The 71,218-nt window shown below is 41.4% G+C and overlaps 5 protein-coding genes across 5 annotated transcripts; 1 reads left to right on the top strand and 4 right to left on the bottom strand.

Moving 5' to 3' along the window:
* Window positions 1-39,895: 39,895 nt before the first annotated feature.
* LOC125300547 (keratin, type I cytoskeletal 9-like) lies at window positions 39,896-44,559 on the top strand. The gene is made up of 16 exons (XM_048252593.1): window positions 39,896-39,946; window positions 40,158-40,220; window positions 40,716-41,336; window positions 41,464-41,580; window positions 41,830-41,901; window positions 41,986-42,048; window positions 42,245-42,274; window positions 42,392-42,412; window positions 42,502-42,528; window positions 42,623-42,661; window positions 42,900-42,929; window positions 43,036-43,074; window positions 43,785-43,829; window positions 43,948-43,983; window positions 44,248-44,291; window positions 44,404-44,559. Exons 1-15 carry the CDS (start codon window positions 39,896-39,898, stop codon window positions 44,263-44,265), a joined length of 1,272 nt encoding a protein of 423 aa, XP_048108550.1. The 3' UTR covers window positions 44,266-44,291; window positions 44,404-44,559.
* Window positions 44,560-45,056: 497 nt separating this feature from the next.
* Window positions 45,057-47,099, bottom strand: odam (odontogenic, ameloblast associated). Its single transcript, XM_048270248.1, has 9 exons — window positions 47,043-47,099; window positions 46,851-46,919; window positions 46,713-46,757; window positions 46,562-46,615; window positions 46,221-46,448; window positions 45,795-45,848; window positions 45,577-45,702; window positions 45,386-45,469; window positions 45,057-45,251 (listed from the first exon to the last, which is right to left on the bottom strand). Exons 2-9 carry the CDS (start codon window positions 46,911-46,913, stop codon window positions 45,222-45,224), a joined length of 684 nt encoding a protein of 227 aa, XP_048126205.1. The 5' UTR covers window positions 46,914-46,919; window positions 47,043-47,099; the 3' UTR covers window positions 45,057-45,221.
* Window positions 47,100-51,176: 4,077 nt separating this feature from the next.
* On the bottom strand, window positions 51,177-53,358 carry scpp9 (secretory calcium-binding phosphoprotein 9). Its single transcript, XM_048252484.1, has 9 exons — window positions 53,314-53,358; window positions 53,202-53,216; window positions 52,840-53,037; window positions 52,514-52,624; window positions 52,030-52,095; window positions 51,861-51,926; window positions 51,618-51,662; window positions 51,429-51,509; window positions 51,177-51,341 (listed from the first exon to the last, which is right to left on the bottom strand). The coding sequence occupies exons 1-9, from the start codon at window positions 53,356-53,358 to the stop codon at window positions 51,336-51,338; spliced, it is 633 nt and encodes a 210-aa protein (XP_048108441.1). The 3' UTR covers window positions 51,177-51,335.
* Window positions 53,359-58,823: 5,465 nt separating this feature from the next.
* Window positions 58,824-61,982, bottom strand: LOC125308939 (mediator of RNA polymerase II transcription subunit 15-like). Its single transcript, XM_048265949.1, has 11 exons — window positions 61,961-61,982; window positions 61,811-61,867; window positions 61,651-61,680; window positions 61,421-61,531; window positions 60,789-61,058; window positions 60,488-60,583; window positions 60,151-60,243; window positions 59,918-59,971; window positions 59,719-59,769; window positions 59,487-59,528; window positions 58,824-59,078 (listed from the first exon to the last, which is right to left on the bottom strand). Exons 2-10 carry the CDS (start codon window positions 61,853-61,855, stop codon window positions 59,496-59,498), a joined length of 783 nt encoding a protein of 260 aa, XP_048121906.1. The 5' UTR covers window positions 61,856-61,867; window positions 61,961-61,982; the 3' UTR covers window positions 58,824-59,078; window positions 59,487-59,495.
* Window positions 61,983-63,125: 1,143 nt separating this feature from the next.
* Window positions 63,126-70,198, bottom strand: sparcl1 (SPARC-like 1). The gene is made up of 11 exons (XM_048252363.1): window positions 70,073-70,198; window positions 69,963-70,017; window positions 68,773-68,838; window positions 67,182-68,251; window positions 66,809-66,911; window positions 66,337-66,458; window positions 66,091-66,211; window positions 65,408-65,544; window positions 64,520-64,668; window positions 64,107-64,255; window positions 63,126-63,800 (listed from the first exon to the last, which is right to left on the bottom strand). Exons 1-11 carry the CDS (start codon window positions 70,196-70,198, stop codon window positions 63,772-63,774), a joined length of 2,127 nt encoding a protein of 708 aa, XP_048108320.1. The 3' UTR covers window positions 63,126-63,771.
* Between the last annotated feature and the right edge of the window lie 1,020 nt (window positions 70,199-71,218).

Here is a 71,218-nt window from a genome sequence, read left to right as displayed (position 1 = left end):
TGGTCTTGAAATGGCGGGAAGTAGGGGTACGGATATGGATTAAAGCCAAAGCCCCTGTTGTTCTGAAAATATGAGAAACACTCATTATTACATCTCAAATGGACTATTGCAACTTCCCTACTGACTGAAACCCAAGGAAGTCACATAACAGCATAACTGACCTTCTCTCATTGCCTGTTTCACTGGTGCTATTCAACCAGACATTGATTCTAATTTTTTGGCACTGAGATCTTCATTGAAAAACATAACCTGTCTGAGACCATGGATCTTAGACCTATTAGAAATATTCTGAATTTTGAGAGTTGTTTTGGTGTGACAGAGGGTGGAAACGAACCTCTTCACTGGACGAGCGCTTCTCTCGGGCAAGCTCATCGCCATGCTGGACAAAAACACATGAACATACACTTTAGCTTTTTCATAAGTTCAGCATGATCAATTCACCAGTTTTATGGTTTCACTAGTTACTTACAGGAGCTGCAAAGGAGAGGCCAAGGAGGCCAAGGAGGCACACAGCTATGATGGCTACTTTCATGTTTTCTTCTGATGCCTGTATCAAAAGTACAATAGAGTTAAAAACAGCAAAGCACGGCCCCAGCTGTGGCGCAACTGGCTGGGGCACCTGCACCGTACGCCGGCAACCCAGGTTCAATTCCCGCCCTGTGGTCCTTTCCGGATCCCACCCCTGCTCTCTCTCCCATTTACTTCCTGTCACTCTCCACTGTCCTATAATTAAAGGCATAAAAAGCCAAAAAAAAAAAAAAAAAAAAACAAATAAATAATAAAAACAGCAAAGCACATATGTGAAAAATTAGACTGCAAATAGTGTATCAACAAAGTTTATTGAACTTACCTGGAGATACAATTCAGAGAAGCAGATTCAGCTCACACTGACAAACTGGTTTAGTAAAAAGTTTCACTAAGGGGTCTTTTTAAAGGACATTTATGTCTACATGTAGCCAATGGCGTTGAAGAACTAGAAAATAATCTTATTGTTGTTAACAAATGAGGAAAATGTTGAAATTGCAGATTTGGAGGATTTGACCATGATTTATGACACGGTTAACCACATTACATCATATGCATGATGCATGTTTTGCATGTTTCTCAGGGTCCTGAGAGACACTTTATCTGTCATCCTGTTACACTGTAAAAAAACGCACACAAACCAACTTGGGAAACCCATAAAAGAATAACAAACTGTTCCAGCAAATTACCGATGAGATTCACGTTTAGGAGAGTTTCAATTGCACGGGAGGGAGGGGGAGGAAGTTTTGTTCTTGTTTGTTTCTGTTTTGTTTGAATGTCAACAGAAGTGACGTTACCCAGCATTGCTTAGAGTGCCTTTAAGTCTTTATTGAACAACATATTCTAAGGTATTCAATAACTGATTTGTAGTGATGTTCCGATTGATCGGCCGATATTGGCTAAAAATAGAACCCCAAAAGCGCCAATCAAAAAAGCCGATCATGTGATGTAAATTACTCGCGCAACTTTTTTTTCACCTGCTTGGGCGGCACACGGGCAAACAACAGCAGAGTGGAACTTGCCAGTGGAAACATGAGTTCTCCCGCCTGGAAGTTTTCAAAGTGGTCAAAGTGTCCGACAAAGACGTAAAATTAGCCATTTGCAATGTATGTCGTGCTGAAATCCCTCAAGGTGGAAGCCACCAATGGCATTTTAACACCACTAACATGATTAGGCGTCTTAGAACACGTCATATCGGGACACAGGCAGCTAGCGAATGATGAGGTGATGTTTGCTGTAAGTAACAAAAAATGTTTTAGCCTAAAAAACGTATGACATTGCTTAGAGTACCTTTAATAAATGTGCAATAATGCTTAATTACCATGTGTTTTTAAACTAAAGTGTTACCATGTATGTATGTATGTATGTATGTACAGTATGTGATATGTGGATCTACCTACTGTATCTATGTATAAATTGTGTCTTCAAATGTATGAGTTGTATTTTATTACATGCAATTAAGCAACAAATGAAGGCAGTTTCATTTTTATTCATGGTGGATTGTTGTCGTGTCTATTTTTGAATATTTGGCAGGTCTTTCATACTGTAAGTGTGCTCACACCTTAAATGACTCAGAATGTTACATTTACACAATTCTTGCTAGAATGCAGTTACACATCGGGCATATACTGACAGGCAGACAGAAAAAGTGTCATTCAGGACCCTGAGAAACATGCAAAACATGCATCATGCATATGATGTAATGTGGTTAATTTTCATAAATCATGGTCAAATCCTCCAGATTTCAACATTTTCCTCATTTGACAAACAAAAATAAGATTATTACTCTAGTTCTAGTTCTTTAACGTGATTGGTTACACGTAGACAGAAATGTCCTTTAAAAAGACCCCTTGGTGAAACTTTTAACTAAACCAGTTGGTCAGTGTGAGCTGAATCTGCTTCTCTGAATTGTATCTCCAGGTAAGTTCAATACACTTTGTTGATACACTATTTGCAGTCTAAGTTTTCACATATGTGCTTTGCTGTTTTTAACTCTATTGTACTTTTCATACAGGCATCAAAAGAAAAGATGAAAGTAGCCATCATAGCTGTATGCCTCCTTGGCCTCTCCTTTGCAGCTCCTGTAAGTAACTAGTGAAGCTATAAAACTGGTGAATTGACCATGCAGAACTTATGAAAAGACTAAAGTGCATGTTCATGTGTTTGTGTCCAGCATGGCGATGAGCTTGCCCGAGAGAAACGCTCGTCCAGTGGAGAGGTTTGTTTTCACCATCCGTCACGCCAAAAAAACTAAACATTCAGGACATTTCTAATAGGTCTAAGATCCATGGTCTCAGACAGGTTATGCTTTTCAATGAAGATCTCAGTGCTAATATAAGAATCAATGTCTGGTTGAATAGCAACACCAGTGAAACTGGTGAGAAGGTCAATGAAAGAAGATCAGTTATGCTGTTATGTGACTTCCTTGGGTTTCAGTCAGTAGGGAAGTTGCAATAGTCCATTTGAGATGAAATGATGAGTGTTTCTCATATTTTCAGAACAACGGGGGCTTTGGCTTTAATCCATATCCGTACCCCTACTTCCCGCCATTCCAAGACCAGAACAATCTGCAGCCCTTACTGTACTTCCTGCTGGGACGGTTGATTACCCCTGCTCCTGCTGCTGCTGCTGCTGGTGGGGGCTAAGTAACAGGACCTGCATGCTGCCAGGGATAGAAGCCAACCTCTCACTCAACAGCAGGGCTAACTCTGCATTTCTAGTTGTCTGTCACATCATTAAAGACACTGTTTCCATGTTTCTTATAATAAAGACCATTAATGCTTACAGTTCTTGTCATGTTTCATTTATATGCTCTACCATGCCATATAACAAAACATAAACTTTTCGTCCTTTTTAAACTAAGTATACTAATTATATAAGAATAATATACATATCTCAATGTTGGAAAGACAGCTGTCAATTATGGTGAGGGAAAATTATTGAAAGCAAAATCTCCAGCTAAACTGATGCAAAGCTATTGTTGTTTTGAAAATCATGCACAGGTATGACAGAGGCATCGTTCCCATGCGTTACTCTGCACACCCAATGTTGCACGTCACGCCTCATTTTGTTATTTGGTCCTTCCTCCTGCCGCCTCAAAATGCCGGCTTGTTTGTAAAAACTGGAACCAAGGAGGCAATTTTTCACCTCCTTTTTCGACAGGTAATGCGGCATGAAGATGTCTCTTCTCCGCTAGAATATTGTGGAATTTGTATATAAAAAGGGGCTGTCTATATTGCCCTGCAAAGGCAAAATACCTTACTGTTACTCACCAGAGAGTGAGAAAAATGACTTTAAAGTGTCTTTGTTGTCTAGCCAGATGTTTTATAGGTAGGACACTTTTAATGAAGATAAGTCTGTACATAAAAATCTTGGGCTCAAACTTGACCTTTGACCCTTATTTGGAAGTTACTGTACTCTGCCTTTGTATTATCTGCCACTAAATAAAGAGCTGTGCCAAGGACAGACTCCTTGAATTACTCAGAATGTTACTACATTTACACAATTCTTGCTAGAATGCAGTTACTCATCGGGCACAACTGAATATGCTGAGTATTAGACACTAAACCAGCGAAGCCAACATTGAGCTCATCCCCATCCCTCAATCAGCTGACTGTGAGTGATACATTTAAACAACGTGAACCATACAGCAGGGATAGTAAGAGGTGGAAAGACATCACGATCAGAATTATGGAATTAATTTGCCTCAACGAACAACCTCTATACGTTGTGGAGGATAAAAGGTTCCGTCGCCTCCTCAGATCAACAAATATCTAGCAGAGTCCGTAATGGCACGCAGTGGACAGCCACTTGGCAGGCGAATAAAAGCCGCTTCCCCGCACTTGCACAGGGAACAAGAGCATATCTTTGTTCACCGTACACAAGTGTGGGTAGTGAGCGACTATTTAGCACGGCTGCAAACGTTATTGATGACAAAAGAAACCGGCTGACATCAAAAAATGTGGAGATGCTCGTCATCAAGAGAAACTTGGCTTTTATTATTGAGACCTGAAGGTACTGTGTTAGTAGGCCGAGGCCTAGCAAGTTTTGGTTTGAAACATTTTGTGGCCAATTGTTTAATTTTAATATATTAAAAAAGGCTACATTTTACAAGTAGCCTGGGCCTACAGTGTAAATGTGACCTCATCCCATCTAAAGTTCATGGAATGTGGGTTGGTAACTATCTGCTTGGCTTCCTTATGTTTCTCTGCCTTGTTTATGAAGGATGGCATTGGCTTACAGTAGCTTACATTATTTTATTTTTTGTATCTGACGTTCATAATAATAAAAAAAACTGTCCTTTGTGGCAGTATAGCCAGTTTTGGTGTAACAAGTTTTACATTTTGCTGCCAATTATAAAATGCATTAAGGGCATGTTCGATCCAACCCGGTTTGAGCATCACCAGTTTCTTGATAATCGCAGTGTCATTGCTGTCTGTCGGGAGCCGGGTAGGCCTATCGGCTGATGTTCCAGACACAATCAGGCAAAAGAAGACGATTGCCTTTCCCCAGTCTCTCACCTTCGGGATCCTCCTGACAAAGCTATGGTGCTCTGTTACACATATTGCTGAAACCGTCATCGCTGACATCACAAGAGGACTCTGTGCGTCCATACTGTGTGTACAGTGAGAGCGCTGACACCACCAGTTTGCCCCAGCTCGAGTCGGACCAGGCTCTTCCTACTAACCGACAAGCAGGTCTTGCTCCTTTGCTGCAGCAGGCTGCCTCCTGTTCCTCCATCATCCTCAACCGTTTCTCGCTCTATTGCGGCTCGTGCAGGTAGCCTCGAGCATTGGATTCGTCCACCAGATCTTTATGATCTCCTTCTATATACACTGTGTGCAAAATTATTAGGCAAGTTGTATATCTGAGGATTAATTGTATTTTTGAACAAATACAATGATCTCAGTCAATCAAAATGTTAATAAACCTCAAACCTGAATATTTAAGAAAGGGAAAGTGAGTTTTGGCTTTCTCAGGAGAAAATCTATGTGTGCAGAATTATTAGGCAACTATTGGTGTGCAGAATTATTATGCAACTAAATAAAAAACTTTCCCACTCCACTTGTTTATTTTCATTTCCTAGAGTAAGAATACAAAATAAACAACTCAAAATGTACAAATAAACACTTCATGAAATATTCAGTGACCAATATAGCCACCCTTCTTTTCAATAACTGTCATGAGCCTTCCATCCATGGAGTCTGTTAATTTCTTGATCTGTTGATGATGAACATTTTGTCCAGCAACAACCACAGCCTCCCAAATGCTGTTCAAAGGGGTGTATTGTCTTCCCTCACTGTAAATCTCACATTTAAGAAGGGTCCACAAGTTCTCAATGGGTTTAGGTCAGGTGAAGAAGGGGGCCATGTCATTATTCTGTCATCTTTAAATCCTTTGCTGGCTAGCCATGCAGTGGAGTACTTGGATGCATGTGATGGAGCATTGTCCTGCATAAAAATCATGGCCTTCTTGAAGGATGTAGATTTTTCTGTACCACTGCTTGAAGAAAGTATCTTCTAAAAACTGGCAGTAGCTTTGGGAGTTGATTTTAAGTCCATCTTTAACCCAAAAAGGTCCAACTAGCTCATCCTTAATAATAGCAGCCCATACCAGTACCCCACCTCCACGTTGCTGGCGTCTGACTAAGTGGAGCTCTGTACCCATTAGTAATCCAGCCACGGGTCCATCCGTCTTGTCCGTCAAGAATCACTCTTATCTCATCTGTCTATAAAACCGTTGAAAAATCTGTCTTCAGATATTTCTTGGCCCAGTCTTGACGTTAAACTTATGAGTCTTAAGTGGTGGTCGTGTTTCAGCCTTCCTTACCTGGGCCATGTCTCTGAGCACTGAACACCTTGTACTTCTGGACACTCCAGGTAGGTTGCATTTCTGGAATAAGGCCGCACTGGATGTCAATGGGTTCCTGGAACTTCATGTTTAATTATTCTCACGTCTCTAGCAGTTATTCTGCGCCTTTTTTTCTCCACATGTTTCTTGCAACCCTTTTGACTATTTGCAACAAAACGTTTGATTATTCGGTGATCACGCCTCAATATCTTTGCTTCTTCAAGAGTGCTGCATCCCTGTGAAAGGCATTTTAATTTTTTTTTGCTTTTCAGAGTCTGTTAAATCTCTTTTTTGGCCCATTTTGTCTGAGGTAAAGAAGCTGCCTAATAATTATGCACACCTTGATTGTAGGGTGTTGATCACTTTAGGCCACACCCTCCCTCATTACACAAATACACATCAACTGATGATGCATAAATCCAATTAGCAGTCAGGTTTATATAGGTTGGAGTTGGAAATATGCATAAAAATTATGATAAGGTAAAAATACTCACTTGCCTAATAATTGTGCACACGGTGTAAGTAGTAAGTATATAAGTACTGTATATATACTCTTGATCCCGTGAGGGAAATTTGGTCTCTGCATTTATCCCAATCTGTGAATTAGTGAAACACACTCAACACACAGTCAACACACAGTGAGGTGAAGCACACACTAATCCCGGCGCAGTGAGCTGCCTGCAACAACAGCGGCGCTCGGGGAGCAGTGAGGGGTTGGGTGCCTTGCTCAAGGGCACTTCAGCCGTGCCTACTGGTCAGGGTCCGAACCGGCAACCCTCCAGTTACAAGTCCGAAGCGCTAACCAGTAGGCCACGGCTGCCATATCAGTTCAAAACTACCTTCCACCATTGTCTTAATTTACTCAGTAGATTACGTTTTTTACGTCATCAGAGGATTTCTTCCTGGCAAGAAATGCAGACATCTCTCGTCTCAGGGGAAAATGTGGGTGGGAAGCATGATCATTCGAAAATACTATCGGTTTTCTAATGATACAAAGCTTAATGCAAATCAGTAAAGTATCCCTTTAAGCTTACCATTGTGTCGCTGGACAAATGTTACTCTGGAGGTTTAATATCACTCTCTTCATACAATAATGCAATATATGAACTAAGCATCAGTGGTCTACCGTTGTGAAAACAACTAACATTAAAAGTGTAATAATTTCATAAAACACTACCTACCAAGGCCAAGATGACAGTTTTAATTTACAGTTATAATCCCTTGTTTCGACCAGCGACGGGCAACTTGTGTACCAAACAATTTGGGAGTGCTTCTTTTTTATGCTTTGTTTGCTTGTTTGATCCCCACACACAGGTGATTGCAATTAGTTGTGATCCTTTGTGACCTGATCAGATAAGGTTACTGGCTGTCATAATGGAGAGTTAATAGACTGTTTTGATGTGGTGTGAAAACCACCTCTGCTCAGTGTAGCACACATATCCAAGTTAGCACACTGATCAGCAAGCTCCAGATGGTCTTGAATGAGCTTTTCCAATGGTCTAGATATTAGCAATTAGTTTAAAAAGTGTTGTTATAGGGTAGCATATAAATCAAACATGACAAGTAATATATGGATTAATTATCTTTATTATAAGAAACATGGAAACAGTGTCTTTAATGATGTGACAGACAACGAGAAATGCAGAGTTAGCCCTGCTGTTGGGTGAGAGGTAGGGTTCCATCCCTGGCAGCATGCAGGTCCTGTTACTTAGCCTCCTCCAGCAGCAGCAGGAGCAGCGTTGTTGTTATTTATCAACCGTGCCAGCAGCAGGGGCAATAAGGTCTGCAGGACATTGTTCTGGTTCTGATAGTACGGATAGAAGCCAAAACTCCGGAACTGCAAATATGAGAAACACTCATCATTACATCTCAGATGCACTAGTGGAACTTCCCTACTGACTGAAACCCAAGGAAGTCACATAACAACATAACTGACCTCTGTTTAGCCCTATTTAGACATGATTAGTTTTACGTGGAGATTTTGGGTAATTACTACTACTACTACTACTACTACTACTAAAGTAATTTTACTACAGGATGTCTGTAAATTCGCACAGGATTAAGAAATCTCTGTATTATACCAGAAGTGGGAGGGGTAACTTGATTTATGCACTGCCGTTCAAGTTTATTTGTCATACTCAATAAGTCAAGGATATATATAGTATTACCGGGAGGGCTCTCAGGGGACCCCCTGCCGTTGCTGGGCCCTTAGAATCGTCCTACCACCCCTCACCCCCAGCGGGCCCCTGAGGACAACTGTAGGTTACAATGAAATGCTTGTGGTGAGACTCAGGCTACATCTGCAAAAAATATCACACAAATTCACCCTCCTTGTCGATTGTATTGGTTACCAGGCAAAATCATCACCCTGTGGTTTCCTTGCATTATTTATTACAGAGTGCTTCTTCAAGTGCCTCCAAGCTCAAATAAATCCGGGAAACTATGTTTAAACAGGATATGACGGAATATCTACATACATTTTTACAGGGGGTTGTATTCACACAGGATTAATATTACCCAAGGTATTTTTTCTGGACCGTTTTACAGAAGGTAAAAGCCGCTGTAATTTCTACTGACATGGTCCGTAATAATTACTGACATGGCACATTCGGACAGGACTTAAACTGCTGGAAATAATTACTTTACCCCAAGTCTCCATATTCAACCAGACATTGTTTATTATTTTAGCACTGAGGTCTTCATTGAAAAACATAACCTGTCTGAGACCATGGATCTTAGACCAATTAGAAATATTCTGAATTCTAAGACTTATTTTGATGTGACAGAGGGGGGAAACAAACCTCTCCACTGGACGAGCGTCTCTCTCGGGCAAGCTCATCGCCATACTGGACACAAACACATGAACATGAACTTTAGCTTTTTCATAAGTTCTGCACGGTCAATTCACCAGTTAAATGGCTTCACTAGTTACTTACAGGAGCTGCAAAGGAGAGGGCAAGGAGGCCAAGGAGGCACACAGCTATGATGGCTACTTTCATGTTTTCTTCTAATGCCTGTATCAAAAGTACAGAAGAGTTATATCCACACAAAAACAGCAAAGCATATATGTGAAAACTTTCCAGATAGTGCATCAACAAAACTTATTGAACTTACCTGGAGATACAATTCAGAGAAGCAGATTCAGCTCACACTGAGAAACTGGTTCAGTAAAACCAAGAGGTCTTTTTAAAGGACATTTCTGTCTATGTGTAGCCAATCACGTTGAAGAACTAGAACTAGAGTAATAATCATTGACAAATGCGGAAAATGTTGCAATTGCAGATTTAGAGGATTTGACCATGATTTATGAAACTATTTACCACGTTAACATCATATGCATCATATAGTCCTGAGAGACACTTTATCTGTCTGCCTGTCAGTATATGCCCGATGACTTACCACACTCAAGCAAGAATTGTGTAAATGAGGCATTCAAGGTGTCAGCGCACTTGTGAAAGACTTGCCAAACATCCAAAAATAGAAGTGTTTACCATAGTCATGTCAATCCACCTTGAATAAAAAATACATTTGCCTTCATTTGTTGCTTTCTTCATGTAATAAAATAGCCTAGAAATCTAGACGCGCCCCTAGCGGCCGCAAATTACATTTGCTGCCAGGGCTAGTCTAGCAACTCTCCGTTGGCTTGTGAGCTCCAGAAATCGAAACTTAACGTTTATAGAAAGATTAAACATCATAAAAAATGGAAGTGTTTACCAATAGTCATGTGGGAAACACATGGGAATCCACCTTGAAGACAAAATCCCCCCCTCGGACTGAGCACTGCGAACGGGAGTGCCCAGATACATTTTTGGGCCTTCATTTGTTACAAATTTGCACAAATTTGAAGACACAATTGATAGGTAGATAGATAGATCCACATTTCATAACATACTGTATATAGGCTACCTAGGCTACATACATACATGGCAACACTTTAGTTTAGGAAATGCATGTTAATCATTAACACATAACCAATATCTGTATTGAGAATAATTGCACATTTATTAATAAAAATGTAAGCCATTTAATAGGTATTCAATAAGTAATTTGTTCTTGGTAAATTGTTAATAAGCAACAAGTTGGTTTTGATCTAAGATTACTGGCATATAGGATCACAATAGAGAGTTTATAAACTGCTTTGATGTGGTGTCAACACCACCCCTGCTCTGTGTTGCACACATATCCACAAGTTCACACACTGATCAGCAAGCTCTACTGGAGATGGTCTTGAATGAGTTTCTCCAATGGTCTGAATATTAGCAATTAGTTTAAAAAGCATGAAAAGTTTATGTTTTGTTATATGACATGGTAGAGCATATAAATGAAACATGACAAGAAATATAAGTATTAATGATCTTTATTAGAAGAAACATGGAAACAGTGTCTATAATGATGTGACAGACAACTAGAAATGCAGAGTTAGCCCTGCTGTTGAGTGAGAGGTTGGCTTCCATCCCTGGCAGCATGCAGGTCCTGTTACTTAGCCCCCACCAGCAGCAGCAGCAGCAGGAGCAGGGGTAATCAACAGTGCCAGCAGCAGGGGCAGTATGGACTGCAGGGCATTGTTCTGGTCTTGGAATGGCGGGAAGTAGGGGTACGGATATGGATTAAAGCCAAAGCCCCTGTTGTTCTGAAAATATGAGAAACACTCATCATTACATCTCAAATGGACTATTGCAACTTCCCTACTGACTGAAACCCAAGGAAGTCACATAACAGCATAACTGACCTTCTCTCATTGCCTGTTTCACTGGTGTTGCTATTCAATCATACATTGATTCTTATTTTAGCACTAAGATCTTCATTGAAAAGTATAACCTGTTTAAGACCATGGATCTTAGACCTATTAGAAATATTCTGAATTCTGAGAGTTGTTTTGGTGTGACAGAGGGTGAAAACAAACCTCTCCACTGGACGAGCGTTTCTCTCGGGCAAGCTCATCGCCATGCTGGACACAAACACATGAACATGCACTTTAGTCTTTTCATAAGTTCTGCATGGTCAATTCACCAGTTTTATAGCTTCACTAGTTACTTACAGGAGCTGCAAAGGAGAGGCCAAGGAGGCATACAGTTATGATGGCTACTTTCATCTTTTCTTTTGATGCCTGTATTAAAAGTACAATAGAGTTAAAAACAGCAAAGCACATATGTGAAAACTTAGACTGCAAATAGTGCATCAACAAAGTGGATTGAACTTACCTGGAGATACAATTCAGAGAAGCAGATTCAGCTCACACTGACAAACTGGTTTAGTAAAAAGTTTCACCAAGGGGTCTTTTTAAAGGACATTTCTGTCTATGTGTAGCCAATCATGTTGAAGAACTAGAACTTGAAAATAGTCTTATTTTTGTTAACAAATGAGGAAAATGTTGAAATTGCAGATTTGGAGGATTTGACCATGATTTATGAAACTGTTAACCACATTACATCATGCGCATGATGCATGTTTTGCTTTTTAGGGTCCTGAGAGATAATTTATCTGTGTATATGCCCGATGAGTAACTGGCAAGAATTCTAGCAAGAATTGTGGGAATGTAACATTCTGAGTCATTCAAGGTGTCAAGCTTGTTATCTGAATAAGCTCAGATAACTAGCAAGCAAACCATGGCATGTCTTGGCATGTACAGCATACATTGCAAATTTACCATTAGTACGTTACTAGGTTACTACAATATTTTGTCAATAATCGTAATAATAGTAATAATAAACTCTCAGCTTACCTCAATATGCTTTTTCATGGCGAGTTTTTGAAAGCCATTAGCTCGTGGTACTTGGGTGCACAGAGCTTGCAGAAGTGCATCCGAAAGGAGTTGTTTTTGCATCCAAACATTTCGGAAAGTTATTCCAGGGATGTACAAGGATTGGCTGGTCTTCCTGGCTACCAACTTCTTCGGTAGTGCTTGGTTGAGTGTGATGTGATTTGTGCCATGTGCAGGTGGTCTGATGGATCGCATACAAACCAATAGGGTGTCGGAATGGTATATGTTTATACTTCTCGTCCAACCACAATCATATTCTCTCTATCAGGATGGTTCGTTTTATCTGGACAGGTTTTTTTATTTGTTTTTTTGAACGATGACAAGCTGGATTGAAAACAAACCGAAATGAAATAGGAGTAACGAGGCTATTTTTATAATGTAAGGAGTAGAAAGTACAGATACTTGGGTGAAAATGTAGGAGTAGAAGTAAAAAGTTGGCTCAAAAATAATTAGTCCAGTAAAGTATAGATACCCAAAATTTCTACTTAAGTAATGTAACAAAGTATTTGTACTTCATTACTTGACACCTCTGGCACTGATAGGCCTACACACAAGCTGAAATAGTTTCAAAAAGTGTGATACTGAGCAGATGTGTGTTGTGAGCTCTCTCTCCCTGCCTGTTAACCCTCTATACCCCAGTGGAATTCTACAACAATGCCCCAGATTCCTGGGAATTCTAAGAGAAAAGGGCAATTTGAGAAACATTTCCAATAACCAAGAATAACTAAAAATCTAACGAAAAGTGTCAATTGTAAGTTTCTTTCAGTTTAAAGATTAGAAATTGCTCTTTCAAATGATATATGATCCATTAAGAATTATATATTCATGTTTCCCATAGGCCTACTCACTTACAGTCTCAAAGTCTTTCACTAACAAAAAGTTATAAATATGGTTCACATATTTCTGTATTAGAAGCTGGGAAACAAGATACTATATGAGTACTGATTTCATTGAAATAGACTGGCATATCTTGCACTTATTTGGGATTTAGCTGGACAGTAAGCCTTACAGTTTACTGATGAGGATATGAACGTAGGCCAGAAGCATAGCGAATGAAATCGTGACTCAAGCATCCCAGACGGCACACATAAATCTTACCGATGTCGGGCCGATGAATGCCGTTACAGTCTAGAAGACATCGCATAGGAAGCGTTTGCTCATTGGCAAGACATCGCCGGGATGTCGGCAAATCATCGAAAACGACAATAAGCCAATGTTTCAACGACTCATCGTTTGCACATTGGCAAGACATCGCCGGGATGTCGGCAAATCATCGAAAACGACAATGAGCCAATGTTTTAACGACTCATCAACGCTATGCCCACCACCGGCTTATACGACCTTTATTTATTTAGGTTGGAACTTGAGATTGCACATTTTACACTAGGCTATAAATGATTAGATCTATAAAGACACAAGAAAGATGCCAGGAATATTTTCAATTCATTTTATTTAATGTTTAAAAAAGTCTGAATGATGAAAAAATGCTGTTAGAAAATGTTCCCCCAAAAATCAGGTTCTTCTCCTGCAAGAGACAAAAACAACAATTAATTCACCGTAACACTTTCATCTTTAAAGTCTACCCTTACCGATTGCTGTTAAGGAATTTTCATAGATGCAGAGAACCACTACCGAGCTCGGAGAAATAGATTTCAAACCCATTAGCATTACCTCAGCTGATATTTCAATCAAGCAGAGGCGAGTTAATGCCGTTACTTGGTTAGCGCGCTAACGCCGGCCAAAACACAAACTCTGGAAGTGACTAGAGAAAGTTGGGACTGAAACGTAGCCTACATTTGCTTTGGGAACTTTGGCTGATGCATTTATCTGTGCATTTCCTCTGTGCAAAGGCGTTATGATGACATGACCAGCAGGTTAGCTCAGCCAAGACAGTAACGTTAGCTAATAGCCTAGCTCCCACTCCTCTCCATACAAAAACGACAGCCTTTCCTGGGTTAAGTCTCATGGTCAAATAACAACTTGCTATTCTTACACCCAAGCATATTGCTGTCCTTATACCGGTAATCATGGATGCTGTAGTGTTAACATTTCGCCATAGCCGCTAGCTAGGTTTAACATATTTTCCAGTGTTAGCTCAACTAGCTAACATGAATTAGTTCACAACGAAGTTGTAATTACCCCAAAACAGCTCTTTATAAAGTAATGTACACCAAGTTATGGCTTAGGCTAGCAGGCAAATATATAAACAGTCATACAATTGACACAATGCCTATTTTCTGTCAATTTACATGAGTGAATTTACCAACCTGAAAATCGCTGCTCCAGGAGGCTGATCTGACGTGCCTGGCTGCCTGCTACACACACAGAAAAAGAACAGATAGAGCGGGATCTGCGTCTGGTAGTAGGAATGATCAAAAGCCAACATACATGGAAGCTGGGGTAAAAAAAAACAGATAGCGGGATCTGCTTTGGATAGTAGGAACGATCAAAAGCCAACATACATGGAAGCGACTTCAGGCCGATACCCCTGCGACATTATTATATGGGAGGATTCCATGCTGATCTGAAACCGACATCAGGCAGATGTATGTGTGCTGTCTGGGATGTCACCAAGAACAGGGACTGTTAAACCTGACATGGATTTACGTTTTGTTTTTCATGCACATCATGTTATATAATTTATCTAAACTTGATCAGTTGATGATAATGAACCTGTTGCACTCGTTCACTAACCTTCAATCTATCCTGTGCTAACATTACGAGTCTCAGACTAACGTTACATCAGTGAAGGTAGCAAATTAGCAGGCTTTTTTGTAATCACAAAGATGACGAGACATTGGCCTACTTGTATATACATTTTCCTGACATCCATAAGCAGAAAACACAACGGTGGTTCCCGCTTTGGTTATTAGTCAACATAAAAACTCATTGAGACATACATAAGTAGTAGTTTGCAATAACTATCTGTAAGTGGGACAACGATAATGTTAGCTTTACTGTACATGCCAGAAAGGGGTAATGATAATGTTATGTGTTAAGATATAACTGCAAATAAACCTGGCATGGGTTTATCATAAACTTTATTCTTAATTAGGCCATGACCCATCACTGAATTATGCCTATATTTTGCTGGTGCTAGCTAAACTCAAACTGACTTTCACAGTGACAGCCATACAATTTTTTATTTTATGCCAGAGAGGCAGCTAAGTCAGTCATGACAAACAGGAGGATGCTAACGTTAAATACATTACACTTTCATGTTTTTATTTTGTCATTTTCTTACATCAATGTGATCGTCACTTACATCAAAACATGGTGGATGCACATCAATACTATCTCATCTAATGAGAAAAGACGCGGACGCTTGTTAGAAGCCATAACTCCAGAGGCACCGTAAGTCCTCAGCCGGTCAGTCAACAGGCTAAACTCAAAAATACCGGAGAAATGTCAATTGCGACCTAGCCATTTAAGTGTGTCATCTAAAAGTCTGGTGTTTATGTATCCACTAACGCTGTATTATTTCATGTATGAAGATTATACTGTAGCAGATGTCTCTTTAAGAATTGCGGCCGTTACAGGAGAATATAGAACGACCGTCAACGGCCGCTACGGGGAATAGAGGGTTAACGAGCCTTCATTGCTCTCAATTATCTGCCACTCCCAGTCTGTCTCTGCTCTGCCTGATTAGCCGCACCTGTCCCTACCCTTGCTCTCTTGTTGACCTGCCAGCTGCACTGCATTTCCTGTTAACCATCCCCTGTATTTAAAGCCTTGTTTTTCAGTCCACCTTTGTCAGAACGTCTGCAAAGCCTGCACCTGTAACCTGCACGACTACGCGCTACGCTGACTCCTGCTTTTGTACCTGGACCCGCTTGACTCCCCTCTGCTCTCCTGCCGCGGTAACTCGGCCTACCTGCCACCTTTACTATTGCGAGTTCTGCCTTGGCTTTGTCTGTGCTGCTGCCTTGTTTCGCCTGCCCTGTTCCTCTGCTCTCCTGTTGTGTGTGTGTGTGTGTGTGTGTGTTCCCCAGGACTTCCAGGCCCCTGGCGTGTAAGCCCAGACCCTTCGTCCCCACCAACGTTTGACGCCTCTCTGCCACTGGGACACACACACCCACACACTCCTTTTCCCCCAACCCTTTAATAAACTGAAAGAAACGTGACGCACTTGTGGTCCTCGTCTGTCTTGCCCATGACCGTACGTTCTGACCAACATGGACCCAGCGCACGTCATAGACAAGATGGAACTCGATGCTCCCGAACTACCCTCTGCCATGCAATGTTTTGAACGTACAGAAGGAGACATCCATCGGATGACTGGCGACATTGCCTCATTGTTACAGCTTGGCCAACAGCAGCAACAGCAGTTCCAGCAAACCCATCAGTTGTTACAACAGCAACAACAGATTCAGGAGCAGCGACAACAACTTGCCCAGATAACGCAACTGTTCGCTCACCTGGTTCCTCAGCCTACATCTGCCGGCTCAGCCCCAGCCAGTCTGCCCACCGTTCCAGCCCCCGAGTCACCTGCCCTGATCACTCCCGCCGCTTTTGCCGGAGCTCCAGAACGCAAGATTGGCAATCCCGAGCGGTTAACGGCGACCCAACCCAGGTACGGGCTTTCCTGACAAGCTGCCGGGTTCAGTTCTGCCTGCAGCCCAGAACCTTTGCCACAGAGGGGGCAAAAGTCAGGTATGTCATCACACACCTGACAGGCCGAGCTCGACTCTGGGGGACAGCAGAGTTTGAGCGTCAGACCCCGCATGCATCATCCGACCAGTTAAGCTGAGGAGATGCTCAAGGTCTTCGATCTGGGTTCATCTACTAAAGAGGCATCCTGGGCTCTGCTGAGTATTCGGCAAGGCCGACGGACGGTCACAGATTATTCTATTAACTTCTGGACTCTGGCAAGACGCAGTGTCTGGAATATGGAGGCGTTGGTGGACGCATTCTTCAACAGCCTGGCTGACTACATCAAAGATGAGTTGGTTTCCCATGATCTGCCTTCCACCCTCGATGACGCCATCGCCCTGGCCGTTCGAATTGATCAACGGATCCAGACTTCGCCGTCGAGAGGGAGCCAGAATCGCCAGCCACCAGCACACAAAGTCGCCGACTGCTCTTCTGTCCTCCCCTACTGCTCCACCAAGCCAACCTGAGCTGTCTGAACCCATGGAGATTGGTCATGCCTCCCTCACCCCCGCAGAGCGTCAGCGCCGTTTCTCCTCTAACCTCTGTCTGTATTGCGGAAGAGATGGACACCACGTTGCCAACTGCCCTTTAAAAGCCCAAGCTCACCAGATGTAGGAGGAATCCGGCTGAGCTCAATGACCATCCAGTCCTCCAACCGCAAACCGTTGCTGCAAGTTCGTCTTCACCTTTCTGATTCCACACACACCCTGGTTGCCCTGGTGGACTCTGGTGCCGAAGCCAACATAATGGACGCTGAGCTCGCTCACCAGCTGCGACTGGAGATTCACCATCTAACACCTCCTGTTCCTGCTCGGGCGCTGGATGGACACCTGCTCGGCACAGTCACTCGTGTCACTACCCCTGTCTCGATGATGCTGTCTGGTAACCACCAGGAAGCCATCCGGTTCCATCTGCTCCGCTCTCCGGGCCAACCCCTCATCCTGGGCTACCCATGGCTCTGTCGGCACAACCCTCACCTCGATTAGGCAACCGGGGAGATCAAGGAGTGGGGAAACGACTGCCACCAAACCTGTCTGCTCGCTGCCACGCTTCCCCTCCACTCCGTACCCGTCAACTCTGCTCCTGACATCTCGAACGTCCCGGAATGCTACCATGGTCTCCGGGAGGTGTTAAACAAGCTCAAGGCCACATCTCTGCCCCCGCATCGACCATATGACTGTGCCATCGACCTCCTCCCTGGCACTGCCCCTCCCAAGGGCAGTCTCTATTCCCTGTCTGCCCCAGAACGAAGGTCCATGGAGAATTACATCAGTGACTCCCTGGCGGCTGGAATAATCCGTCCATCCTCGTCTCCTGCCGGTGCTGGGTTCTTTGTGGGGAAGAAGGATGGATCCCTTCGGCCCTGCATTGATTACCGGGGCCTCAACGATATCACTGTGAAGAACCGTATCCTCTGCCTCTGTTCACCTCTGCCTTCGAGTTGCTCCAGGGAGCCACAATCTTCACCAAGCTGGACCTCAGGAACGCCTACCACCTAGTGCGGATCTGGGAGGGCGACGATTGGAAGACGGCATTCAACACCCTAACCGGCCACTACGAGTACCTGGTGATACCAACGCTCCTGCGGTGTTCCAAGCTCTTGTGAATTATGTACTACGGGACATGTTAAACAAATTTGTCCTTCGTTGTCTCCTGGAGAACTCGCTCTACGTAGAGAAGTGTGAGTTTCATGTCAAAACCGTGGCCTTCCTGGGGTACATTGTGGCAGAGGGAAATATCCAGATGGACCCAGCCAAGGTTTCAGCAGTGACCTCCTGGCCAGTCCCAGAAAACCGAAAGAAGCTGCAGCAATTCCTCGGGTTTGCGAACTTCTACAGAAAGTTCATCCGGAATTACGCTCCTCTCACTTCTCTGAAAAGCACCAAGCAGCCCTTCGCCTGGACCCCCAGCAGCCGACAAGGCCTTCAGTGTCCTCAAGACTCGGTTCACCTCTGCCCCCGTGCTCCGGATGCCGGATGCAGAACGGGAATTTGTTGTGGAGGTGGACTCCTCCGATGTGGGAGTTGGTGCCGTGCTCTCTCAGCTGGCTGCAGAAGACTGCAAGCTCCACCCTTGTGCATTCTTCTCCCGTCGCCTGTCCCCGTCAGAATGCAACTATGACATGGGGAACCGTGAGCTGCTGGCTGTCAAGCTGGCCTTGGAGGAGTGGCGTCACTGGCTGGAGGGGTCCACAGTTCCATTCTTGGTCTGGACAGACCACAAGAACCTTGAGTACATCTGCTCGGCCAAGCATCTGAACCCGAGACGGTCCCATTGGGCCCTGTTCTTCACTAGATTCAATTTCACCCCAGTCATACCGTCCTGGGTCACGTAACATCAAACCAGACGCCCTCTCCCACCAGTTCCAGAAAGATGACTCCCCCTCCCAGGATCCTGCATCTATTCTTCCCGGTCCTTGTGTCGTAGACGCCCTGACCTGGGACATTGAAGAACAGGTACAGGGAGGCTCTCCATGACCAGCCCGGCCCCAGTGCATGCCCTGCTGACCGCCTATTCGTCCCTGGACACCTGAGGTCTCGGTTCATACAATGGGGACACGACTCTCGTCTTGCTTGCCACCCTGGATCCACTCGCACCTGCCATCTGCTTGCCCAGCGGTTCTGGTGGCCATCTCTGAGAAGGGATGTACGAGACTTTGTCCGCGCCTGTCCCACATGCAACCAGCAGAAGTCGTCCAATCAGCCCCCTGCTGGATTACTCCAGCCCCTGCCTGTGCCAACGCGGCCCTGGTCCCACATCTCACTGGACTTTGTCACGGGTCTGCCCCAGTCTGATGGAATGACAGTCATTCTCACAGTAGTGGACCGGTTCAGCAAAATGGCACACTTTGTCCCTCTCCCGAAGCTGCCGTCTGCCAAGGAGACTGCCCAGGTGGTCTTGGAGCATGTTTTTTGTATACATGGACTGCCCTGTGATGTTGTCTCGACCGAGGCCCGCAATTTACCTCCACCTTTTGGAAGGAGTTCTGCCGTTTGCTGGGGGCCACGGTTAGTCTAACTTCTGGTTTGCCCGTTCCGACTGGCCGTTGGACTGGAATCCAGGAGTTGGAGATGGCACTCCGATGCATGGCATCTCATAACCCTCTGACCTGCTCTGCCACCGGCATGTCACCCTTTCAGTGTGTGTACGGCTACCAGCCACCCCTGTTCAACAACCAAGAAGGTGAAGTCACCTGCCCATCTGCCCTTGCCTATTCTCGCCGGTGCCGCCGCACCTGGGTACATGCCCGTGCCACGCTCCTCAAGTCCGTCTCCAGCTACACCACGGGTGCCAACCGCCGCAGAACTCCTGCTCCCGCCTACCATGTGGGACAAAAGGTTTGGCTGTCGGCCATGGACCTGCCACTGTGGGTGGAGTCACGGCCACTGTGGGTGGAGTCACGGAAGCGGAACCTCGGTTCGTCGGCCCATTCCCCATCCGGAGGGTTATCAGCCCAACTGCTGTTCAGCTCCAACTACCAAGATCCATGAGTTCATCCTACATTCCATGTGTCAGATCAAACCGGTTCATGAGGGTCCACTGGTTCCGGCTGCACCTCCTCCCCCTCCTCCGCGCCTCAATGATGGTGGTCCAGTCTACTCCGTCCAGTCTGTCCGGCGTCTGCTCCGGTCCCGCCGAAGAGGTAGGGGCATCCAATACCTTGTCGACTGGGAAGGTTATGGACCTGAGGTGAGGACCTGGGTGCCTGCCAGCCGGATTGTGGACCGGACCCTAATCACCGACTTCCACCGGAGGCATCCAGACCAGCCGGTCTTTTGACGGGGTCGTCCACTTCTGGGGCACCTTCTGAAGATCAGGGCATGGAGACTGATCGGTCCGAGGAGTTCTAGCCCCCACCAACGTTTGACGCCTCTCTGCCACTGGGACACACACCCACACTCCTTTTCTCCCAACCCTTTAATAAACTGAAGGAAACGTGACTCACTTGTGGTCCTCGTCTGTCTTGCCCGTGACAATGTGATTCCTTTATTTCTGGTGCATTTTACGGTGCCCTATTGCTACTTGAGAAGGGCATATTTTCGTTTACATTCATAGGCATCCTGACTGCACAATAGACCCTGGCTGAGCTCAGCATTCTTAATTCATAACATAACGTTACCGTCAAACCCAGTCATGTTTTTCAATGGTCATGCATCATTCCCTCATTTTCCCCTGAGACGGGAGAAGTACGGATTTCAGTTGTGCAGAGCTTCCTGCTTTAAATGATGTAAAAATCATCATTTTGCATCACTGAAAGCAGGAAGTCCCATATCTTTCTCGAGGGGGTGAGACTACAAACACTCCTTCCTCATTTTTCCACGGGGTGGGACCAGAGGTGGGAGTAAGTCACACATGTGCAAGTCACAAGCAAGTCTCAAGTCTTAACCTTCAAGTCTCAAGCAAGTCCAAGTCATTTTTTGTGACAGTCAAACAAGTCAAGTCATAGCCAAATCATTGAAATTCATGATTTACCCATGTTTTCATTTTAAAATAAGCTACAATAGGCTAGTTATGAACTGCTGTAGTTTTATTTGTAACAAACGAATATACATTGCATTCATTCAAGCCACATAGCCTACATCTGAACGGTTTATAGAATAAGATGAAATGTATACGAATAAAAACTAGATGTACCGCATCAGTTCTGTACATCCGTTCCCCAAAAATAAATCACACTTCAATTTGTCTCCATATTTTACTCCATCGCCCACTCTTGAAACTTTTGTGTATGCTTGTTTGGCATGCCTGAGTGTGTGTGCGGCTGCACAGAAAGTAGCCTACTGGTGCTGAAAAGGTGAATAGATTGTAGAATAGCCAAAGAAGATGTAGCATTGTTATAAAACCTTTAAAATCTCTAAACAATCACAAGTAGGGCAGTTCATCCATTGCAACTGGATTGATGAATGGTCACTTACACCTGTAGGCTACATTGAAAAGCAAAAGGTATCAGCATAATGTTATTTATTTATTAATAAACAAAAACATCTCTGTCAGTTCCATGCCGTTTTCAACAGCTATCAAAAACAAAGGTCATTTTTGGATGGATGCATTTTTTGTGAATGTTTCTTCTTCTACATAAGATTTCATCTTTAATTCATGTAATACTTTATTGTCAATGCACAAATTAAGTAACAGTAGTCTGAAACGTTATTGTTAATGCACAAATTAAGTAACAGTAGTCTGAAACGAAATGCTGTTTTACATCTAACCAGTGGTGCAAATAACTGACATGTCCAAATGGGCCTTGATGAAATGCGTCGCTAGACTGTTCATACACATTTTAACGGGCCAAAGTTGAAGAGCTGTTGTCTGTTACTCTACATTACCTAGGTCCTTATTGATATTATAAGATTAATGTACCTGCAGTAAAAACCAAGCATGTCCGATAAACATCCTCAGATTTATTTCGGCTTCAAGAAGAAATGAGAATTACATTTCATGTGAACATCGTCCTATCCTTATTAGACGTTCTCTGCGGTAAACTACAGTCCTTGTAGGAAGCGTCCATTGTTTTTCAGGAGCACTTTGAGTTTCATTGCACTTTAAAGGAGCCATATGTAAGATTGTGGCCAAAACTGGTACTGCAATCACTTTCAAATTACTTTAGAGCGGTGTATCCCCCGAAATGCCGAAACACTACTGACTTTGTGATTAGTAGATAGGTGGAGGGTGGCGCATCAGGCCAAAACACAACATCACATGACAAAACACAACATCAACATCAGTTGAGGGCTGCAACTTCACTTTTTAAATGACAATATCCTGGCCGGTCTACTGTTGTCAGTGATATAAGTATTTGAAATGAACATGATTTCTTAATGTCTAGTGACATATCAGGGCCATTTTATGATTAATTGAAATACATGTCTTACATATGGTTCCTTTAACTTCCAACAAAATTATGTCTCACTGCAACGATGCGCCATCTAGTGGACAAACGACTACTTATCGCCAATACTGGAAAGGCAGCCATAATGATGATGATGAATATTTATTTTGGCTTTCTTTTAATCCTACTCAATTTGTAATTATGTATCGGCCGTTCTAATACCGATAGTATGTGGGTGCCTGTGTGTGTGTGCATGTGTATATGTGTGCACCGCCATCTACTGGCCAATGAGTGTACAGTCACTAAATGTACACATAACCTAATTTTTTTAGACCCCCCCATGGATGAAATTCTACGAAACTTGGCATACCCCCAGAGAATGCCAGGTCAATCATACACATAACATTTGGTGCAATTCTGAACATCTTAACTGAAGATAGGGGGGGTGCAAATCACAAATGAGTGATTATGTGCCAGGTTGATGTGGGCCCTTCAGACCAACATACCACAAAAGATTCTTCATCCTCAGTGCCACGGTTCAGGTAGTTATTTAGGAAAAACTGCTTTTTTTGCGGTTCGGGGGCCCAGCACGGGGAGTGGCTTGAGGGAAACAAATCAAATTTTTTCCGTAAAGTCTAGTGGGGCTACATACCCACCAAATTTCATGTGCCCTGGTGGTTCGGTGTCCCGGGTATCGTTGACCAAAAATTCAGGAAGTAGATGACGGGAAAAAAAAAAAAAAACTTTGACAATCCCTTCGCTTCGCTAGCCGCGGTCATAATAAATGTATTTCAAGTAGACCTATTATAAAATAGCCTATTATTGTTTTAATATGTCTCGAATATTAGGTAGCCTAAACTGCATCAAATCATGAAAATATATTCAAACAGTTCAAGTTACACCTGTCCTGACCTGTCACATCTCCAGAATAATGTTGAAAAAGTGAACTAATCAATCAATCAATCAAACGCTGCCGCCGATGTCACTGCCAAACTTTGACAAGCGCGACAGCGCAATGGGTTTTAGGAGGGTTTAGGACCGTCAATGCTATATCATATTATACATAATTAAGCCTAACATGTGAAATAAGCTACTTTTCTATGCTGATTGCTGGCAGTTAGCTAGGCCTACTGTTGTTAGCCTACTACTAGGCTGTAACGTATGGAACAGGGACGTGTTTAAGAGGGAGGGAGAAAGAGAGGCGCTTACTTTAGGTTACATTGGCAACATTTTCGCTATATATCAAGATTAAACTTAGACAAGAAAATTTTTCACTTTGCCATTTCACACATTTTAACCTAATATGGCGTTAACTAAAAAGCATAATAGATTCAAAGCCAACTCTTAACAAGCCTCAAATTTGACGTTAGGTTTCTAACACGACTAACTTCGGATGAAAACCACCACCACGTTGATTATGTCGCTATTTTGCACACTTGCAGACTGCTGTTCATTTCTCCCTTGACTTGTCAGATACATCATCTGTGAAGCCAAACATTATTATGTTTTGGTATAAACGTAGAGCCTTCCATATTTGCAAGTTAGCCTACTGTACCTCAGTCTGTCTTATTTGATCTGGCACTTGCTGTTGGTCTGTCGCGTCGCGTCACTTGGTACAATGACAGGTTCGCTCGCGTAACGCATGCAACAGCACCTAAGCAAATTTTCTAAAATCATAAAGTTAACTCCTTAATCTCTATGAAAAAAATAAAAAGTCAAGTCATTTCAAGTCATTTGTCTCAAGTCTAAGTCAAGTCTCAAGTCATGAATAGCAAGTCAAAGTCAAATCGAGTCTTTTATACATGTTGATCAAGCAAGTCTCAAGTCGTAAAAAATGTGACTCGAGTCTGACTCGAGTCAAGTCATGTGACTCGAGTCCCCCACTCACGCAACAGACCTATTACAGATCAGTGGGTGGGACTTCACTTTCAGAAACTAAAAGATATAACCGCCATCTTTTTTTTTTAAGCTAAGCTAAGGATAGGCTCTTTGTCTGCAGAGAAAGCTGAAAGTAACGACGATGGCGAATGGTAATTTTTATACTAATATGGCAAATGGGGATTCTGAAGATCTGGTGTGCGAATCTGATGCTTGTGACTACCTGTACGAGGCGCTGAACAGTTGAGGATGATTGAAGAACAGGAGGCCTGCAGCAAGACCTTAGTAGAGAGCCCGGGCCGGCTCGAGCTGTGGCGGACTGGTGGTCCACTTGCGAAATTGGCTGAGGAAACGGCAGTAGGCCTATGTATTTGGATGTGCGGTGGCCTTACCCAGGTAAAAACAGAATTCCCACGGCCAATAACTTTACTGCTTGTTTCAAAACAACATTTATCTCAACTTTGTTTACTCAATGTCCATTTATTCATCTCCCACTCTAAAAAAGTAAAAGATTCTTGAACGCTCTGCGGCTGCTCTGAAGTCTTTGGTCGGTATATTGTCATTATATAGTAGATCATGGAATTTCAGTTTTTTTGTCAGGGAAAAGTAATGGAATTTTACATTTGACTTAGAGTGGAAATAATATTTTTTTACTAGAAACATTATTGGAAACTTATTATAATTGGAAATGTATTATTCTGGAAATATAAATGGCATAGTGCATGGTATTTCCATAACCGCGAGATACGCGTTTCATGATAAAGGCAATGAGTTTTTAGGTGACCCCCATCAATTCCGACATAGCCCCACTCCGACAATTTTTGTCATTACTATTATCATTGTAGGCTACTTTAATCAATTAATGTGATTATTTCTTAGTTTCTTGCGCTTTAGTGTACTACACTGACATTCGTCATTGGGGATAGTCGCCGACCCTCATTCGCTGTGGATCTTTGGCCCAAGACATAAGGCCCTTCTCCAGTCTCTCCCCAAATCCCCACTGACCCATTTCACGATGGGACTTTTCAATACCTAAATGTTGGGACTGATGGACACTGAACTCTGGGGGTTATTTGAGCAATTCATTGTGAAGTGGTTTACTATAAAGGAGTGTTTACTATAAAAGTCTATGTTTAATGGATTTGCCTTCTATGGGCAAAAACAGTTGGTTTATTTTTATTGCTCCCCTTAGGAATAATTATAGGTAAAAAAAAAGTCAGCTACTTCCACAGGGAAAAAATGTGTGTATGTAGCATCTTGAAACTGAACTTGAAACTTAACTTCTAACTTAAAGTCCGATCAAACTTCAAAGGCAGTCCATATCGTGCTTCTTATTTTTTTTTTTCAAATTAAGGAGAGGCCTGCCAGCAACATTGGTCACAGTGCATTTGCCTATTGAGTGCAAGCTAGACGACCATTGTAGGTTATAAATGCATAGCCTTCTATGATCCTGGAATTAATTTTGCTGCTGCTGAAGCTCCTAACTATAGGCTACTCCGTGGCAGTTCGTATTCGATTGCTTTTGGTTTGAGATCCCGTGAGGGCAGACAATTATGCCACCCAACTTTTTTGAGTTGCAGTAACAAAACCAAAACTAGAAATGTAATGCCAGAGGAATTACAATAGTGGATGGAAATCTGCTGTCTTAATATAAAGTGAATCACTTAATCTTTGAGTTCATACAAACCCTCTTACCAAAACAAAATGTGTCTGGTGTTCTTGAGATATCACACTCAAGGTGGGTTTGACCTTGACATTTGACTCCATCATTGAGTCCATACAAATGTACGAATTTGAAGCATGTACGTCAAGCCGAAAGCTGTACGTCAAGCACGAAAGCTGGCCTTTGGAAAATGTAGTTCAGAGAAAGCCTAATTGTATGCAATGCAATTAGGCTTCCTGCAAAACGGGGCTTTCAGTTGGTGTTGATGACTGCTCATTCTGCACCTAGATAACAATTAGTCATTGAATCTATGTTAAATCAACATTACTTTGTCAATGTTAAATCATTGAGTCAGTCGCACTGCAACATTGATTCTACATCACTTTTTTGAAATTAACTACAGATCAACGGGATTCCAATGGTATTTCAACTAAAATGAATATTGAAACAATGTTGAAATTACAACCAAACTAAAGATCAACGTGATTTCAATGGTATTTCAATTGATATTAAAACCTCAGGAAACCACTATTAAAAACAGGTGGAAGTTCAATTTTCATGGTTATTTGACATAGCATTTTTGCTGTTAGGCTGGTCTGCATTAGGCCTATCACGAAGTGTTGGCTGACTTGAAGCAGCAGGACGAACGTTTGGGCTACTTTCGTCCTCAGACATGTTTAGTGACAGGTCAGGAATAAAAAAAACTCACCAAAAACAGCGAATGAGCTATTGAACTGCAGATATCCAAGTGTCCGTTGTCTCCAGCAAGGCAGCAAACAGAAGATGTCAACTTCCAAGCCTACCAGTCTAGCCTATGCGTGAATTAACGTGAGCCTCGGTTGACAAAATCCAGTGGGCTACGTGAAAAAAGAAAAATCCACCACAAGCACCGCCGCTGCCACCAAAATGTAAACTAAATCCTGACTCCTGGGTTCATCTACAGGTGGATTCCTCACTTTATAGACCCACGAAAGAGATGGAGATGTTTAATTCCGACTCAGTTTCTACACGTGTCTCCTTCCACACAGCCTGTCACTTCCTAGTTCCCTCACGTGATGTAAACATTTACTCACAGACAGACATTTACTAACATTATAAAATCCTTATATTTTCTAACTTATTCCTTAAGATATTATTCTTTATACATATTCAGGAATTGTAGTAATTACTCAAGCTTACACTTAATTCAAGAATAATAAAGCTGACCAGGCCTGATGACACCACAACAAGAGGCCACATTCCCACACACCAGCACTTTCTATTGCATATTTATACTGGGTTGGAACTATAGGTCACTCCTTCCATTGCTTGTAACTTAAGACTTGTTTTGTATAGTTAGAGAATACTGGTGAAACCCTTGATTGAGTGACACAAATATGTACATTTCCCTTGAGGGGCACTGGCATTGTTGTGCCAGTTCACAGCTTTTCTGAACTAGTTCAGTTCATACATGCTCAAAGTGAGCAGTTCACGTTCAAAGTTCACAATTTTAATTCTGAACTAGTTCAAAGTTCAGTTCATTTTACTTTTTTCGTGAGATATTCAAATAAATAGGGCCTACTTTTTTCACACTACGAGCTAGAAATCACTATACCTTCTTTGAAGCTGCTCATTGTAGACATTTGCTCATGAAACTGCAATTGTCGGTTTCTTACCAGGTGATGAAACTTGCAGCAGTACAGACAAGGTAGACCAGTCTCTGTGCCATCACTTCCACTAGCCATTTTTTTTTTAAATTGCAGCGCTTTCTCTCACTCTCGTCATTGGTCTGTCTCTCTCTCTCGCTCCTCCAGCCCTCCGCGCTCTCGTCGTTGCCTGCTACGCGGCGTTGCTATGCCTACCCCGCTCTGCTGCAATTCATCACGGGTAACGTTGTGCGGAAGCCAGTATGGTCAAAGATCCTTGATTACTAGCTCCGCTTTAACCCTCTCTGTTATGGTATTCAACTATTCTCAGCCGGACACTACGTTGCCCGCAATGCATTGCGCACACAATGTCAAAACCATTTCTGTCTGGTGATGCATGATTTAAGCGGCACCAGCGAGAATACAGGAGGGAGGAACTTTCTCTCGTTGCATTTCAAAAGAGAAAACAGATGTCACTCAGTTTTCAATGGAAAACAAATTCCAACGTTCATTTACGGTCATGTCTGCCGTTCATGACCCATAATGTGAACTAATTCACGTTCAAGTTCTTTATTAAAAAATGTGTGGCGTTCAGTTCAATGTTCACGAAAAAATGAGCGTGTTCAACGAACGCGTTCTTTTGAACTCTTTCACGCACAACACTGGGCACTGGCCCATCATTGAAAAGAATAAAGGCCTGTTCCTGATTTTCCATCGTCCTGACTGAGTCACCAGAGAAATATGGTAGTAACAATATGCTATCAGTTATGGAGGTTCCACCCTGAGATTATAATTTTTGGATTTACTGAGATTCAAGTCTTCTAAGATTGTCATCATCCTGGTTGACAGCACTCTTAAAGGTTCTATCAGCAAGTTCAAAAAGGCCCAAACATAATTGATCACATTAATCTAATCTTTCCTAACAGTCCGCTACCTGCCTGCCCCATAAGCAGGCTGTCAAAAAACCTGCATCTCTGCAGGCAGCCTAGGCTCCGAGATCTTTACCAAAAAACAATTGCTGCCAACAAGTGTTGCCAACCACTCAAAGGCAAAATAAAGTGTTCCAACCAATAACCGACGAGATGTGCATTTAGGAGAGTTTCAATTGCACGGGAGGGAGAGGGAGGGATTAGCGAGCTAGCTCTCTGTTTTGTTTGAACATCAACAGAAGTGACTTTACCCCGCCATCGCTGATACAACCTTCAACTCATTCAACCGCATTTGTGTTTTCTGGTTGAGAGATTCTGGGGAGTAAGTCCCATAGTCATGCTGATTGACAATTGACCTCTTGTAGGAAATCTTGGGCTCCCACTTTGGAAGCCATATTTTGGACGTTAGAGGATTCTTGCTCAGTAAATGGCCATACTGTACGTATTACTGACAAGAATACGAGTGGTCTCTGTGAGATATAGTTGGGTAGTTGGAGAAAAGGGCCACTCTCCTGTAAATGCTACTATATTAGGGACTGCTTGCCTGGGGTCTCTCACCTGAAACAATAGGATAAGAATGTGTTGCTGGTCATAACAGATGTATGAAACAATCTTTATTAAGATTTATATTTGGATAAATTACAACTAGTTTGAAATTTGATTGATAATGCAACTATTTGAATTGTGGAGACTTATGATGGATGATCAGGATTTTGCTACAGCCCCATTTTGCAAAGATGGAGTTTTCTATGTTCAGTGTTATGTGTTGCAACTAACATGAAATGAGTTTGTTTTGTCTTGTCTTGTCTTGTCTGTCTTGTCACTCTTCTTGTAAACATGGGCCCCAAATGAATGAATGCATGTGTGAGTGTATGCTGGCCAGCTGTGGGTATGTGCATTATGTGGAAACTTAATTCCAACGGTAACACACGGTTTTGTACCAAAGGGAATTCTTATAAATGTAAATTACTGTAATTGTTACCATAACTGTGGGTACACTTTCAAATATATGGGTAACACAGATTTAATTTCTTTTGTGATCTACAATCACTGTCCTGTTTTTATAATGTTTTGAATATTGTTTTCATGAATTTCTGCCATGTCAGAGTAACCTTTATTTCTCAACACTAAATGATTGCAAGCCTTTTTACTCTTTGCTTTCTTATAATATGCTTATAAGACTAATTGATTTCCAGGTTGGCTGGTGATTTCTTAAATGTTGAGCCAATGTTTAATGCAATCAGGACTGACAATTGTTGTCATTTTTGTTTGTTTTATTTGTATTTCTTTCCTTTTATGTGTCTGTCATTCTGACCAGGGCAAGATTACTGTTACCTTTCTTATCTTACTGTATTTTATGGTTTATAGAAAACATTGTAAACATTTGCAATGAATAGTGTTATTATTAATGTCTACGTTCCAAGTGTCTGTTCCTTTACACACTTCCTTTTCCCCTCTGTACTACTAAGTTTGACTCGTGCCTACTTAGTTTTTACTCTAGTCACTTAAAGCTAAAGATAATATGTTATGTACTGGTTTTTGTTGTACACTCCTGTTTAGAGCATAGACTGTAAGTTTTTTTCTGCTCCAAAGCACCTAGGCTGTACAGATGCTAGTATGATTATTCTTTACTGACATTCTATAACATCAACAATTTTTTAACTAATATCATTTCTATCATTCTTTGATTATTTGATTAGATTCTCTTTGACTTTGAATTTTATTTTTGTTATTCTGTTGCACCTTTATATTACTGTTTATTTCATTTGATTTCCTTTTACCGGTAAGTGTGTCCTGCCTAGAAGTAATACTTTTTGTTCAGATGATGTTGTTACAAGTTTGTCATTTTAAGGTAACATTTTCCAATTCTATTATAGGTGCTAAGATGACAGGAGGATAATTTTTATATAATCCCCATTTGGGCGTTTCCTGGCTGTGTTGTTTTTTTTTTTTTTTATCTCTCATCGCTTTCATTTCTGTTGGTTTGTTTGCTTGTCTTAACTGCTGATTTAATTTCATTAGAAACCATATGAGTTGAGATTTAATTTTTATGTTGTTTGTTTGTTTGTTGTTTTGTGATATATGTGTATATTCATACATTTACAAGCTTTGCTCTCAGCCACCCACCACTGGATGATACTTGATGTCTACAAGCAGAACCTCACCATGTTATTTCATTTACAATGACATCGTCCTAGTTTCTTTGTTTTTCTATCAGTTAGGAGGCGGATCTGGCAGACAAGGGTGTGGCGCTGATCCAAAGGGGGGTGGTTGATGGTTGATAGCAATGGTGACATGTTCAGATTGCCTGTTAAATTAGGTTTGAGGACTTGGCTCCTCAAGAAACGTTGCTTCTCAATAACACTGTTTAATGAATAGAACATGATGTTGGTCCTTAATTACACAACTTAATGTGATGGCTACACTGTTGCTAGCATCAAAATGTTACCACTGTCACAAGAAATTCTTCTATGCTGGGGAGGAAGCACTAAGAAGAGGGATGCTGGGCGACTAGACAGGCTGGTAAGGAAAGCTGGCTCTGTTGTGGGAGCTAAACTGGAGTGCATCACTTCAATATCAGGCAAAAGGACCCTGAACAAACTAATCAACATCTTGGACAATGTCATCACCTCCACAGCGCTATCTTAAAGCAGAAAAGCTTGACCAGTTGGAGACTTCGCCCACTGCCATGCACAACTGACAGACTGAGGAAGTCATTTGTCCCCAGGGCCATACAACTCTTCAATGCATCACTTTAAGGAAGACTTCTCTGCATAGTCTATCTGCCTCTACACCTTCCTCTACACTTCCGTGGTCTCTGACTGTCCACTAGCCCACTGTGTTACTGCTTACACTGTCTACACTGTTTACTGGCTATATTAGCCCATATGTACAACCCCTCCCTCCATCCCCCAGTCTGGACTGTGGTCAAACATCATACTTCACCAATGGCTGATACTCTATTACTGCAAACCTACTGTATCCTTGCACTGCTGCTATAATTCTTATATTACGCTAGACGCTACACTTTAACGTAGCACTGTTGGACTTATTTGCACTACCACCATGACACACACCTTATTGAGCACCTTACCACTGCATATTGAATCAGAGTCAGTCCCTGCCCTGTTACTGCAAGCGTCTCATGCTTATACATCCTCAGTACATTCATGTGGATCCTTGTTTTAGTATCTTCAGTGTCTTTTACTGTTCTTTTTAGTCATGTGGATTTGTTTTTTTATCATCCTGTTTATTTGCAACACCTTTTTGGCCAACCCGACCATCATGCCCTTGTTTCCCCGAGCACTGCTGTTGTTGCAGGCAGCTCACTGCGCCAGGATTAGTGTGTGCTTCACCTCACTGTGTGCTGAGTGTGTTTCATTAATTCACGGATTAGGATAAATGCAGAGACCAAATTTCCCTCACAGGATCAAAAGAGTATACTAATACTTATACAAATCAAAATGAAAATCTACATGCCCACCAAGTTTAGTGCAGCCTGGTCTACCTATATGACCGTTGCTTGGCTAGGGCGGCGCTCATAATCATTAGGATCTGACTTTGGAGCTTTGGATGACAGGTTGAGTGGAGCTCCGCACTAAAACGGACACACGTGACCTCAACTCCAAAAGCCATCCTACTCTGCCTCCAGCACAGCGCAGTTTGAATTAAATTAAGCAGCTTCACTCGACTTGCTCCCAGAATGGTGTGTCAATTATACAACTTCAAACATTTATTATGAATTGTAGCCTATGTAGATGGTCTGAGACTAGCCTGGGTGTTCCCATGCTGCCTTGCGCGCGATTTGATTCACGCTGCTAAGGCAGCCTGGAGACCATGGAGCAAATTTTCGCCTGAGAGGGCGATTTGAAGAACCAATCACAGAACAGGGGGGAAAGCAAGACGATGATGAGCTATGCACAGACACATTTGATAGACATCCGTGGCACCCAATAAACGGATCCGGGCATTTTTTTCAAATACGAGAAATTGAACGTTTGGTTCCCAGACCACGTCTCATTGAGAAGTGGTGGTGCTAGCCAGGCTAGTCTGAGACAGTCATATTTGAAGATAAACGTCATTTGTTTGGCTTTTTTTATGCTTGGATTTTGTGAAAGTTAGTGAGAAATAGACGCTGTACATTCTAAAAAAAAGCTGTTGTAATCCCAAACGTCTAAAATTGTGACTGAGTCAAATATCTAATGTCAGCAAGTTAGCAAGCTAACTGCCCTCCACTGCTAGCTAACAGCGGTGATTGGTTGTTAACCTGTCCCAAGCTTCGGGGAAACTATGTGACTGCCTGTATTGCAAGTCACCTAGGTTCCCACACATGTTTTGCATGTTTCTCAGGGTCCTGAGAGACACTTTATGTGTCTGTCTGTCAGTATGCACATTAGCATACTGATCAGCAAGCTCTATACCTAGCCCATTGGAAATTAATTTTTCCAATGGGCTACATATTAGCAATTAGTTTAAAAAGCACTAAAAGTTTATGTTTTGTTATACAATGGAACATGACAAGAAATATAAGTATGAATGTTTTTTATTGGAAGAAACATGGAAACAGTGTCTTCAATGATGTGACGGACAACTAGAAATGCAGAGTTAGCCCTGCTGTTGGGTGAGAGGTTGGGTTCCATCCCTGGCAGCATGCAGGTCCTGTTACTTAGCCCCCAGCAGCAGCAGCGTTATTGTTATTGTTGTTATTTATCAACTGTGCCAGCAGCAGGGACAATAAGGTCTGCAGGACATTGTTCTGGTTCTGATAGTACGGATAGAAGCCAAAGCCCTGCAAATATGAGAAACACTCATCATTACATCTCATATGCACTAGTGAAACTTCCCTATTGACTGAAACCCAAGGAAGTCACATAACAACAAAACTGACCTCTGTTTAGCCCTATTTAGACATGATTAGTTTCACGTGGAGACATGGGGGTGAAGCAATTTACCACAGGACGTCTTTAAATTCACACAAGATTAAGAAATCTCTGTAGCCTATTCTACCAGAACTGGGAGGGATAACTCAATTTATGCACTGCCGTCACCTCTCTGTCGCCATGTGTATACTACATTGCTTTCTGATATCACATTCATACATGCAACATGACCTAAGTAATGTTTACTTATTAGTTCACTGTCAAGTTCAAGTTTATTTGTCATACTCTATGCTCAATATGTCAAGGACAACTGTAGGCTACAATGAAATGCTTGTGGTGAGACTCGGGTAGCCTATTCTACAGGCTACAGCTGAGAAAATATCAGACAAATTCACCCACCTTGTTGATTACATTGGTTACCAGGCAAAATCATCACCCTGTGGTTGCCTTGCATTATTTATTACCTAGTGCTTCTTCAAGATAGCCTGACGAGCCAGACCCACATTAAAATGTAGGGTCTGGGGACTCACAATTCGCAGTGCTCAGTCCGAGGGGAGGGACATTCGGTTGTCTTTCAAATTCCCTCTGCACACAATAGGACAGCGCTACAACTTATGAGTCCCATGTGTTTTCCCACCAGCGGAACTAGTTGGCTAGTTCAAACTTTTGCCAACTTAAAAAAAGTTTAACTCGTGTCACACTGTTCGCCAACAGGAACATCCACCTTCTTTGTTTTTAAGTAGCAGGGAATTCACGCCGAACCGTTTCAACTCTGCCATCAATCATTATGTTAAGCCCATCTAACGACTCTATACACGTTGTAATTGGCCCTATCGAAGTTTAATTATTCCAGCTCGCAAGCCAACGGAGAGTTGCTAGACAAGCCCGGGCAGCAAATTAAATTTGCTGAAGCTAGGGTGCGTCTAGATTTCCAGGCTATCTTCAAGTGCCTCCATGCTCAGAAAACAGGATATATCTACATAATTTTTTTACAGAGGGTCGTATTCGCATCGGTATTTTTTCTGGACCATTTTACAGAATGTAAAAGTCATTGTAAATTCTGCTGACATGGCACATTTGGACAGGACTAAAACCCCTGGTAATAATTACTTTACGCCAAATCTCCATGTAAAACTAATCCTGTCTAAATAGGTCTATTGCCTGTTTCATTGGTGTTGTATTCAACCAGACATTGATTCTTATTTTAGCATTGAGATCTTCACTGAAAAACATAACCTGTCTGAGGCCATGGATCTTAGACCTATTAGAAATATTCTGAATTCTGAGAGTCGTTTTGGTGTGACAGAGGGGGGAAACAAACCTCTCCACTGGACGAGCGCTTCTCTCGGGCAAGGTCATCGCCATGCTGGACACAAACACATGAACATGAACCTTAGCTTTTTCATAAGTTCTGCATGGTCAATTCACCAGTTTTATGGCTTCACTAGTTACTTACAGGAGCTGCAAAGGAGAGGGCAAGGAGGCCAAGGAGGCACACAGCTATGATGGCTACTTTCATGTTTTCTTCTAATGCCTGTATCAAAAGTACAAAAGAGTTTTATTCACATAAAAACAGCAAAGCATATGTGAAAACTTTCCAGATCAGCAAAGCATATTGAACTTACCTGGGTATACAATTCAGAAGCAGAATCAGCTCACTCTGACAAAAACTGGTTCAGTAAAACGTTTCATCACCTTTTTAAAAGAAATGTCTGTCTATGTGTAGCCAATCATGTTGGAGAACTAGACTAGGCTAATTGTTTAATCATTAACAAATTAGGAAAATGTTGCAATTGCTGATTTGGAGGATTTGACCATGATTTATGAAACTGTTAACCACATTTACATCACATGCATCATGTGGTCCTGAGAGACAATTTATCTGCCTGCCTGTCAGTATATGCCCGATGACTTACCACACTCGAGCACAAATTGTGTAAATGAGTCATTCAAGGTGTCATCGCGCTTGTGAAAGGATTGCCAAATATCCAAAAATGTGTTTTCATGTCATAACAATCCACCATGCTTACTTGCATGTAATAAAATACAATTCACAAATTTGAAGAAACAATTGATATGTAGATAGATAGATCCACATATCATATCATACTGTATGCTAGGCCAGTGTTTTTCAACCTTTTTTGTGCCACAGCACACTTTTGACACTTAAAATGTCCTACGGCACACTAACATCCTGTGTGAAGAAAAAATAAACATACCATAGCCTAAAATTTCAAATAATACACAGATGTGGCCTTATTATGGCTTCTATGCAAGACCTGCTCAATAAAACAAGCGCCCTCTGTTTCATTTGTAGGTGACTATTTCTAATTTAATTGTTGTTATGAACTGGATATGTGATGATTCTGTGAATACTGGTTATGGGGCCCCCGTTGTACAATGCCTGTATACCACAAATAGTGCAGTCATACAATCAATGAGAGCATGTGGTTATAAATTCTTTGATGCAACAGTTGCTTTTCTGGACCAGTGAGTGACATTTGGGTAATTTTCTGCGGCACACCTGATGATCTCTCACGGCACACTAGTGTGCCCCGGCACAGTGGTTGAAAAAAAACTGCTAGGCTACAGTATATACATATGGTAACACTTTTGTTTAGGAAATACATGTTAATCATACATAATATCTGTATTAAGCACAACTGCACATTTATTAAATCTTTATTGAACAATATCTTCTAATGTATTCAGTAAGTAATTTGTTCTTGGTAAATTATTAGTAGGCAACAAGTTGGTGTTGATCTAAGGTTACTGGTATAAAGGATCATAATGGAGAATTTATAGACTGTTTTGATGTATTGTCAAAAATATCTCTGCTCTGTGTTATTACACATATCCACCAGTTAACACACTGATCAGCAAACTCTACTGCAGGGGCAGTATGGACTGCAGGGCATTGTTCTGGTCCTGGTTTTGCCTGAAGTAAGGGCTAAACTAAAAGGGGTTGAAGCCAAAGCCGTTGTTCTGAAAATATGAGAAACACTCTTTATTGCATCTCAAATACACTCTTACAACTTCCCTACTGACTGAAACCAAAGTCCTTTTAGGTCCACACACACGCAAATGGCAGCATTGCGTTATGAAACCCATTTTTTCAATGGCTTGCATGTGCAAGAACTGGTCTGCTGCTGTTCCGAGCAGTGCAACGCAAGCAACATTTTGTCACTTTGCCACTCATGTGCATGCCGCAGTCAGTCGAAGTTCATCAATGTTGAAGTTTGACCGTGTTGCCCTGTAAATCATAGGTATTTTGCGCTGAGCCCAGTGGCAAGCAACACAAGTCTTTGGGACATAACCTCAACCAAGCGCATGTTGCGTACAATGTAAACTTTACATTGTAAAGCATCCATAATGCATTGTAACATATTAAGAGAATGTATTAGAAGGCTATAAGGTTATTTTTTTTATACCATATATCAATTACCCCAGATTAAAGCATTTTTGGTAAGAATGAGAAATTGTTGAATGAAGATATAATAAATGTGTAAGGAAGCTTAATACAGACCTTATTTAGCACTATACACATGTATTAATGGCTAATCCCTATCTAAAGTGTTACCATGTTATAGACATAGGTACGTAGATATGTGTGCATACTAGGTCGGTGCAGCATGCACATATTGCACATATACTCTGTTTTGATATGGTTTATTTGACATTATTAAACATAAAATGTAAATACTAAAATTAGCCAAAATGTCTACTTTACATCTGCTCTGGACTGATATTAAAAGGTCCGATGCACCTAACACAAATAGACCTAATGGTAAAAGCATATGTTAAAAGGACACAAAACACACAACATAAGTAATAATAACATAGTCAACATAAATAAAACTTAAAAAGGCAGAAAGACAGCAGGGCAGGACTGGCATACATAGAACAGGCAACAAACAGAACAGAAAATTGTTAGACATGTTAGGTTTTAGTGATGACAGGTGTGATTGCAGATTAGCCACTTCTTTGGAATGTGTATTTGGTACTTTTTTCAGATGATCTTTTGTTTTTTCTAAATACGTATTCTGTGCATTATTTTGTGAAACTTCATATGTGTACTAAAAAAGTCACAAACTCCAATAAGTCACTGGACCATCTTTCACAATGTTTATGGTGTACATTCATGCATTTACCTTGGCATTGTTTTGACAAATTTTTACAACCTCACAACACTTGTTTTTGTTCAGAACTTGAGGCAGACCATTCTTGGCATTGTCATCCTGGAATTTGCCCATGCCATGCTATTACAGAAGAAAAGATTGAACTAAGCCCAGATCATAACAGGCTTGTACAGTGGGTCCTATGCATGGCTGATCATTTTAGCACCTGGACTCTTCTACTATGAAGCCATGCTGTTGTCATATGGGACAAATGCAATTTGGCATTGTTTTACAATTTAATCATTTGATTGGTCTGATCACCATCTTAAATGAGCTCAGGCCTAGAGAAACAGTGGAGTTTATGGATCATGTTTAAATATGGTTGCGCACAGTAGAGTGTTAGCATTTGTGGATGGAGCGTCAAACTGTTTTCAGTGTTTTGTTTATTGTGCCACAGTTCCCCACAGTGGCAGAATAAACAAAACACCCAGTGTCTTTCTGATGGCATCTGGGACTTCCTGAGCAGTTGATCTGGAGGTCGTATGACTCCTGAGTTCGCCAGTGGCTGGAGCAGTGTTCAGCAGGGCTGACATGAGCTGCAGGAACAGAAGGAGCTGGTGTCTGGTGATCTCGGGCAAAATCACCTGCAAAAACATGAAAACACCAAACATTATGATTAAGTCTTGGAGAAGGTGGCAGTGTAGCCCCACGATGTTCGAGAAAATAATTGGGCCTTAAAACAAAACCTTACTGGAGTAGAATTTCGAGCCGTAGCGAGCCATGCGCATGTGATCAACCCTGGTCGGTGAACATGAATACAAATGACATCTGTTAGTCTCTCTGCCAATGCTTTGATCTTCAGTACATGATGTGATCTTCAGTATGAAAAAAGACAGGAAAATGTCTAGCTGTGGAGATTCATGGACGGACACATGGATGGACAGCTGATCATGCTAGAGCAGTACTGCTAAAGTATTTGATTATGGTGGTTTGCTGTATTACAAGAAATTACACAGACATGTAATTAAAACACACACACAGTTATGGCTGTTTCTTTTACATTACATTACATTTAGCAGACACTTCTTGACCAAAGTGACTTACATATGTCAGCTATATTACAAGGGATCACATTGTCCCCGGAGCAAGTGCCTTGCTCAAGGGCACAACGGTGGAAGCCGGGAATTGAACCAACAACTTTCAGGCTACCACTACACTACCACTGCCCCAGGATTTCTTGCAGGATATCTGATACAGCGATTGAGAGATTTAGGAGATTTAGGCTAGTTAGGTGTTGTATTCCACTTAAATTCATAGACAGATTACATAATATCCACACAACTAAATATTTTGCATGTCCCAATGACAGAATCATATTTCCTAATATCCATTCTGCTGAAATGTTAAGCACTAAATCTCTGTGCTTTATATTAAAGGTGTGTCTTATAAGAAAAGATAGGCAGTTACCTGGCAGAAAACTAATTTATAATTAATGCAGTATAGTATGAAAGAACATAGCTTTGCATCACATGTTGAGAGTAACTCCATCAACACTAATACAGTATCTTGCCAAAAAAGAGACATAAACTATACAAATATTCAGGTCAATATTCTGGTCACGCTTAGAAATTATGGTAAAGTATTAAGTGGGAATATGACTAGTCCTGTGTACCCAATTCATTAAATGTGATTGAATAAGACATAGATATCTAAATCACTTACTCCCTGTCTTTAATTATCACATTCATAATTTTCATTCAGCAGTTGAAACACTAACACATGTTATTCTTTGTGACCCTTGCCTTTGTCTTAGTAAAATTTCTTGTCATGGGCGTCGTGGTAAATTAACTTTCTCAACAGCAAAACAGCGTGGCAATATTCTCAAAACTGCATGGCTGTCTTGATCATAGGATTAGACATGCTAGGTGGAGTATGGGTGTTGTACCGTTGCTCAACAGCTGCAACCCTATAAAAGACACAATGTGGAGGAATATCTCACCAAAACACAGAGAGTAAGTAAGGCACAATGGGTGTTTTGGGTGTTTTACATCCCAATGACATTATGGTTGTTAATATTATTTACATTATTTTTGGGAATATTGTTATAACATGAGTTTGATTTGCTCTGTTGTTTGGATTTGTTATGTTTTGAATGAGTGAATATGAATTGCTCTTTCACAGAAATGGCACACTTTATTTTGGTGGCTTTACTACTGTCAGGCGTCGCTGCTTACGTAAGTTTGCTTTGCTTTGCTTTCCATATTTAACAACAAGACACAGTATTGATATTGAGAACAGTATTGATTGCATGATAGTACATGGAATCAGCATTTATAGAAGAAATAGCCATAGCACTGGAGATCCACTGAAGAGTAAGACATGTAGTAGACATGTAGACATGCCATAGTCTCTGATGGAGCATGTCCCTCCTCTCCACATATTCAGCCTGGCTGGGGGCAGCAAGGATATGGATCTCAGGGTGGCCAATCCGGAGGAGGATCTATGAGGGTAAGACTGGGGAACAGGCTGGGTTTAAAGGAGAATTCTTCACATAGATCTCTGTTTCTTGAGGTCACAGAGTACTGTTGGTATGACAAAAAATATCAATCAGTTCTACCTAGCTTGAGTTGCTGCAGTGAACAGCTAGAGCTGCCAGGCAGCTACAGTGCTACACTCTGGGGGCATGAACATGGGGGCTCATGAACATGCCACCAGAGTGAAGCACTGTAGCTGCCTGCCAGCTTCAGCAATTTGCTGCAGCAAATCGAGCTAGGTAGAACCGATTGTTTTCAGGGAGGTGTTTTGTACCGTCAATACTCGATGACCTCAAGAAACAGAGATCATAAATCACCGGAATTCTCCTTTAAGCAACAACAACTATAGGCCAGTTTATCATGTTATAATACAGACATTTTAACAATTGTAGTTTTGAGGAACACTTTGAAAGAAAATAAATAATAAGGTGATCATCTGTTAATGTTCACTGTATGTTTGTAATTGTAGCCTGGTGGAGGTTCTGGGATGCAGGATCAGCCAAGTGGAAGTTCTGGAATGCAAGATCAGCCAGGTGGAGGTTTTGGGATGCAGGGTCAGTCTGGAGGAGGTTTTGGGATGCAGGGTCAGTCTGGAGGAGGTTTTGGGATGCAGGGTCAGTCTGGCAGAGGTTCTGGGATGCAGAGTGGGCCTGGAAGAGGTTCTGGGATGCAGGGTGGGCCTGGCAGAGGTTCTGGGATGCAAGGTCAGTCTGGCAGAGGTTCTGGGATGCAGGGTCAGTCTGGCAGAGGTTCTGGGATGCAGGGTATGCCTAGTGGAGGTTCTGGGATGCAGGGTATGCCTAGTGGAGGTTTTGGGATGCAGGGTCAGTCTAGCGAAGGTTTTGGGATGCAGGGTTCTCAGTCAATGGGTGGGGGAAGATCACGGCCACGTAGAGGCAATGGTAGAGGCAGAGGCAGAGGCTCTGGATCAAGGGGACCCAGCTTTGGATCAATGGGACCCAGCTTTGGATCAAGGGGACCCAGCTTTGGATCAATGGGACCCAGCTATGGACCAGCAGATGATGGGGACTATTTCCCAGGCGGCCCAGACATGGAAGACTGGGACATGAATGAGGCTGAACAACCATGGGTGAGTATGATAAGAATCCTTGCTACAAAAAATGAAAATAATATCTGTTTTTGTATGTGTTTTAAATGTATCTTGAAGTAATTAAAATATAAATAAATAACTAAAATAAATTAATTATGATCTATAGATGCCTGAGGGCCCTCCTATGGGACCAGAGGGAGAGGATCAGAACGATGAAGGATGGTTTAATGAAGACGACCAGGTTGATGGACCCCCAGAGTTTCCTGGCAGAGGGGACAAAAGAGTAATTATATAGTTGAGCACTGACCAAAAAGATAGATGGATCTTTGAACAGAAAGTCCTTCTTTCTCTGTCACAGACACATTCAATGCAATATACGGATTGATTACTAGCAGTAAAAAGTCTTGAGTGGCGTTGTGCTGGGATATCGCCACTCGTGATGACTCATGGAATGACTCTCGTCCAATCAGAAATTAATAAATAGCTCGCCCGGTCCTAACTGTTGTATAATTTGTTGTATAATGTTGTACAGGCACAGTTTCGCCAGAGATTCGGAGGACAACAGAGAGAAATGGGGTTTAACGGGAGGCAACCAAATAGGAGGGTAAGACTAACAAGATGATGTCTGATAATGAAGAAAATGAATGAATGAATGAATGAATGAATATGCATTCCTCTCCCAATGTAGAGACCAGGGGGTGCAGGTGGGAGAGCTCCGTTTGGAATAAAACCAGTGACACCCAACATGATGGTGTGTATCTCATCTATACTAGCTCATGGTTTTTGTCAGATTCTGATAGATTTATCAAGAGCTCTTGACCCTGTTCACACTTTTCTAACTTAATACGTTCAAGGATTCAACAGATAAAATGCACACAAGTATGGATTTATAATAGTTTATCAAATTGTATATGATCTAATTGTTTTGTCTCATATTTTCATTGCAGGATATCATGCAGTTTACCCCCATTGTCAAGGTAAATCTGCATTCTATTTTACCTCAATTTATGGCAAAAGAGCAATTCTAATATTTCCTCATGTAATTTGACAAAATGTTTACATAAATAGTAATGTTTCTGAATATTTGTTCACAGGTTGACAACTTGACTCTACCAGTAAGATAAAATACAGTACAGATGTTTTTTAATGGTATTTCAAATCGTTGTATAGACAGGTTCTAACCAAACATCTGTTTCCTTTCTAGAACAATGCGAGTCTGCCACTGAAGGAGGTATATAATCAAGTGTTATCTTATATCATGTTGGTTTATTGACTTCCTGAATTGTGTCGATCATGTGTCTGTTTGCCTGGTGTTTTTGTTGTAGGGAGAGCACATGTTCCTACTGCCACCGTACTTCCTACAGGTAAGCACAAGACACCTAGCCCCTTTCTAAAGTGACTAACTGCTCTCTCCAAATACTCTTCATGCGATGGTAAATGTAGTATTATATTATGTATTATTGTTATATAAATGTATATGTATAAATTCCAAGCATTAGGAGCAAACGTGTTTTGAGTGTTGAAGAGGTATATAAAAAATTCAAACTGATGTTTATGGGTGTCTTCATTTGGTGGTAAATGGGGTTGTTTTTTGTCTCACAGGGCCGGCAGAATGAACCCCAAGCGTACAAGGTACGTCAGGAAATCACATTATAGCTCAGATGTTTGGCTTTGATTTTGGATAAGTTTCCCTTACCCTTTTGGTTTATTGACTTCCTGAATTTTATGTTCCATTCAGTTTGGATCCCAATCCCAACCCCAATTATTTGGTCCCCAGGTAACCCCTTGCATTTATGTCCTCTGGGAAATAGTGTTACATGTTGTGGATAATAAAATCAATAAAATCCATAAAGGATAACACTTCATTTTAGCTAACATGTTATATATATATATTTATATATATATATATATATATATATATATATATATATGTGTGTATATTAGTGCTCAGCAAGGTCTGTATTGAGCACCATTGCACATTTATTTGGTCTGTATTGAACAATTTCTTATTCTTAGTCAATTGGTCATTTACTCTTGGTAACTCCTTAATAAGCAACCAGTTGTTCTTGGTCTAAGGTTACTGGTATTTAAAATAGAGAGTTTATATACTCCTAATTCACTGAATATGTGAGTTACAGTGACAGAATAATAACATATTAAGACAATGTATTAGAAGGCTATAAATTTTCTAGGTTTTGACATATACTATGTATGAATAGCCTTAGATTAAGACCAATTACTTGCTTATTAAGGATTTACCCAGAATAATTCACCTTTTGACCAAGAATAAGACATTGTTGAATAAAGACCTAACTGTGTAATGACGCTTAATACAGACCTTATTGAGCACTAATACATACACATATTTGTTATGTATTGGCTAACATGTGTTCACTAAAATAAAGTGTTACCCTAAAGGGTATACCGATGCAATTCTGGAAAGTTGGCTGATAAGTGCAAATATCTCCTCCTCTGTTTAAATCCCAGCCTTATGTGAAGTACAACTACAACCCAAATGCTGCTGCGGCAAACGTAGGTGTCTTGTGCTTACATAAAACTGTCTTCTGAAGTATTTTATACTTTCTGTTAAATCATACAATTTTTCATGAGTCACTAATCATTCCCATTATACATTTCATTTAATTCATAGGAAAGGATTACCTTTGAATACGGAACTGCATCACCTGTGAGTACTTACTGTAATTTAGAATGATGTTGTACTACATTCAGCTGTGGTATTTGGTCTAATACTAAATCTTATCATTCTGTTCCAAAACTTTGCTTTAAAGTTGCCATCATTTCTGAAAGTCAGTATACATATTTTGCCACTCTTTTTATACCTCTCTATATATGCAAACAATATCATTTTATTGACCTAGAATATAACTCCTTGATTGGCTGACAGTAGTGGTGCTGATGTAATATTGATATTCTCTGGGATTCTCTACAGGCTAGCTCTACAGGCTAGAGTTTAGTGATGATGCCAGTGAGCATGTAAGTTGTTTCTTATAGTCAGACTCAAATCTGCATAATGTGAATATACATATAAAATATTTGTTTTAACATGAATTCCTTTTTCTTTTTTTGCTTTTTTTTGCTTTGACAGATCTGGAAAATGTGGCATATAGAAAATGAGAAGCATAATATATAGATATATAGATGTGATTATGTCTTCATTCTTTTGCACGACTCTAGAATGTTCTTTCAAAACTGTATCAGAACTATGATACTGTAGAAGTATAATAAATCATTCAAACATGAATATTGTTTGTACATTGTATTGTTTTCCGCATAGAACTGTGTTAAGACATTATTATGACAATAAGATGACTTAACTCCCACTCTGCATTAGCCTACCTTAATTGGGCAAGGTACAGCTGAATCGTTGGTGTAATATATAGCAGTGAGTGACACGTGTAAAGAAGGAGTTCACTGGAGCACACAGACATTTAGAATTACTTTGTTGTATTAGTGTAGTGGCTAAGGAACATAACTAAATTGTCTTGCTTTAGAATGGGCAGTGGTAGTGTAGTGGCTAAGGAGCTCCGCTGGCATACAGTAGCCACAGTAATCTTACAGTAGGTTTCATTCTCAACTGCCAATGTTGTGCCTCGGAACAAGGCACACTGGATAAAAGTGTCAGCTAAACACAAACATTAATAATGGTGTTATAAAAACGAATAATGAATCATTCAAGCCAATAATGATTTGATGCTAGTTTATTATGCTTTCATTATGAAAGTAACTCATGAAGCGGGTACAATGTGATCTATAAAGAATGTACAAATGACAACAGTGAAAACAACAAAATTAAGTTAACTGAGCCAACTTCCAAAAGAGACTGACACACTAGTTTATTAGGAAATAAATGATACCACAACTGAAAATACATAAAGGGGACTTGTTGTCAGCTTGTCAGGTAGTTCATGGCAGAAATGAAAATCTTGGATAACCCTGTGTAAGAGAACAAACAAAATCACAATTCAGAACAATAGTTCAGATAGTGTTGGTAGTGCTGAATGAAATGACAATGAAAGCACAAACATATGCAACAGCAATAATGAATGTAGCAATAGTTATTGCAGTACCTCCTCAATCACTGGGCCAGCCATGTCTCCACGAGTATCAGGGGGTGAAGTTGTATTCAAGGTATCTCCTCCTTTTCCTGGATTCTACCGATCAGAAGCCAACAGAAGTGAACATGTTGAATGCTTTACTGCCCTCTACTGGCCATATGGAAAAATCCCACAAACTCAGCAAGACTTGACCATCTGCTTACCTGAATTGGCAGTTGGGGTTTCTGGGTCGTCTGCACAATATTCTGCTGTGCATTGTTTGGGTTGGGCTGCACCACTCCAGGGGTGTTTCTCTGAGGATAGCCATAGGACATGTAGTATGGATAGCCCTGTAGGACACACAGAGCGCAGAGCTGAGATTGACCTGCTCTTCTGCTTATGCATTATCACACATCAAGCGTACTCAGTTAACATGCATTACCTGTCCTCCAGCTCCTTGAGGAAATGCCATGGAGGGATAGTACTGAGGAAAGACCTATGCACAGAGATTAGAAAACAACATTAGCCATCCGCATCCTGAACACACATAAAACTCTTTAAACACCAGTACATGGACTTGCCATACTACACTTAAACACACTGCACTTTTTACCCCTCTCTCAATCTATGTATTCAATTATTTCTAAATCTTTCTTTCTCATCCTTTCTTATCCTTTTAAACACCTATACACAGTGAAGTTAAGCAGCTAAATGCCATTTCACTACATGTTGTTTTGCAACAGTATTTCTATGTATGTGACAAATAAAAATTGTTTTGTATATTCCTATATTTCCTATATTCTATTGCTGCTGTATTCTGCTTCTGTTGATGCTGTGATGCCAGATGGCAGCAGACCAGTTCTGTTACCTGGGGTTGGAACTGTGGGGAATTGGGGTCCGAGAATTGGGGCCCGGTGGGCATGTCCTGCTGGGCTGGGTTGAATTGGAAAGGGGACCCCTGGTTCCCCTGCGCGGGCAGGAGCCCAGGTGTGGCCTGCTGGGGTAGGAAGGGACCAGCTGCCTGAGGGTTAAAATTCAGCACCCGCTGGGGCATAATGACATTGGGCCGGAAAAATGGGTTGATGAAGGATGTACCCTAGAGATGAAAAGTATGAAGCCATCAACAGAAAAACAAATGCAAATGTAAAGAATAACTGTACTATATTTTCTTTTAAGTCATTTTTGTTTTTCAACATCATGGTAATTTACCTGTGTTTGACCCAAGCCAACACCTGTAAGGGTAACTCCCCCTAGCCCAAGAATCTGAAAACAAAACAGAAATAAGGATCTTCAAAGTCTATATGTGGAACACCTGCCAGACAGAGCACTTACAACATATTTATTTCATAATGTTCCTTACCTCATTACTGGCGCTTGCAACAATTCCAAGTTGGGGCTGGAATATCTGGAAAAGATGAGAAAAGGCAAACGATGAAATACGTGCAACTCTTTATTTAACACAAAAGACTCAATGCAGGTACTACGAACAGTCACCTACTGGAATTGCATTGCAGACACAGATAACACTAATCCAGAGAGAGGCAGCTTTGATATCCATCATGTCAAACTGTGAGACAAAGATACAGTTAATGCATTTATTACAGTTAATGCAAAAAGTGGGAAAAAATTACAATAGGCTCTACAACTACTGTTTGCGTCTAAAGAGACGTGTTTATCTGACAATGTTTACCGTATTAGATATAGTTCTGTGTGAAGAGGTGTATATGCTCCTTGCTTTCTTTCTGGACTCCACTTCACAAACACTGTTGCTTTTGCCTTTTGAACCCAATCTTTTTAAACTCTCTCAACTCTCTTTCTCTCTCTCTCTCTCTCTCTCTCTCTCTCTCTCTCTCTCTCTCTCTCTCTCTCTCACTTTCTCTCTATCTCTGTCTCACTCTCTCATTCTCCTTCTCACCAGTCCCGTCTCTGGTCTGCGGTTGGTATGATGGTGTGGCAATTTTGAGCACCCCTCCGCAGACATCATCTCAGAGGTCATTATGGGTAATCAATTACACCACAAACCTTAAATGGACGAGACTGGATTTCTTTGGCTCATTTCTAAATGGCAGCTAGTCAAGGCTTCATGATTTGTGCTAAAAGCAAAATTAAATGTCAAAAAGTAGCAGGTGAATGCCCTTTTTCGGCATCATCAAAATGGTAAATCATGTGCAAATGCACCGGCAAGTTCAACAACAGTACTTTGAGATAAAATAGTTTGGGGAGCTTCATAGATGTTCATAGGTGAAACTGATGAAATGTTATGTTTCATTGAGACGTTCAGCTGAGTCATGCTAATCATATCTAATGGTGTAGAGGCCTTTGTGCGTCTAGCTTTTAGAGAGGGCATGTTGCAAGGGCTGAAACATAGTTGTGACTAAGCGTCGGCTGCAAAGTGGCCCTATAATTATGGTTGTGTGGGTACAGCACCTGTGAGAGGTGGCTTACGTTTCAGACAGAATATCTGCAACGTCTAATGTGACGTTTACCCGAAATATCTCAAGGACTCACTGCAATTACCTTGCATGATCTATCTATCTATCTATCTATCTATCTATCTATCCAGTATTGGTCCGTTGGAGGACAGTACACATTGGTCGTAGTGTTATCCAATTGCGTAGAAGTCCGAAATCATTCAGAGTAAACATGGTCTAGTGTTATCCAATTGCGTGCAGTGAGATTTTTAAATGCATGCTTGTTGCCGCCCCTCGAGTTAGGCCATTACATTGTTCTTTGCCAGACCCTTAATCTTTCTAGATTATCAGGGTCTGGATTTTCCAGGCTTCCAGACAGTGAAGCTGTGTGAGAATCAAGAATCGAGATATTATACAGTTAGACTTCAAAGGAATATTTTTTTTCAAATCCAGATCATATGCTCTATACATCCAGATATACTTCCTATCTCAAATAGGCTACAATGCATCCTGCCTTTGTAATTTCTCCTAAAATTTAGGATTAGGGGGATCACACTGGCCAGCGGCAAGCGGCAGGTTTCCTATTGTTCTCTATGGTGGCGTTGAACAAGCTGAACGTTGAACATGGTTCAACTTCCAATGCGCAACGCGAGTGTATTCAATTGTCAGTTAAGGCAAACCGTTTGTGTTACTTAGGAACGAGATAGAACTTATTATGGTCTGAGCGTTGCATTACGCTTACTGCTGCCGTTTCGTTATTTCCAGTGTGATCCCCACTTTATGGTACGAAGCACTACAGTATGTTTATTATGGCACTATTTATAGAAGCCGCTTTGAGTAATTAAGTTTAATCTCAGCAATAGATTTGATGTGCTTATTTCAGCCTGTAATAACCACATCAACTAAGACTAAGATTTCTCAAAAAGGCATCCAGAAATTGAGCAGTGTATTAACAAAGTTATTATAAAAGAAAGAAAGAAAGAAACAAACAAACAAACAAACAAACAAACAAACAAACAAACAATTATTGTTAGAGTTTATTTGATAGGGACACATACAATATATATAGAGACAAACTGAGAACAGTTATCTGATGCAAGTATCATGGCTAATGCTACATATCAGATTTACATCACTTGTCCCTAGAAGGGCTTGTAGAAAGAAGAAAATAAAGTTAAAAAAGTTAATCAACTTAGTTAGCGATGCTGTGTGCTGTCTATGCTGTCCCTACATGCTTGTGTTCCAAGGCGTCATTTCCAGGACAGAATGCAGTGTACTACATGTGAGAAAACATAAAGAAGTACCAATGTAGGTGGTATGGATGGTGGTAATGGATGCCCCTGCAGTGGAGAATATAAATAGGAGCCTTTACAATGGGATAAACTTGATGTTCCCTACAGGTCCCTTTCTGATCAGGGAGTGGAAGCTAAATGCAAGTAAATCCACCTCTGAAATTTCAGAAATAGAGTTTATCCACGTCTTATTAGAGTTTATCCACCTCTCAAAATAGTTAATTCACCAATTGCAACTTTTAACATTAACAAATCACACTGTATTATCCACATTCACAATATGTACACTCATCAACACTCTAGGAACATTTAATACCATAGGTATTGTTATAAATATCAGACAATAACATCTACCATCATCAAACATGTTCTAAATGCCTTTTTTAAAAAAATGTATAGCGCATGGTGCAGTCCACCTCACGTTTTTTACCCCATGTCATGAGATTTTTTTTGAGGTGACCCTTTTTGCCTTTCAATAATTCTGAGCCCGTCACTGTGTAGATTGCTTTGTCGTCTGCACTCAATCTCTAAGGCCTTGGACTGGACCTGCTGCTGCCTCTGAGACAAATACACAAATACCACATACTGTATATAATATGGTACGAAGAACTGCTTGGACCCCATTCAGTGCCACTTTTGTTTCACATTGCTTTAATCAATACTGCCACACTTGAACATGTATGAAAGTATAAAGTTATGAAAGGGCTCCACATTTGTGATTTTTAATTGCAGTTCTGAACACTGGGTGGTGCTGTGACTCCAAGCCTGAATTTCTTGGTTAGTGTAATATCCTTATTCATGTTTTCTTTCTTTTTTTTCTGTTGAAGATAACACAATGGCATCTGGTTTCTGGTCTTCTGGTTGTTGACAGTTCTTAGAGACAGTATGCATACCTCCACAGGTGTGTTGGACACATGCAGTGTTTCACCATCATTATGTTAAGATATTTGTACACAATACCTGTAGTCTTTAGTATTTTCCTTTCTATTAACACCATTTAAGTTAGAGTGGTTAAGTAAGTTGCATAATCTTACAGTATATGTTCAAATTGTATCTGGAAAATGTGTTGGTAGGCAGTTTGATACATATCTGAAGTATGTGTGCTACTTATCTGTGCTAGATAAGCTCAATCAGATCAGCTTTAGTTCTAAACTTATATTTGACAGAAATATGGCCTTTCAACTGCCGTTTCTGTTAAAGGTGCGATTTGTAGGATTGTTACCGAACGTTCTGCAGACCAAAATCAAAACCAAAGATTCTAGAACAGAACTGTTCTAGAATCTTTGATCAAAACACTGGTGAACGTTCTCAAGACTACCAGACGCGAGCCTCTTCTGGGTTGCCAGATGTAATTAAGACTTAGCTAACGTTAGTTGACCTGCAGCTGCTTTAACGTTTCTCCAACCATGACCCAGCTACACATTACGGAAACAGTGAAAACAAAAAATACCTCTCTAACCAACGTAACATATTTAGCTCAAGTTAGCGATGCAGATAAAGTTTAGCCTAGGCTACCTGTTGTGGAGAAATATGGACAGCTCTGCGTCAGACTTGATATTCTTCGTTTGACAAAGACGTCACCATCTCAGGAAGCTCCTCCGATGTTTAAATTTTGGAAATTTGCCTGCCTTTCGTAGGCGTTCATGACTACAACTGACAGCAGTTGACAGTTGGCCTTTGCTAATTTGGCAACCCAAATAGGAGGACGCGCTAGCCCATTATTAATACGCTATTCTAGAATGAATCGTTCAAAACATAAACGAAAATTCCAAGACATTCCGCCCCGTAACTCTTTTTTTTCATGGGTTTTACGGGGTTTTACGGGTTAGAGTAATGTTGTCAAATAAGCCATTACTTCAATTCATCGTGTTTCCTTACTCTCTGACAACATATGGTGATCATTTTTGGAATGGTTACAGTTTATTTTCCATTATTTCCTACATACTGGACCTTTAAGATTATTCTGCACTTTTTAAACACCACAATTCCATTACAGAATGCCACAGTAGATTATATGATATGTCGAAGTGGTGAAGGCACATATACATGTTTTCGTTATTGTCAAGTGCACCCGGATTGTAAAACTACCCACTTTAGGAAAACAAACGTGGACTACCTTCAGTATTTGCAATATAGTAGATTTTATTTTCTTCTGTCACACACCAATTATAGTATAGCATAATATGCATAACAGACTAAAACTAAAACATTGTATAGATCACAAGTCTTTCTGTGCATCTGTGTAGACATTCTTCCAAACCAAACACTGGTGGTGTCAACTTATTTCTGGAAAGAGAAATAGATCTTATTAGTCCCAAGTCCCAAGTAACATTATAATCATGCAACATCTCTACTAAATTCATTGATGATCACCTTTTCTGTGCACAGAATATCTTTCACAGCAGCTGTGTTTGGGGTTGGGCTTGGAGGTGTAGTCTCAATAGAAAGAGGAGCCTGAAGTTATCACACAGGAGGAAAAACACAGACTTGTGTGAGTTCATGTGACATGTTACAGTATGAAACCCACTGCAAGGTGATTTTAAATGACATAAATCACTGCACCTGAGTCACACCAACACTGGTTTTTTGGAGTTTTCTAAGCATCCTCTGAGAGAGTGAAATAACAGGCATTACTCATGTCAGTGTAGTCAAAAGCACTCACCACCCCCAAAATTACAATAACCCTATTATCAATGCATCTGCTGTAAAATGTCTTGCAGTTCTTCTTAGAGTGATAATGATGTGTCCCGTCTTCATTTCTGCGCTATTTGTGTTCTGGCTTTAAGGTCTAATAACACACTCTACCTTGAATCTCCTCACGTTGGGATTCGGCTGCTGCTGCTGCTGCTGCTGCTGCTGAGCATTCCCACCCTATGAATAAAAAGAGGAGAGCTGAGTCCAAGCACGGGTCCCTTACTGGACATCACCGTATGTAAGCTAGGCACACATTGAATATGACTATGGGCCAGCGTACCGCAGCTTGTTGTGGAGGAAACATTCCAGGTTGGCCTTGAGGAAAACCAGCAAAATAAGGAAATCCCTATACAAGACAGAAATCAATCAGTGTTGTACACATTTACTGCAAGTTTAAACTCCCATAATTTGGAATCTTGAGCTTTACAGTCAGTGATACAAGTTTTACGACTACTCATGAGTGAATGTACTTTTCACTTCCGAATATAGTGATTGCATCAGAAATGAAATAAGATTATGTCATATTATGTTGGTCCACTGAAGTCACTTTTCAAGTGACCATCACACAGTTAAGCATTAGACTGCATATAGTTGGGTTTTGCCTTCTCTAAAAACCTACAAACCACCTTCACTATTCAAAGGACAAAACTAAACAATGTCAATGACTGTAGTATCTCTGAGGTGAAGTACTTCTCTGTAGAGTCATGAATGAGAGTGAACATACCCCACTGGCAGATGGAAAAGAGAGATGAGAGTGAACATACCCCATTGCCAGATGGAAAAGCAAACTGCGGTGGTGGCTGCTGCTGCTGAGCCCCAGCTTGGGGAAACCCAAACTGAGGGGGCTGCATAACAAATGGGACACCAGGAGCCATCTGCACCACACACACACACACACACACACACACACACACACACACACACACACACACACACACACACAAACACACACACACACACACACACACACAGCAGCTCCCATTACTCTGTTATTAGCATGATCAGCATGTAGTCAGTTAAAACACACATCTCTAGTGGGAATCACACTTTAAACCTCTCGTACAAACCCCTCAAACATAGGGCCACTCACCTGTGCCAGCTGTGGCTGGGCGATGAGGGCATTGCCCCCGTTCAGAAGGCCAGGGTTCAGTACCAGCCCCGGGTTCACCCCAGTTATCAGCCCCCCATTCAGCCCAGTCAACAGCCCCCCATTCAACCCGGTCAACACCCCCCCATTCAACCCGGTCAACACCCCCCCACCATTCAGGCCCGTAATCAGAGCCAGCTTCTGCAAAAGGGAAAGTGAAGGAAATCAATCATTGAGAACTCACAGTCTAGTCTCTAGAATAGAATGAGATGAATGTCATATTCTGAGTCAGAATTTACTGCAAGTGGAGTTCAACTATTAACTTGTCACCCTTGCTGCTGCTACTGTGTCTGGTGAGGGCTTACCTTCGCGGAGGTGACCTGCAGTATGAAAGAAGATAGCACATGTCAATCACAGAGAATGAGTTAGGAGGAGATACAAATGATATTTTCCCAGATCTAATGTTTTACTACTTACATTACAAAATGTCACAGCTGCAGCAAGAAAGAGCAGAAATGTCATTGTGCGATCTAGGCAGTTGTAAGAGCAGGACACGGAATACAGTGCCACACTCTCGGAATCTAGTAGACAAGTTCTCTCAGCTGTCTACTGAGTTCCAATTTATTGACTTGGTGTTTACATCAAGTCTAATAGAACCCTTCAAGGTAATCCAGCTGTTTCATCATATTGTCTTCACAGTAATCCTCAGCCATAAACGCTGAGAGACTATTGTTATGTTGTCCAGTGATCAGTATTCTGTTTTGCACAGTTTTCACAACTCTTGTACTTTGTCACACAAAACACAGCTCTAGTTGTTACTGACTTAGCTGACATCACTTCCCCTAAATTGCTATGATGGGTGGTCAGCACTTACCTTGATAATAAGCTTCTAGTCTTTTAGACAGGCTCATGTGTTTTGGTGCTGAAAGCCACAAGGAGCTGTGTCATTAGGTGTTGTAAACAGACGACAGACACGGATGAGGCATTGGGTTGAAAACCACTGATGCTGTAAATACCATGAGACTGGGTTTCATTAAGTGTGACATCACTCAATGTATTATCACTTTTTGTCTTCAAAGTTATGATGGAGCAAGGTCACTGGAAGTTATAGAACAGTGTTCCCCAAACTGTTATGTGTGTTATGTTACAGTAAGTGTGCTGTATTGCAGAGTGTTTCCCTGTAGTGAATGGAGAGAGCAGTCACCCTACCCGGCCTTCAACCCAGGTCTCCGGGGTATACCAAACCTGCAGGTTTAGTACTTCGCTACATTCCAGTATAACTATGGAGTTTGGCTTTGAACTAACAGTTTCCCAAGACTGTTGTACCAGCATGTATGTCAGTTTAAACCATGATAGTTTCCAAACTTTTGTAGTTCGAACTAACATGCTAAATGATATAGAGTGGCATGAGTAATGGCACACCTGCAAATCACAGAGATCCGGTTATGGGCTATATCAGTTTCATTTGTGAATGATCTATTTTTAAATTAATAGGTTATCAAGTTTATACATTTGTTCATATAGGCTGACCTTTTAAAATGAAGAACTAATTTGAAATTAACTTTAATCCTATACATGCATCATTGAAGGTAGCGTAGGTGAAACAGTTCTCAACCGTTCAAATGTCAAACAAAAATGCCAAGGCACACCAACATATTAATGATTATGATGATTATGATTATGACAGCCGGATGTTCATTCTCATATGGCCATATGTTTTCCATACATATGACTGTATCGTGATAGGTGAAAAAGTTGCAAAATCTAGCAATTGTTTGCCCTAACTTATATGTTGCACCAGTGACCGTTTAACACATTGGTTCCCTCAAAATTCTATGACACAACTCACTTTGCCTCACGGCAGGCTACACCAGGCTGATCTCCTCTATTCTTACTTATGTTTACTTCAGCTTGGCAATTTGCCATCAGCTCTGCGGTTCAGTGGGGCAAGTGAACTGAAGTGCATGATGTCTCTTCTGCCTTCTGGAAGGTGTCATGGTAGGTACTAGCCTGCCCTATGGGTTTGAATCCAGCTCAAAGTAAAGTGTTAGTGTGCTAAATGATTACCACTGTCAAGCTATAGTCTAGTGCAGACCATATTCTCCCACGTCAACAGAATATTTAGGCTATACCAATTCAATGGAGCTATGGTTTTGGAAAACACCTGTGTTGCAACCGTCATAGTCCAGAAGTTCATATCATAGTTAGTTTAGCGGTAGCCAGCTGGTAAGTGCAGTATGTTAGGTAAACCCTTTATTTTACTGTCTATGGGTAAACCTCCCTCCAGATGTCTTAAAGGATAATTCCGATATTTAGCACTTTGAGTCCCTTTTCTGGTTTGTTTTGGATGAACTGAAATGGTGGACACCGAAATTTTGACGATGGGTCCTATCACTTTTCTGACTAGTTTTGAATCGCCTTTGACTACTTCAGAGTGGCTGCCTATGGGCATGCACAAACATGTCCTTAAAACAACCCTTAACGTTTGTTTTCAAAACTGTGCAACTCACCGAGTGGTTAGTGGTGTGGCATCACTTAGAGCACCTTTAACAGTTTTTATGACCGACGCTTCGTCATCTACTTCCTGAATTTTTGGTCAAAGATACCCGGGACACCGAAACACTGGGGCACATGCAATTTGGTGGGTATGTAGCCCCCCTAGACTTTTACAGAAAAAAGTCGCTGGGCCCCCCGAAACCCAAAAAAGTTTTTCCTAAATAACTACACGGAACCGTGGCACCGAGGATGAACAAATGTTTATGGTATGTTGGTCTCAAGGGCCCACATCAACCTAGCCCATAATCACTCATTTGTGATTTGCACCCCCAGTAAAAAATGAAAATGCAATATCATTCTGCTTTAATCGCCCCTCTCTTCAGTTAAGATGTTCAGAACTGCACCAAATTGTATCTGTATGATTAACCTGACATTCTCTGGGGATATGCCAAGTTTTGTAGAATTTCATCCATGGGGGGTCTAAAAAAAATGAAGTAATGTGTACACACACACACAGGCACGCACATACTATCGGTATCGGCAATTAGAACGGCCGATACATAATTACAAATTCAGTAGGATTAAATGAAAACCAAATATTCATCATCATTTGGCTACATTTCCAGTATTGGCGTTACGTAGTCGTTTGTCCACCAGATGGCGCATCGTTGCAGTGAGACATAATTTTGTTGGAAGTTAATCTAAAGTGGGTTGGAAAGACACTTCCTACAAGGACAACACTTTAGTTTACCGCAGAGAACGTCTAATAAGGGTAGGATGATTTTCACATGAAATGTAATTCCCATTTCTTCTTGAAGCCGAAATAAATCTGAGAATGTTTATCGGACATGCATGGTTTTAACTGCAGGTCCGTTAATCTTATACAAGTTGTATACCTACGACCTAGGTAAAATAATGTTAGGCCTACCGTTAGTATTGGTTGAGTTATGGGGGCCAATTTGATTATTGACCAGTGTATTTGTAGAAAACCATAAATGTGGTTACCAAGCAAATTGATATCAGCGCTGTAATTGTATCTTTCGACTGTCTTCTTCTTTTCTGACCATAGACTATAGCCTACAGGAGCTAAGTGAGTTAGTCACAACGCGTTCGCTAACGTGATGGTTTTCTAATGGAAATAGGCCTAGCTTACCTGAAAGATAACCTGTCTATGAAGCATCCTAAACAGGCTGGGACATTTCTGCTTGCTAAATAGATTTTTCTGCTGTTGATTCGCTCACAGTCCTGGTGGCCCTGTCAGTGCTTTGTAAAATGTTGCATTACAGTAAGACCACAAAAAGTCTCAAAAAACATCTGAGCTAACGTTCATTCCCAAACAAAGTAACTAGGGCTGAGACAACGTAATTGACTAGACTACATAAATTCATCAAAGTGAATCATTTGTGTCAACTCGTCACAATGTAGATTTATTAACGCACCAGTGATGATCTAGGCTACATCTCCATTTAAACCAAATGTTTTAGAGCGCACTTTGAGAGATGTATCCAGGGCAGGGCTGTACCTGTTGCACGTGCTACAAAAATCATTCTGTGCGATGGATGATTTACTAACGTTACGTCTGATACAGTTTTGCCTATGGCTATACATGCGTGAGACTGAGACGCTTGTTTGTTTGTTTGAAGTGCTTGTTTAGGGTGTGACTGTGAGAGGTGAATCGATGTGCTTTGATTCCAGCTTGGTAATTGTAGTCTATGCGGTTAAAAAGCATGTGTGTGTGGGAAGTATCCAAACAGTGTTAACACTTTCATTATGGCTGCTTTAGCCACAGACCTTCAGCTACTGAACAGTGGGTCCCATTTAGAAGTGGCCACTTCATTTTTCATTTGCGCTTTCTGTGATTCACGCAGCTGGGTGAAAGGTATTACAACTTTTCGCCAAGAGGTGGCAGCTTAAGTCCGCTTGATACTGTAAGCCAGGTGTTTTTAACCAGTGGTCCGCGGCCTACTTGTGGTCCGTGAGGACATTTCTGGTGGTCCCTGACCATGGATTCAGTAGTTGCAATGTGGAAATCAGTATTTTTCCCACGAACAATAACGGACGCAGCTCTCAACTTGGCCCGTTAAAATGTGAACAGTCTAGCGACGCATTTCATGAAGGCCCTTTTGGACATGTCAGTTATTTGTACCACTGGTTAGATGTAAAACTGCATTTCATTTTAGACTATTTTTTTTGTCATTTGTGCATTGACAATAAAGTTGAATATCATATGAACTAAAGATGACTAAAATCGTGCATGTGTAGAAGAAGAAACTTTTACAAAAATCCATGGCATGACCTCTCTTCTTGATAGCTGTTGAAAACTACATGGAAATGACAGGGATTGTTGTGTTTGTTAATAAATAAATAAATAAATGTAAAACTGATACCTTCTGCTTTCCCCAAATACAATGTACAGTAGCCTACAGGTGTACATGACCTTTCATCAGTCCAGTTGCAATGGATGAACTGTGATGAACTGCCCTACTTGTGATTTTAAAGGTTTTATAAAAATGCTACAAATTTTTTGGCTAGTGCTACAAATCTATTCACATTCGCAGCGCCAGTAGGCTACTTGCTGTGCGGCCCGCACACACACACACAGGCATGCCAAACAAGCATACACAAAAGTTTCAAGAGTGGGGGTTGAGTAGAAGATGTATACAAATTGATTAGTGTGATTTATGATCGTGGAACAGATGTACAGGACTGAGTGGCGGTAATATTTTATACCCCTATGCGATACATCTAGTCTTAATATGAAATGCTAATAATCTGCACCTTTATTCATCTTGCTGTCATTTTCATTGATCAATCTTTGGATGTTACACGAAACTAACAGCCAATCACAGATCATTTCACACAAACAAGGTGGCTACTGGACAAATACTCAAAAGCCACGCCTGACCCTGAACATAACCAAGCACACTAGCCAATAAACAGCCATGTTTGTTATTTTGTGACTTGTGTTTGTCTAATTTCATAGCAATAGTGTGCTGCTGAGAGGTGAAACCAAATGAAGAAAGACTATTCTAGAACATGAACATACTGTTAGCTACAAACATGACATTTTGTCCGTCACACCCTCTTATATGAGGTAAAGACATTCATATCCTGCAAAACAGCTGATTAAATGTGCACACTAAGGTAATAGCTTGGGGTAAGGAGTGTAATGCTGTTGCTTTGTCTGCGGTATATAGGTCATCAACAACCTAACATGCAAATATAACCCACAATATAGCCATTCTGAAAGTGCAGTAAGTATCTACCTGTCATTGTGGTTGGTGAAGTCATTGTTAGGCATTGTATTTTATTTCATTGTTTCTGTTCATCGTGGTGATTCATCTATTTTCGCAGGCCTAAAACTCTACACACCTTTATCATAGACTAACCTAGAATATATTTACCACTTATCTCCTTATCATTTTTTTAAATAATCAAAAAACCTCAGAGGCTTTCTGTGAGCTAAACAGATTTATTTGTTCATTGAAAAGAATTTGACAACATGAATCAACACAGTCCATCACAGCTGGTTACATATTTTACACGGTGTAAATTAAAATACTTCAGAGGCTTTCTGTGAGCTAAACAGATTTATTTGTTCATTGAAAAGAATTTGACAACATGAATCCACACAGTCCGTCACAGCTGGTTAAATATTTTACACGGTGTATTTAAAGATCTGCTGTCAATCTTCTTTTTTTTCTGAAACCTCTTCTCCATCTCAGCTTGGGTCTCGCTCTGATCACCTTGGATATGAGAAAATAATGTTCTGGTACATTTTTTTCCAACACTGTTTCCATTGCAAAACCACCTCTAACCAGTTCTCTGTCCTTTCTGTCTGGTGAAAGCCAAAACTGACAGTGAAGATAAATATTATCTCAACACTGGAGACAAGTACAGTGTTCAGGTACAGACAAGTCAGCATGTCAGCAAGCAGCAAAGCACCGCAATGAAGCAACTTAATGCCACAATAGTGACAGCATGACAGGAAAGGTGTCTGTGTACGTGTGTGTGTGTGTGTGTGTGTGTGTGTGTATGTGTGTGTCTGTGTATGTCTGTGTGTGTGTGTGTGTGTGTGTGTGTGTGTGTGTATGTGTGTGTCTGTGTATGTGTGTGTATGTGTGTGTATGTGTGTGTGTGTGTGCCAGACTCACATGTTCTCCTCAGGCACTTTTTCTTTGGGGAGTCACGGAGAGCTAAAACAAATCACCAATGCAGTGTATGTTAGGGAACAGGAACTTGCAGCACATTAGACTATTTATTTTTATTTATTTATCCTTTATTTTACCAGGTGATGTTCCATTGAGATATTCAAATATCTTTTACAAGGGAGCCCTGGGGCAACAAATACACACTGTGTTTGTGTTGAACAGTTTCTCAGCTTACCTTCAGTCTTTCAGCCAGGGACATGGGTCTGATGGTCGGTTTTTTCATCACCTGGATAATGGAATATTGTACAGTGTATATAAACATTAGATCTTACATCTGAATATATGTAAAAAGTGCTATATAAGCACTGAAGACAGTTACTGTTCAATGTAAATGGGAAGGCACAATGAACAAGGGGTACAAGGAGTAAAATTACCATTGCTGGTTCAGAGGTTGTTGACAGGGGCTCTTCATTGTCAGTGACGGAATGCTGGATCAACAGAAAAGAGCTGACTCATAATGTGCATTGATAGTATGTGTTTAAGGTAAAAATATGCTAATAAAATCACACTGACACACAGATTATAATTTGTCTTGGTAAAGTATAATGTTAGGTTGAAGGTAACTTGAAGGTTTTCCTACAGTAGTCTCAGTTGGACACAACAGTACCTTCACTCGGGCTTTAGCCGCTGCCCCCTGCCCCTGGCCCTGGCCCCCACCTGCCCCCTGTTGGAGATTATTTGCCACTCCCAGGGACAAAAACTGAAGAGAACGCAACATAAAATAGGTCATTGCAAACAACAATGTGATGTTTAAAAATGTAACATCATTGAAAATATTTAATGAAATGACATTTTTCAACGTTTAAATGAAAATGGAAGGCATTGTCAAAGAGGTGCAACCCAATCCTGACTCAGGACCGCTGTGTCTGTAAATACTGAATCAGTCCCCATCCTCTTAGTGCTTGTAAAGACCTGATCATGAATCGTTATGGCGTAATTAGCACCTGCACTTGCTGCCCAGCTGCCATCCAAGGAAACTGCAGCCCCCCCATTCCTGCCATGCCGTTAGCTTGGGGCAACACTGCAAACACCGGCACTGCCTGCAAACACATGGGCAAAATCAACCACAATGAGGCAACACTCTGTTTAAGTCCCGTTATTTTTATAACACAATTTTAAAATGTATTTTGAATATAATTGATTTGCAACAGAGCAGTATTGAATCAAATGTCTGGACATGGTGTATGTCAGATATGTAACATATGTAACTTATGTCAGGTATAATGTAACATAAGCATTGCTGACTGCCTGTGGCTGATGCTGGCCCTGAGGCAGTCCAGGCTGTTGTTGCTGCTGCTGTTGCTGCTGCTGCTGCTGTAACTGCTGCTGTAGCTGTTGCTGTAGCAGTAGCTGTAGCTGTTGCTGCTGCGGTAGCTGCTGCTGAGGCAGAGCGAAGGCCAGGGGGAAGGTAACCCCAGGCTGCGCACCTTGTCCAGGAAGCATTGGCATAGCTCCCTGGTTCATAGGCACAGCACCCCCTGGCTGCTGGAGGAGTAAGGCACCCACTGGTACCAGCTGCAAGAGAGGGGTGGAGTCCAGTGAAATGGTTACTCTAAGGGGTACACTATTTATTGATATGGTTTCTGTAGCTCTTGTAGGATCTCTTTTATTTATTGCTGATTAAACTCTATAACTTGTCCTGTTTGAGAAAAGGTTTATGGAATACATTGTAATCAATACATTGTAATCAATGTTACCCACTCCACAGACTCGAGGTAAGACATATTGCCTATTTTATTACACCAGCATATATTATCTCTACAGAATATCTTTGCATAGTTTTCAGCTGAAAGCCAGCACCCTTTGTAAACAATTACATGTTTAATATATACTGTATTTACGTATCACATTTACAGTTTTCACACTTTGATATCCACCTGAGGAAGTTGTCCATTCATTACAATGCCATTGAGGATCACTGGATTAACACCATTGCCACCAGCGGCATTGCCCACACCCCCATTCACCCCTCCAGCAGCCTTAGCAACCTGGGAGAATACAGAGCAGTTACAAAGCATTGCATGCTACGACACAAAAAAGACACATAATCATGGACAGGACAGTCTACAGTCTCTACAGTGAAGGCCTTATTATGTACCAACAATACCTCTGCACTTCCTGATCCCCCTGCCTGTGCCTAAACATCCGGAGAACAATAAATCATTCATCACCAGTGAACTCCACAGACAGAAAAAAACACTGAGAGAAAAGCAAGTTGCATAATGAAAACAAGACCGTAGCTTCTCACTGGTTTCATGCAACCTTACCATAGAGGCCAAGGAGGGGAAGATGATCCACAGGAAACAGATCATGTTTCTTTTCACCTGAAAAATATTAATGTTGTACACTGTAAGAGCCACATTAAGCCTTACACAAACACAATAGTATTCAGTCATCCAGGACACATTTCCCAATACCTCTGGTTCGATACTGTCAGTGTTCCTGTGGAAGACTGACTGTTTTGTATGGGAACAACCTCTTTTTATAAAGAGCCTTGCTTAGGCTAACTCTGTACATACAATATCATTATCACTTTAGACACTTGACTAAGAAAGGGCGACCACTAATGGGAGATACTATGTATTTTCAGGTCTTTTGGAAAACAGACTGTGTGAAGCACCAGGTATTGTGATTACCACAAATTGTTAGTGAAGTGGTCATTTTACAAATCCCTTCCCACACCCAAGACTAAAGAGTGCGAGAAGATGACATCAATGTCTACAAGCGGCAAAACCTTGCAGAATGTTGAGCTCAGGTGTCTATGGGCAGACATTTTTGTTCAGCTGAGCTATTCCCCCCAGATGAAATTAATACAATGCAACATTGTTGCTGCAGTTCATTAGTCTGATACTATTACTGTAGTATCATTGCTGAGGTTAGATATGCTGTACGATAGATACAGTACTATAGTACTATAGATTATATTTTCATTTTTGTAAATATAATTTTAAAGATGGCATTTTTGTCTACACTCATCTCACAGTCAAAACATCACTAACACTTTTTAAAAACCCTATAAGTTTTGTCCTAAGACCATAGCCTGAAGGTGATGATACATGGGGCAACTTCTTGAGCAATGTTGCTGGGCAACCACATAACCAGTTCCATTTATTCTGATTGGATCATCATGACAACTTGCCTACTGATGATCAAATTTCTCCAGAAAAGAAACTGTTGCCCAATATCGATGAGAAAATGCCAGAACCACAATAATGAGGAACATTGCCCAGCAACATTGCTCAAAAAGTTGCCCCATGTATCATCAGCTTAAGACTCGTTAAAATATCAGTTCTCAATACAAATTGTATTAGTATCAAGCCATTGAGTGCGCCTCTGTTCTTTCTACTGTAAAAACCCTATAACATAGCTCAAACATATATCCACTATTGGTTTGTGTGATATGAGTCAAATGTCTGGACAAGATTGATAATATGATTTTGGCTTTTTTTCTCTGTGTGGATAGGTTTTCAATCAGAGCCAAGCCCCCTCACAACCATAATGAGAGCAGAAGTAGTCCACCTGAACATGAGTGGAGAAAATGAAAATAGGCTGAAACAGCAATTACATGATTATTCACACCCATATTCAAAGGCTTTTATTAGAAGTGTTAAGGAAGCATCAGACATTACATGTAAAATAATATGTGGCACTTTACACTACATAGTAACAGCTACTGCTGTTAACTTACAGTAATCGATTTGATCTTTCAGTTTCGTTTTTATTTTTAGTGCCATTTCATATTCTGCTCTTATAGCAGTGATGTAAAAGCACCATATGGAATGATCAAACATGATATTCCAGCATAATGATTAAGTAGTATATATACTCTTTTAACACTTTATTCTATCTAATATGAACAAAATGTAAACTTTTCCCCCTTTGGAATGTTTTTGTAACATAGATAGTATTGTGGTTAATGGTTAGATATACAAGATCACATTAATTACAAAAAATCCTCGCTAGCTAAGACTACATACTCCATCATACAACATGGCCATGTGTAGATACATTTCCCCACATTGGATTATATCTGGAAGTGTAAAAAACCCACATTTCTCATTCAATCCATCTAAGTGGAAAACAGTGGCAAGAAGAACTTAGCACATGTTCCTTCTTGAATTTGCAATGTCCCCCTTTACAGTTCACAGTCTGAGAAGCTTTATTTCTGTCTGCTCAGCACCAGTCGGAGAAGTCCTCTTGTCTCTCCATGCATGAGGTATAGAGGTAACTAGAACAGTAGATGAGTGTCCATGTCCTCTGTAAGGAGCAATCATACAGTTAGGTATGGCATCAAAATACAAGGAACAAATTAAAAACATTGTATAACATTGTGTGTGTGTGTGTGTGTGTGTGTGTGTGTGTGTGTGTGTGTGTGTGTGTGTGTGTGTGTGTATATATATATATATATATATATATATATATATATATATATATATAATGTCATAATGTTTTGAATGACTTCCTGTTGAAGGAAAAACAGTGAGTGTCTGGATGCATTGCACATTCATATAAGCTCTGATAGATAAGGTGTATGTGTCCCTGTGAAAATGCCACAGCTCTTACCATCCTTGATGCCGAAGCAGTGTCCCCACTCCTTGAAGGACACCTGCTTGTCTTTATCTGCGTCACACTCCTGGAAGAAGTGTGAGGTGCAGTGTTCCATGGGCACCAGAGGCACTCGGAGAGGAGCCAGCTCTGAGTGAGACAGATACCTGCAGTACACAAGGCAAACACCAGGGGGAGCAGTTGGAGTGGCGCACACTCATCAAGTCCTATGGTGGCACAGTGGTACGTTTTCTGCTTCTATCTCTGTAGTAGTATACAACAAGCTCATATGGTGTAGAGAAACACTACTTATTCTACATTACTGGTCTCTTGTGGCAACGTTTCGTTTATGATTTTTCAGGCATGCTTCAGTTTGATCTCATGCATTATGACCCCGTAAGGACTGTCCTGATATTACGGATGTGTTGTACCTGTCTGTGGGGTGCTGGTCCATCTGAGCAAACTGCCAGTGCACAGGGTAGATGTACATGTGGTAGTTCTTCTCAAAGTCCTGGGCTAGGAGCTCGATGGGATGGTCTCCTGCATGCAGTCGCCTCTCACTCTCATAGATCTTCTGCACCTGTAGGGGAGCAGATGGAACATCACATCAACTACATTTAAAAAAAAGCCCAAGGGTACTGTTGTGTTCAACTGAGACTCTACTGTAGGAAAACCTTCAAGTAACCTTCAACCTAAAGTTATACTTTACCAAGACAAATTATAATCTGTGTGTCACTGATTTTATTAGCATATTTTTACCTTAAACACGTACTATCAATGCACAGTAATATGAGTCAGCTCTTTTCTCTTGATCCAGCATTCTGTCACTGACAATAAAGAGCCCCTGTCAACAACAATCTGAACCAGCAATGGTAATTTTACTCCTTGTACCCCTTGTTCATTGTGCCTTCCCATTTAGCTGACGCTTTCATCCAAAGCGACTAGTAGTAATCATCAACCAGAAATAGAGCCATTTTAGAACGGGAAGATTTCAATTATATCTACCATCATAGGCAGGCAATATGGGGATGGGGTTGGGGGGGTGTTGTAACCCAAAACTGGCCAATGCAACCCCCCAATAACTATATCGTTGCAATGAATGAAACCGTTACAGAGTGCAATGAAGTGGGGGGTTCAACCCTTTCACCCCTGTCTACCATGCACATACATCTACCAAAACCTTGATGGAGAAAAAAACCTTGACAATTTTCATTTACATTTACATTTACTTGTAGTCATTTAGTTTAGTTTCATCACTGATTAGCGCCACTCTGGGGACTCTCTAGCCTGCGCGATCATTTGCAGCTGCGTGTTCGTACCCTGGCCCGTTGCTTAGGGGTCAGAAAGCCGGGCGCCATGGTGTCATGCTCGTAGAGCTGCAGCAGGACGTTCTTCAACCAGTCACGCATGCGGAGGGGAAACTGGGCCAGCTCTGTGCTCAGGCAGGGAGGGATGACTGGGGGAGAAGCCACACACACACACACACACACACACACACACACAGATGTTCGCTGGGGTATGCACATGTTAAGTGTTAAATGTTAAGTGTTTGTAACGGTTTGAAACCAACTGAAGTGCTAGCACAAACAACCATTTACTGTAATGTTTGAATTTGATCAAAATTTCACCCATCCCACAACTCAACACAGAACACTTTAATATGGATTCTTTCTTCACATACTTTTTTTATAAACACACACACACACACACATGTTGAGACATGATGAGTACTTGTACCATCAAGGCTATGAATAATATATATACATATATGTATATATAGTGCATGTATGTAGTGTGTGTATATATATATAGGAGGAGTAGTGTATATATATATATACTATATATACTGTACATATACTATTCATAGCCTTGATGGTACAAGTACCAACTCATCAATCAATGAAGTACTGTGTGTAAAATATACCAGACCTGCTGAGATTAGTCTCCCTGACTCCCTGATTTTCTGACATGAACAACAATGAAAGACTTTTGCATGACGTACATTTGCAAGCTCCAGTGTAGTCTAGGTGAAGTCTGTGTCCTTTCTTTGTGCCTTCAAGATTACACTTTGTGGCAAACAGCTGGCAAGATGTGTCATAGGTCTTGTTGTCTGTCCCACAAACCTAATAAAAATGATATTTTTAAAGTTTACCTTTTCCATTACATGACAAACAACAAAATGCATGTTTAGTGTAGAAGGGGTCAGCTGTGAATTGAACTTAGCTGAAATGTCCTGTATTCAACTTACATGATCAAATTCAGTAACACTGGTAGGGCAGTCCGCTGCCTCTTGACAAACACAAACAGGCTTCTCATCTTCATTGACTTTGCAGACTTTTCCACGCTTGCATCTGACATTTTCACAGGGATCTACAGATGAAAAAAGATCATTCTTGTTACCTGATATTACTACCTAATTTACCACAAAATAAGCCATCACAATTAAATGTATGCATTGTTTTCCTATGTGTGATTCTGACAAAGAGAGAGAGATAGAGAGGGTTGTTTCTGAGGTGAGTTAAATTCCTTGGGCTTGGTGAGTTTGTACAGAGGCTAAATCAGATGTGAGCTCTGCCATTGATTCCTTAAGCCCATTGCCATGGCTAAAACAGGGCCAGTGACCACATTCTGTGTGGGAGCGCCAAAGAAAAGACCCGCATCAGCAGATTCCTGATGAGAGCGCGGCTGCGTGCAGTCACAAGCGCTGAAACAACACTTACTGCTTTCTGCGCCCTGGCCGGGCAGGGTCGGGGGTGGCCTCAGGCTCGGGTACAGCTCCACCGTGGCCCTGATCTGGACTGGGTTCATGCCCACCATAGGGGCCTGTCGAGAGGGAGAGAGGAGTTAAACCACGCAGGCCTACAAGGCCACATTTTTGTTCAAATTGTTTCATGGTCAGAACCCTGATTTTATAGTTAAATATTCTTGTGTTTCAAGCGCAGAAATCCCCAGTAATGAAACTCTGGACTATAGAGTGATACAGCATTTTTTTAACATAGGGATGGACAGCAATGAAGTCAGCATGAGGGGAAAGCACAGCATGACAATTCATTAAAGAAACAATCAGAGAAGAGGAGTCATCCCCACAATTACCCATTTCCCAGACTTCCTTCTCTTAGGCCTCTGGACAGCATTGTCATCAGTGTCAGGTGTCTTCTCCTGCCCAAGCATCTGCCTGTGCCCTGGGTTGCTGGGCTCGGCCGGGACGGGCTGGTCACCCTGCATCTGCCCCTTCCCCTTCCTTCGCTGGTTCTTCTTCTGCTTGCGACCCTTGCCCTTGGTGTGACTGCCGCTCTCGTTGGTGAGCTTCTCCTGCTTGTCCCCCTCGTCCCCTGGCAGGCGTGCTGGCCTGAACCCCACGCTGCTCTCGGCCTCCTGAAGGGCCTCGTCCCCGTCTTCACCGTCCCCTTGTTTGTTGTCGTTGCTGTTTTTCTCCTTGTCCAGGGACGTGTCCTTCTCCTGTGATTTATCTTTGAGCTCCTCCTCCAGCTCTTTTTTGGGGGGCATCTCGGCGTCCTCTCCTGTGGTCTCGGGATCATAGTCGGCCATGACAGCGGGGATCTCCTCGCCATCCTGCTCCTGGTCCTCCACTTTCCCCTCCTGCATGTGTTCCTTCTCAGGCTGATCCTCAGCGTCGCTGGACGAGGGTTTAGCCTCCTCCAGCTTGGTGTCCCGAGGTTCTGACCCATCACTGTCACTGGCATAATCTAAATCCATGGGGATCTCATACTCAGTGCTGCTGTTGCTCTCCTCCTCCGCCTCTTCTACCCTTTTCTCCACCTCCCCCCCCTGGCCCTCAGCCTCTTCCTCACCTTCTTTCTCCCCATCCTCCTCCTCCTTCTCTACGTTCTTCTTCACCTCTTCTCCGTTATCACTTTCTCCCTCCTCGCTCTCCTTTACTGCCACCTCCTCCACTTCAGCTGCCTGTTCCTCCTCCTGCTCCTCCTCAGAGCCCTGGAGGAGGTGGGCCAGTGCCTCATCACTCAGGAGAACGGGGGTGCCGCTCTCCTTGTTGTCCTCCTCCCCAAAGCCCACCGCCTCGCTGGCCTGTCCTCCCTCAATGGTCACCTCCTCATCCTCTTGCCCCTGGCTGCTGGCTTCAAATGGGAGGAAAGTGGGTAGAATGGATCCCTTCCCCTCGTTCGGTTCCTCAGGATCGAATCCTGGAGAAAAGCAGTAGAGACAAATTTTACATTACATTTACATTTATATTTAATCATTTAGCAGACACTTTTATCCAAACTTACAATGTAAAGGAGACCTTACGACCTTACAAGCTACAATGTAAAGGAGACCTTAGTTAGGAATTAATACTAAATCAATTCATACTATTACTAAAGGAAGTTAAAAGTACTAATAAGTGTAGTAGAAGGAGAAAGTTGTAGAAGAAGAAGTAGGTAGAGGAGGGAGGAGAGGAAAGTGCATGTTAAGTGCATGTTTAAGTGCAGTTAGGTGTGTTAGGTTGTCAGGTGTGTTACATTTATTGATTTAGCTGACGGTTTTGTCCAAAGTGACTTCCAATGAGAGATAACAATCAAGGTAGAGTGCAATATGAGATCTTAGTGTAACCATAACAGCCTTTAAGATACAAACCAAAGGATGACAGTGCAGAAAAGTTGTCGTTGCAATAAGGCACTGTTTAAATGCTGCACACTATCCAAATGAGTGAAGTAGGAAACATTACCTTCTCCTGAGGTGACTGGGAATGTTTGGAAATGCCATGATGTTTTGCATGAGGTTTGCTTCTGACCTTGAGGGATAGACAAAACATGTATTAAATGTCCAAGCAGTGAAACTGCTGGAAGCCCATTGTTTTTGTTCTCATTGATTTTTTAGAAAGGGCTAAAAGTGACTGGGCAGCAAAAACACCAAACCTGGGCAGGCCAAAATACACCAAAGTTGGCAGAGGGGTTCAGAACTTCACCTCTAACTCAGGCACATGAAATGACATACACAGGCCTCAAGGTGGCGCTGTAATAATGAAGTTTACATTCTTGCAGGTATCTCCAAAGCAGCTTGGCCTACAGTTGCAGTTCTTTCATCATTCTAATGTCTCAAGTATTTTCTGTCTGGTAATAGACATCATTTGGACTAAAAAGTGTCTTTAGCCTTTCTTTCGTCAAAAACGAAAAGTTAAAGTAAAGTAACCTAGCCTGATGTCATTCATCAAAAATGGACACAATTCCCTTTGCAGATTTTGGATTTGTTGCCTTCTTTCAAAGTTTCACGTCAATCACATTTCAGGGCCACGTAATGACTCTATTGCTAATATACATTCACCATATGTTTCTTTGGACACACATCGAATTTCACGTATTTCCACCCATAGGGGGCACTACAGCTGCTACATGTCAATATATCAAGAACGGCTTAACATAAAAATTTGAAATTTGGTACACTTATACTTGTTTATTTGAAAACATGTCCCAAATTGCCAACTGGTTCACTCTTCAAAATGGCCACCAAAAACCAAATTTCAGCTGCCAATATTTGCCAATCTTCATAAAACTTCACAGGCTTATTTACTGAATAATGGCACATAAAAGCTATGTACCTAATATAACACTATTTTGGCTGAAAGGGGGTTCCTGCAAATGGCACACGTCAATCGCTAAAGAACCATCTTTATCCTAAAAAATTATACATTTGCAGCATATTCTTGGTCCCATTTACTCAAATTTCCTAAATTGACAGGGTTACCTGCCTTTTGCCACCTGCTGAATCCATCAAATAGTTCCACCATTTTTCTCTCAGGGTCACTTCATCTGAATTATTTGGAACCCATTAATTGTGGTCTATGGCTTATGGACAGATAACTTTATTTTTACGTTCTTATAGCTCACTTTTTAGGGAACCTTACTCCAAATTACTTACACACATGACAGATGCTGAAGCCATGAGGCACAGGAGAAGCATATGGGTCTTCATTTCAACTGTGAAAATAAATTAAATGAATTCACATGATAAAAAAGTATAGTTCTGACATCAAGAGAAAGTCTTCTCAGGTCATTTAGTCCTTCTCCGGTGGTCAGCAGCAGCATATGCACAGCATGGCACCCATTCTTTCCTTGAGGTGTCTCAATCTGTATGCAGGCAATCTCGTCAGCCATGACACAGCCAGCCACAGAAATCAGCTCCCTGTTGCCATGGCAATAGGCCTTGAGATGTGCTCCTCTCAAAAGTCACATTCAGAGTCCATCAGGGCTAAGTAAACAGCAGTATGTACTAGACTGGAAAGAGAATGGGCTAAGTTGGGCTAAGTACACACAACTTTTCTGTCTCTCAGGCGGAAACAATACAGACATTATTTGAACCCAACAAGCAAACGTTGATAGTGCCTCCCAAAATATATGTCAAGCACTAGTAGCCTAGAAACCCTTGCAAATGTACTTTCTTATTACTGGTTGTTTGATTTTATTTTTTATTTATTTATTTATTTATCTGATTTCATGATCTTGCACTGAGTAAATGTATGCTATATACAAAATGTATATGCAATAGCATAAACATGTAATGAAGTTGTAAAAAGATAAGTATAAAATACTGTATGTGTCATATTCATTTGATATGATCAAAATGCATACAAAGTTTGTTTCCTTCCACTTATAGCCCCAATGAAAATAGAACGAAGACACTGATGGGGATCATCAACACTGGCATACATTTCTCGTCTGGTCGGCCGAAATACACATATGACCAATCTTCCTAACAAAAACCACTTGAATAAAGGCTTCCTTGCAGCAAGTTACCCTAATAAAACACCCACCAGAGAGATTCTTTTTGTCCTCACATTAATGAGAGATTACCTGCAGTTGTATGCGCAGCGCAGAAAGAGTCTGGAGGCTGGATCCGTGTGAGAGGCTGAGGGTGGGGATCCTCACACTGAGCACTGTGGAAATGCACTGAAGATCCCCGCACCACAGACACTACTTAGAGTCTTTTATGCATGCCTCCCCGGCTGGAAAACATTGGAGAGGCGCTCCTCCACAACCAGGGAGTCAACACACTGGGGTGGAGATTGGGGTGGGGTGGGGGGATTCAGTGCAGTATCTGCATCACAATGTGCAAAATGTGCTTATTTCACACACAAGGATTGTTGAATGTTGTAACACAAAATGCATTCAAAATGA

Source organism: Alosa alosa, chromosome 1, assembly GCF_017589495.1.
Source record: "Alosa alosa isolate M-15738 ecotype Scorff River chromosome 1, AALO_Geno_1.1, whole genome shotgun sequence".
Taxonomy (NCBI): Eukaryota; Metazoa; Chordata; class Actinopteri; order Clupeiformes; family Clupeidae; genus Alosa; species Alosa alosa.
This window is presented reverse-complemented; position numbering and strand designations above follow the sequence as displayed.

Excerpts from the sequence above, each read along its gene's own strand:
- LOC125300547 (XM_048252593.1), top strand. The coding sequence starts at position 39,896 with ATGGCACACTTTATTTTGGTGGCTTTACTACTGTCAGGCGTCGCTGCT. Across the intron at positions 41,337-41,463 it reads ATGAGGCTGAACAACCATGG|ATGCCTGAGGGCCCTCCTAT; the intron begins GTGAGTATGATA and ends TATGATCTATAG. Across the intron at positions 42,275-42,391 it reads AGTTTACCCCCATTGTCAAG|GTTGACAACTTGACTCTACC; the intron begins GTAAATCTGCAT and ends ATTTGTTCACAG.
- odam (XM_048270248.1), bottom strand. The coding sequence starts at position 46,913 with ATGATGGATATCAAAGCTGCCTCTCTCTGGATTAGTGTTATCTGTGTC. Across the intron at positions 45,849-46,220 it reads CCCCACAGTTCCAACCCCAG|GTCTTTCCTCAGTACTATCC; the intron begins GTAACAGAACTG and ends CTCTGTGCATAG. Across the intron at positions 45,703-45,794 it reads CTCAAGGAGCTGGAGGACAG|GGCTATCCATACTACATGTC; the intron begins GTAATGCATGTT and ends TGTGTCCTACAG.
- scpp9 (XM_048252484.1), bottom strand. The coding sequence starts at position 53,358 with ATGACATTTCTGCTCTTTCTTGCTGCAGCTGTGACATTTTGTAAT. Across the intron at positions 52,625-52,839 it reads CCCAGCCACAGCTGGCACAG|ATGGCTCCTGGTGTCCCATT; the intron begins GTGAGTGGCCCT and ends TGTGTGGTGCAG. Across the intron at positions 51,927-52,029 it reads TTCCTCCACAACAAGCTGCG|GGTGGGAATGCTCAGCAGCA; the intron begins GTACGCTGGCCC and ends TTTTATTCATAG.
- LOC125308939 (XM_048265949.1), bottom strand. The coding sequence starts at position 61,855 with ATGATCTGTTTCCTGTGGATCATCTTCCCCTCCTTGGCCTCTATG. Across the intron at positions 60,584-60,788 it reads GCCAGCATCAGCCACAGGCA|GCAGTGCCGGTGTTTGCAGT; the intron begins GTCAGCAATGCT and ends ATGTGTTTGCAG. Across the intron at positions 60,244-60,487 it reads CAGCTGGGCAGCAAGTGCAG|TTTTTGTCCCTGGGAGTGGC; the intron begins GTGCTAATTACG and ends CGTTCTCTTCAG.
- sparcl1 (XM_048252363.1), bottom strand. The coding sequence starts at position 70,198 with ATGGCTGACGAGATTGCCTGCATACAGATTGAGACACCTCAAGGAAAG. Across the intron at positions 68,839-69,962 it reads CTTCAGCATCTGTCATGTGT|GTCAGAAGCAAACCTCATGC; the intron begins GTAAGTAATTTG and ends CTATCCCTCAAG. Across the intron at positions 63,801-64,106 it reads CTGCTTCGGCATCAAGGATG|AGGACATGGACACTCATCTA; the intron begins GTAAGAGCTGTG and ends TGCTCCTTACAG.